At 36.9% G+C, this 72,089-nt stretch overlaps 1 protein-coding gene, 2 long non-coding RNA genes and 1 other non-coding gene across 4 annotated transcripts; 2 read left to right on the forward strand and 2 right to left on the reverse strand.

Moving 5' to 3' along the window:
• Positions 1-15,226: 15,226 nt before the first annotated feature.
• LOC145599867 (small nucleolar RNA R71) lies at positions 15,227-15,332 on the forward strand. Its single transcript, XR_014104122.1, has one exon. It is a non-coding gene; the product is annotated as a small nucleolar RNA R71 (small nucleolar RNA).
• Positions 15,333-32,372: 17,040 nt separating this feature from the next.
• LOC145597021 (cytochrome P450 CYP72A616-like) lies at positions 32,373-37,310 on the reverse strand. The gene is made up of 7 exons (XM_081653202.1): positions 37,293-37,310; positions 36,639-36,684; positions 34,656-34,904; positions 34,052-34,272; positions 33,493-33,737; positions 32,900-33,275; positions 32,373-32,801 (listed from the first exon to the last, which is right to left on the reverse strand). The coding sequence occupies exons 1-7, from the start codon at positions 37,308-37,310 to the stop codon at positions 32,373-32,375; spliced, it is 1,584 nt and encodes a 527-aa protein (XP_081509328.1).
• A 3,082-nt stretch (positions 37,311-40,392) lies between these two features.
• On the forward strand, positions 40,393-43,971 carry LOC145599483 (uncharacterized). The gene is made up of 3 exons (XR_014103771.1): positions 40,393-40,590; positions 40,687-40,817; positions 43,659-43,971. It is a non-coding gene; the product is annotated as an uncharacterized LOC145599483 (long non-coding RNA).
• An 11,768-nt stretch (positions 43,972-55,739) lies between these two features.
• LOC145599334 (uncharacterized) lies at positions 55,740-59,361 on the reverse strand. Its single transcript, XR_014103731.1, has 3 exons — positions 59,132-59,361; positions 58,905-59,035; positions 55,740-56,070 (listed from the first exon to the last, which is right to left on the reverse strand). It is a non-coding gene; the product is annotated as an uncharacterized LOC145599334 (long non-coding RNA).
• Between the last annotated feature and the right edge of the window lie 12,728 nt (positions 59,362-72,089).

Raw genomic sequence — 72,089 nt, forward strand, 5'->3', positions numbered from 1 at the left:
CGTAAACGAATCATCATGATCGAAAACAGTATCGCGCGCAATTTTCCGTCTTGCGCTAAGGTGGAGAGTGCAACTTTGAAAGTAGCGCCCGCCACATGCTTTTTTTTTTATTTTTTATTTTTTTTTTTTGCGAAAATTAAGGTTAACGCAATCAAGTTTTTTTGAATTTTGAAAATAAGAGAAAGATAGAAGACATGTTTTTGGAAATTTTTTTTTTCTAAAGAAAGAAAAAAAAAAGGACAATTAAAAGACATGTTTTTTGGAATTTTTTTTTTTTAAAAAAAGAAAAGACGAACAAAGTAAAAGCAACTAAATTAGACAACATTGTTAGCCAAAGAGATATTATTAGGACCTACTTAACGATAAACGTTGAAGCGGTAATATCGTTTTCTCTGTATAACATTGTTCGTAACGAGTCAAAGTTAACGTTGAACAATGGGCGAGCGCAAGACTCAGAGTTGCGCGGAATAGACGCGCGCAACTTCTGGACTTGCGCTTGGAGGGGGCGCGCAACTTTGACAGTTGCGCGCACCACCTAGCAGGTTCGACTTTTTTTTTGTAAATTGAAATGCAGAATTTTTTTATATTTATTTTTATTTTTTTCTTTTGTCGAACCACTATTTTTTTTTTTTTTGCAAATTTTTCAATATCTCTAGGTAACAAGTTGGAATTTTATTAAACTAGACACAAGGCATATAAGCACATAATCATGTAGTCACATAGGCACATAAAAGGAACCGTCAAAGCATATAATGTCGTACTAAGGTTAAGGCTTGGGTGTCCAAAGGTACCATATCTTAAGAAACGATGCACGAATCAATCACTCAACGTGTTGACCCATGACATAGTTCTCTCAACATTTTGTTGGCGATATGGGTGAGATGATTGTTATTGATTTTGGGATAGAAGCCTGGTGTTGGCGACCCCTAGTCAATGAGCCAATCCCCAATGGTTAGAAGGTGCTTATGATTTTTCATGATGCAATGTTGCTTGTTTGGCTTTTACTTTTGTGAAGAAGGAACATATTATGCGTTCAAGTCTCGCTCTCTAACTAGAGATTATCCAAGTTAGCCCTTGTTACAACTCATAGGTAACCTAAGTTGGAAACCTTGAACCATAACTAAAAACTAATCTTGTAACCTCTAAGTCCCCAGTGGAGTCGCCACTTTGAGGAGGGTAGCCCGTCGTTGGGGATCCCACTTCCTCTATGCCCATGGTCCTTTAAAAGCCTAGGACTTTACACTTTTGAATGTGTGTTAGGATTTGAATTCCTGACTGTTTGGGGGCCTTGAATTAGAATTGATTCTATCATTACGCTTTTTTGTAAGAAACTAATAGGTAGTCGCCAATGAGTTTTAGGAAAACTCATAAACCTCGTTCATGCCTTTCTCCCAAGTAGAGCTCAAGGGATATTTAGCACAAATCATAAGTTTACCCATGCCCAAATTGGTCTACTTGTACCAGAAATGAGTTCGGGAGCGAGGGTACTAAAATAATGTTCCCATTAGGGGGGAATTGCTATCCTAGCCCAAGTGCGGCCTATACTAGCTCTTCCTTTTTCACAATTTCATCACCAAACAATATATGCAACATGGTACCTAAAACTAAGTTAGTTGATTTTATTTACACGCGTCAATCACATAAAGATTACATTGCAACGAATGTCGTTAGTCTTATTTAATTCAAATTCGTGAAAGAACAATAATAAACAATATTCGCCTTGACTTAGGTGATAAAACAACAATTTAATTTGTCTAATTCTAGTCTTTAATTAACGCAAGAATACTATGTGAATAAATTAATTAGTCTTATTTAATGTGACAAAACAACACTAATTATTCAATTAAAGTTATTTAAAAGAAGAAAAGAAAAGTGATTTAACTAAGTGCTCAGGAAACTAACTATTCTCCTTTTTTGCTAGATCTCCGTTTTGGGTGTTTATGGACTTCTCTCCTTCTTAGTACCTCCAAGGACTTCAAAAAAATATATTAGGGTTGAAGAGTATTCGGGAAGATAGGGAAAAAGTAGTATGATAGCAAGAGAGTATGAGAGATTAGGGATTTCAGAGTTTAGGGTTTTTAATTCTGAATTTTCTGTTGTCTTTAGGGCTAAACGAAGACCCCTATTTATAGGCGTAGGAATCTAGGTTTAGGGTTTTAGAGCCGTGGCTTCAGGTGGTGTGCGCAACTCTCAGAGTCACGCTGGAGTGCCGAGTGCAACTCTAAGACTTGCGCACGGCAGAAGAGTTGCGCACGGTGCGGTTTGCCTTATACGAAAACGCGTTTTAAAAACTTCCATAACTTTTTATTGCGAAGTCAGATTAATGCAAATAAGATATCATTGGAAATCTATGAATGTCTAATTTCTAATGCCGTTAGAATTAGGTTAAAATCTGTTATGGATCAAAATATATGGCCGTTTGAGTGAAAGGGTGTCGGTTTTAGGGCCCGGTTTAGTATTTTGATGATAACTTCTTCGTTTTAACTCGGAATTGGGCTTATAATATACTGTTGGAAATCTCTTTAAAAGGGCTATCCATCTTTATAAGCCATGAATGAATATTGGGTGGTTAAATGTTCTGGTTGTCTCGGTTTTTAACAATGTAAGATCCATTTGATCTAATCATTGCATATAACGCATTTAGGTCCGTTATTAATCAAGACTAAACATGTATGAGCACGTTTTAGGCCTAATTAGTAATCAGACTAGGCTCTAAGATAATTTGGTCTCAAATACGGGTTTTAACTTACTTCATAATGCATTTCAGAGTCCATAAACACTTAAACTTTGATCTAGCATGAAGAACAGATTTTTATAACACCATCGCACTTCTCGTCGGGACAGGAGGCCAAAAAGTAGGTGTCTACAGGTAATCTCACCCTTCCTCACACTAGAATCATAAAGTGCTTGTTGTTGCAAAAGCATACCTTGTTGCATCTCCATGATTCCTTACATGCCAAGTTGCAAGCTTGCCATTTGTGCTTCAAGACTTTGGAAGGCTTGTGGATGAAATTGTTGTTGTTGTTGTTGTCCACCACCACCATCATCATCATCATTCTCACTCTCATCTTCCTCATCATCCTCTCCATCACCTCCCTCAAGACCACCACCCATGTTGTCACCCGAAAAAAGATTGCTATGAATAACAAACCATACATTGGGAGCATCTCTCCCCAAGGAGGTCAAAGTGGAATTAGGGAGGTAGCACCTATGCCTTTGGCGCACCAACCAATCAAACACCTCCTTATCACGAGTCTCGGCGATGAAATTAACCCTCCTAAGTTGTTGAAGATTAAGGTAAATGTCATCCGCCCCACCCACGGGGGTACAAGAAGCTAGGTATCGGGAGTAGCCAAATCGCATAGCCATCCGAGTAATCATACTCCCACAAGTTATCTTTCCCGTCCATCTCCCCCCAATGATGGACTCACAACTCTTCAAAAATAGGTGGCCCATGTTCAACCTCCCTCGCCACTCCTCCCTAGTGGCTAACCAAAGTACCACCAACTCAAGCTTCGTCATTTTTACCAAATCTTTCTTGGGGAAAACCGAATACCCCAAGAGCCTATGCAAAATGCGGAGTGATGGTTGGTACATATCACTAGCGAGGGAAAATCGAGCTCCAAATTCATCTTTACTCGAAATAGTACGCCACCAAGCAAACTCGGCGTACCCTTTAAAGGATTCATGCTCAAGAAAGAAAATGTTGGCGTCGGGGTTGAAATCAAGAGCCTCATTGAATTCACGAAGAGAGAGGTGATGATCACGGTTGAAAAGTTGGAAGGATATTTGAAAGTCGCCTTCTCCAATGGGTGTAGCTTCAAACTAGGCAAAGAATTCTCAAGTGGGTTCAACATAGGTGCAATAGGAAGTGTTTACAAATGAACCCAATCTAAGATTATCAAAAAGAATCCACAAATCCTCATTGATACCTAATTTGATCATATCTCCTCTACGGTAGTGGCGGGAAAGTCTAAGAACTTGTTTCTTGATGGAAGCATAAATGGGGTTATGAGCTCGGTTGTTGAATTTTAGAGTGGGAAGAGGTAGAGGTTCATTTGAGGTTTCATTTTGTGGCTCTTCTTGAGGTTCCTCAATACGAATTTGGGGTTCCTTTCCCTTTCTCTTTCGGGAGATCAAAGATCTCAACATTTTCGACATGATGGACCACCCAAATAATAACCAACAACCACAATAGCACACCCAACAATCACCACCAAAACCAATACAATCAACCACCACCAAGCAACCACACCAATACCAAATTCAATTACCAACTTTCAACTTCACCAAATACACACAAAAAGTTGATAACAATGCTAAACAAACAACAACAAGCAAATGTTAAGCATCAAAAATCAACAAACAACAAAAATATAATCAATTCAATCATCAAAAATACCCAAAATAATACTACTACTATTCACAAGTATGGAGAAATCAAATTCACATGCAAATTGAGTAAAACAAGTTAAATAATAAGCAAAGAAGATGATTATACCATACAAGGAGCAAGAATGACCACCTTTTAAGCACCAATTCACCAAGATTTAAAAAACCCCAATTTGGTCTTCAATGGAGAATGAGGCTTAAAGAAGAAGAAATAGTGAGTAGTAGTATGAAAATGTTGTAATTTGAGATGAATTAAGAGGGAATTAAGTGATTTGTGAAGGAATTGTATAAGAATGAAGGTATTTTGGCAAGATTTGGGGTTAGGGTTTGAAAGTTTAGAGTGAGAAGGAGAGGAGGGTCGTGGGTTAGAGTATGAGAAATGAAGGAAAAAGAAAGAAACAAAGATGAAAAACCGAGCTAGAAGGTCTGCGCGACCGCGCTCGACGCTGCGCACCCGCACTATGAGGCTGCGCGCCCGCGCACAGGTCGCGCATTGCTTCTGCCTCGTTTTACTGTCTCGCACGGCCACGCATACAGGGCTCACGCCCGCGCTCCCCTGTATGTCTCATGTCCTCATTTCAACTCCCTTTGTAGCCTTCTTAATGCATCAATCTTCGATTTAGGGCTCAAAATCATGCCACATTGAGCCCAAATTCTCACTTCAACCACTCTATGACCCCAAACGATGCATCATGCTCGATTAATGAATCTAAATCTCAAGGAAACCAATCCTAAAAAAACAAACACAAAACCAAGTAAAGAAAAGAGAAAATAGAAGAAAAGAAAAATGAAAAATGAAAGGAGAAAGGTTAGAGGGCCGGGTTGCCTCCCGAGAAGCGATAGTTTAAGGTCCCTAGCTTGACCCTTCCTCCAAGTTATGGAGGGTAAAAGGAAACCACCTTATCCAAAGTGGTGGAGAGGGCAAAGTCATTGCCAAGCTTGGGCAAAATCACATCATGAGAATCATTATCTTGAATCACAAAAACCGGATCAAACTTTTTGTGCTTCAACTTCTCTTTCTTTTTCTTGGGAACTCTCTTTCTCTTCCTTGATTTCTTTTTCCTTTGAGCTAAGAACTCCACATCAACAACACTAGAGGAACCATCCTCACCATCCTTCAAATAAAGTTCAAACCATGAAGGCATTTCAAACTCATCCTCAAGCCTTGAGGACTCCTTGACATCTTCACTAACGATCTTGCTTTCAACATTTTTAGAAATATCACCACAAGCTACAAGAAAATTGTTAGTAGAAGACACAAACATGCAAGCATTGTCATTCAAGGAAAGTGAGTTAACACACATGATTCCTTGCATGTAAGATAATAGAGACTCATGCATTGACTTGAGCTTAAAACTTGCCTTGTCATTACCAACACACAAAGTAATAAGGCCACCCTTCACATCAATCAAGGCACCCGAAGTGGCTAAGAATGGTCTCCCTAGGATGATAGGTATATTGTCATCTTCCGTAATCTCAAGAACAATGAAATCAACGGGAATAGTAAACTCTCCTATCTTGAGGGGAACATCCTCAATCCTGCCCTTGGGAAACTTACTGGAATGATCGGCCAATTGAAGGGTCATGTTGGTAGGAAGTAGCACTCCTAGCTTAAGCTTCTTGAAAAGGGAGTATGGCATGATGCTAACACTAGCACCTAGATCGCAAAGAGCATTTTGGAACAATTTTCCATTGATATTACAAGGGATGGAGAAATTCCCCGGATCTTTCATCGTTGGGGGAAGGTAATTGTGGATGAAAGCACTACAACACTCCCCAAAACTCACCGAGTCAACCACATTGCACTATCTCTTGCCACTGAAAATGTCCTTAAGGAACTTGGAATAGTTTGGAATTTGTTGCAGAGCATCGGTGAATGGAATTGAAAGATGAATCTCCTTAAGCATATCAATAAACTTCCCAAATTGCTCATCCATTTTATGTCTCAAGAATTTTTTGGGGTAAGGAAGTTTTGGTTTGATAACCTCATCTTGCATTCTCTCTTTATCCTAAGCCTTCTCATTCGAACTTGCACTCTTCTTACTAGACTCATCATGCTCAACATCATCAAATGAATCACTCACCCTCTCCTTCTCTTGACTCCTCTTAGAAACACTCTCCTCTAAAAACTTTCCACTCCTAGTGGTGATAGAATAAACTGGTTTCTTAGGGTCAAGTACTTGGGAAGGTAGAGAAAAAGGGCTTGCATTTTCTTTCAAGGTGTTGGCCAATTGAGTGATTTTGTTCTCTAGCATATTACTATGAGTCATCATCTCATTGAACTTCTTATTACTCACATTCATGTAAGTGGTGAGCAATTTTGTTTGATTCTCAACAATCTCCTCAAGATTGAACCTAAGTGTAGTAGAAGGTGCATAGGAATTATCATTTTGGACTTGAGTCTTTGGAACAAATCCGGGAGGCCCTCTTTGGTTGTTGTTTTGAAAATTACCTCGACCTTGATTGTTCCAATTACCCCTTCCTTGGTTATTGTTTTGATTCCCATAACTTTGATTGTGGTTATTTTGGCCACTATAACCACCTTGGTTGTTATAGTTACCACGTAAACCTTAGTTCCATTGGTTTCTATAACCCCCTTGGTTATAGTTGTCATAATTACCACCTTGGTTATGATAATGGACGTAGGGAAAACTAGGTCGTTGACTATTCCTCCCTAGAGCCAAAAAAAATTTATAATCACTTAACAAACCTAAATACAAGTATAGAGGTAAGTCAAGGGTCGAACCACTAGGAACGGTTATGTTCAAGTGCTTTCAATGTGCGCCTAAGCTAGGTCGAAGTCGAAGGTGGAGAATGGAGTAACCAATACTAATCAACTAACAAAACAAAGAATCAAACAAATGAACACTAGGGAATGGGGATCAACATGTAATCATGACAATTGCAACAACTTGGGAAGATCAAGTCAATCAATGGTTGTGAGTACTAATGGTAAAAGCTATCAATGAAATCGAAGGGCTATCCCCTAATCATTAAACTAGGTTTTTTTTCTATGAATAACAAATTAGGAGAATCACAATTCAATTCAATCAACAAAAACAATTCCTAAATCAAGTGGTCATGTCATTAGGAATCACAATGCAATCTAGCATGGAAATCTAGGTTAGCTACTCCTATCAATCCAAAACACATGCACCATTCCATCAATCAATTTAATCTCAACAATCAATCAACATAATTCCCAAATTAATCACAATCAACCAATCATACAAGTTTTACCCAAACCCTAACAAGCAACTACTCCATAACTATCATCATCTAATCCAAACAAGTAATTGTAATCAAGAATCAATCAAATTTAAACAACAACTAATCTAATAAAGATTCAAGCAACAAAACTAAATCAAACGAACATGAATTTAAAGAAAACAATAAGATGAGATAGAGTAAGAAATGCTCATTGATTATTGAGAAAATCTTCAATACAATTGTCACCCTTGCATCTTCAATCTCTCAAATAGCCATTGAAATCACTCACTTTCTCTCTCCAAATCTACTCCTAAAACTAACCCTAAACTAGAGAGACAAAACTCTCAACCTAAGCTAAAATATGAGAGAGTAAATCTAAGCTATTCTAAAAGTTCTCTCAAAAAAAGAAAGAAATGAAGTATATATAGTAAGTAGGAAATCCAGGCTCGGCCACCCAGAGGTGCGCGCGCACAAGGAGGCCTGCACACACGCAACAAGGGGTATGCGCGCATGTGCAGCAGGCACAAAATAGAGCTGTCGTGTCATGGTGCCCCATGGCGTTGCGTGGTGGAACTACCGTGACACGGCGCCACTGTCGTGGTGCGGCGTTGCCTGCCGTCGCGCGGTGTCCCTGCCGTTGCGCGGCAGACATCCAGCAGCAGCTTCGACTTGCTCCCTCGGCCATGGCTTAGTCTTTGCGCTCACGAGCATCTTCCTTATCGACGCTCTCAAATGATGCTCACGAGGGGGGCAGCCTTTAAAACTCAGATTTTACTTGTTCATCACCGGAGTATGCGATGAGAGCGTGGACGAGAGCGCAAGGCCTTGAGTAGGAAGTTGCTCCTTAACTTGATCCTTAGGCATCCAAATGATATGAGATCTCGTCCCGAGCATCCAAAAGACTTGGAGAATCTTCTAAGATAAATCTCGAGCCCCGAACAAGACCTACAATAAAAGAAAGTAAAGCGAGTAGAGTAGAAAAGACGAAAATACCCTTAAAAATGCAAGAAATCATAAAATAAGCAAGAATGAAGAAACAAATGAACAAATGAACAAAACTAAGCAAATATTTACAAAGAAAGCTCTAAAAAGAAGGGAAAAACAACCTAAAACACTACCCTATGAGTGCCATAAATGACACTCATCAAATTCTCCCAAGCTAAACTTTTGCTCGTCCTCGAGCAAAATAAAATCAAACCCAAGGGAAAATGATGAACTTATTCAAGCAAAGAAAGAAACAAGAAAACTAGAGAGGATTGGAATATACACTAACTCACTTTCGTAGGAATCACGGTCAATTTTAGCAACTAAAGACAAGCCATTTAAACCCCTAGATCGCCCTAGAGGACGAGTGATGCTCTCGCGAGGGTTTCCCAAGAGGTTAACCCACAACTCTCACAAACCAAACAAACAAGGCAAAACAAGAAAAGGAGATCAAAAGAAGAACAAATGCTCTTGTATGGACTTTTTGCAAATGAACAAGCACAAATGGATGCAATTCTTTCTAAGCAAATAGAGGAGTGCACGTTTCAAGATATCCAAGGTTGATTGTAACATAAAATATGCTAAGCGTAGAGAACTAATAAGACACAATTCACCTTCATCCCAAACAATCTTACCGCGTTCTCCCTACTAGTTTCAAATCCACCTCTAGTGAGCATGTCAATGATTCCTCGAAGGAACCGGAAAAGAAGAGATTTAGGGCTACTCGACATCTTGACTATGCAAACCGCTCCATAAGCTTGACTCCTATCTCCCTCCACCGACTTGTGACTCAACCATAAGGGTCAAAAGGTCTTTGAAGGGTTGTAACGTACGGGCAAAAAGGGTAAAGGTTGGCTAAAATTTAAAATTTGGTAGTATACCTAATTTGTGAAGCAAAGGGTAATCAATCCTTAACGCCAAAATCAAGTTATCAGCAAACAAAAACACCAACACCCCCAAGCTTATTCAAAGCAAAATCACAAACATATATACAAAAAGCGTAGACACGCTTCCCCCAAGCTTAAATGGAGCATTGTCCTCAATGCTCTAAACTAGGGAGATAATGACTACATCAAAATATTTTTGTGCTTTTCATTTTTCTTCTCTTCTTTTTTTTTTTTACTTTATTCAAAGCATTTGCTTTTGCTTTGCCTTTTTTTTCTCTTTTTTTTTTCATTGCTTTGTCCTCGCCTCTTTTAACTATGGACGGCTTTTTTTCTACTTTGCATTTCCTTTTAAACACAAACTTATACACAATACATACTTGCTATACAAAATAAGCTCATAGCTTCAAACTATTGCACTTAAAATCACCAAACAAACTCATCACCACTAGCTTCACAAAAACCAAAGATGAAAAGAATGAAACAAATGGTATAAAGTCTAGTAATATGGCTAGAAAAGAAGGTATAAGACTCAAATGGTTAGCAAGGAGGCAAATGTGAACCCAAAACCAAAAATATAAAATCGAAACCCAGAAAAGCAAAAATAACCACCTCGAAAAGATGCCTTTGTCCTTCCCAAATGGTTTGGTCGCGATCTCGGGAGATAAAAGTCAAGTTCTAGATAAAGTAAGCGATAATCAAGGATCCATGTGCCACTCATGCAAAATAGGTAGAAGGCTAGAGAAATAAAACCTCCCATGGTTGTAGAAAAAACTCACTATTGGCTTCAAATACACTATAGGAAGCAACACCTTCTTACCACAAACAAGTAGATTAGGGCTTCAAGGTCCCAAAAGTTCTAAACACACTACCTTAGCATACTCTATCCTAGAATCAATCGAGCATACTCTCAAAACGTGCAAACCACTACCATTTAGGAAAAAAAGCATTCAAGAATACAAGTCCAAAAGTATTATGTCCAAAGCAAGAACAAAACAAAAACACAATGCAAATTTGCCTTGATAGAAACATAAAATCTTTTTGGAGTTTTCAAAAGCATGAAAAACATGGAAATGCATATACTCATGAGCATGGCATATATGAATAAACATCCCACCAAACATGATAGAATGCCCTCTCCCAAGCTTGAATGAGACAATACACTCAAATCATAAATCAAAGAATTCATAGGTGGGGAAAATAAAGAAATCAATCCAACAAACCAACACATGTCCAACAAGTCACCAACAATTAGAGGAAGAGCAAGGAAAGATATTACCGGATATAGGTAGGTGTAAATACCCGCAAATGACCCAATTAAACCTTTCAAAGCCAATTTCCTCTAGAATTGAATATTGTTTTCCATATGCTAGCAAAAATAGGAGTCAGACTTCCTTGATTCTTGATTCAAACCAATGCACCAAAGTATATCAAGTTATGTACCTAGCAAGAGGCCCACAAACATTTCCATGAGAGAAAATCTATTCTAAAAAAAAAGAAAATGAAAGTAATAAAGCACGGGTTACTTCCCGAGAAAGGCTTGCTTAAGGTCCAAGCTAGACTACTCTAGTAAATAGTATTGCAACAAACGCAAGAGCTTGTCAAATGTACTACTACACATCTCGTAAGATAGTAGGTATGCACATGACGAAATGAGGGCATGCAACAAGCTTAGTGCACACCTATGAGGTTGAGAAAAGTGATGTCAAGAACAGGAAGGAGAAAAGGGGAAAACAAGAATAGAAGAAAAAGGAAGAGAAATAAAAGAAAAAGAAGAAGGCATTCTCTTCTCAACAAAATATTTTTGGGTGGCAAAATCACCCTTTTCCTCAACAAAAGACGAATGAGGGGCATGTAAATCATCATAGACAAGGGGGTCCCCAATAAGCTCATTGACAAAAGAAGGGAGGGACATAGGATAGGAGGGGATTTGGTTAAATTTCCTTAAAAATGGGACATGAGAGGAGGGAATAGGGGCAAAGGTCTCACAAATGAACTCTTCCTCACCACCATGCCTCAAATCACCAATAAGAGCATGAAAATCAATCGTAGAATCCTCAAAAGAAGAACACTCATGATCTCCATCTCCCTCAAACATCCAACTTCCAAAACAAATTACATCATCCTCTCCCTCACAACAATGAACAACAACTCCCTTAATATCCTTAAAGCCCAAAGTCTCAAAACCATGCATGAACGGATGTAAATTCACTTCAAACTCATCTCTCTCCCATGAAGCTTTCTCAATGAACTCACTCAAAAGGCTATGATTTTTCATTTGAACCTCTAAGAACATTTTGGACATAACCTCAAACGAGTCCAAATACTCATGGAAAGAAGAATCACAATCATGCACTTGAGACTCCTCAAGATGGGATAGGGGGTTGGGATTGTAAAAATTAACACTCTCTTCATTCTCAACTCCTTCACCATCACTCAAATGCTCACTAATGGGATCCTCACACACCCTAGGTTGCTCAAAATCATCATCATCATCATCCTCAACACAAACATTGGATATGGAATTTTCACAAACAAGCATCAAAGATGACAATTGACTTTCTAATTCTTCTTTTCTCCTCAATTCTTCCTTAAAAAGCTCCTCACGCTCTCTAATCATCTCCAATTTCCTCCTCAAAGTTTCCATCATTTGTCTCTCAAAGGGCCCAAGATTAGTATTCATCTCCAACTCCCTCAAAGATTCAATTAATTTGGCTATATGGGACTAGAGACTCGTCATAAGAGTTTGGAGAATAAAAAGGTGAAGAGGGTTGAGGATCAAGGGTAAAAGAGGAGTCACAACCAAGGGTAGGATCATCAGCAATATAAACATGAGCATTTTCATCAAATTGGGGAGAGGGGGCATAATTAAACACATGAGATTCGTCATTGGGGAAACAAAGCACATCACAAAAAGGCATGCTAAATAATGAAGAATATTGAAATACACCATTAACTTGAGCATGTACCTCATCATCATGAACAATAGGGGAAATAGAGTTAAAATCATTTGTTCTAGGTCCACTAATAGGATCACAAGACTAATTATGGGGGTTCATGCTACTAATAGAAATATTATTACATTGAGAATCATAATTAGCAACATTACAATCCCTATTGCGTACATCCCTAGCAAACCACACATAGAACTTCCAAGCATCACCAATTGTTAATGCTAGAAATTCGCCATTAAACATGCTTTCAACTTCATTCCTCGTTTGTTCATTCATACCATAATAACAAATCTCACAAGCTTCCAAAAGATTACAACAATTATAGTTCAAAAACCTCACAAGTCTATGGAAATATTCACAAAAAGGGTCATTGTCATATTGAGGAAATGAGAGACATGCCATTTTTTCTATTTTTTTTTCACTAAACAAACAAAAATCAAATTAAAGGAATGTATATACAAAGACCTAGAATCAAGAAATCAAAAACACTCAAACATAGACACCGTTCCCCGGCAACAGCGCCATTTTGACGTAGGGAAAACTAGGTCGTTGACTAATCCTCCCTAGAGCCAAACAAAATTTATAATCACTTAACAAACCTAAATACAAGTATAGAGGTAAGTCAAGGGTCGAACCACTAGGAACGGTTATGTTCAAGTGCTTTCAATGTGCGCCTAAGGAAGGTCGAAGTCAAAGGTGGAGAATAGAGTAACCAATACTAATCAACTAACAAAACAAGGAATCAAACAAATGAAACACTAGGGAATGGGGATCAACATGTAATCATGACAATTGCAACAACTTGGGAAGATCAAGTCAATCAATGGTTATGAGGACTAATGGTAAAAGCTATCAATGGAATTAAAGGGCTATCGCTTAATCGTTAAACTAGGTTTCCTCTATGATTAACAAATTAGGAGAATCAAAATTCAATTCAATCAACAAAAGAAATTCCTAAATCAAGTGGTCATGTCATTAGGAATCACAATGCAATCTAGCATGGAAATCTAGGTTAGCTACTCCTATCAATCCAAAACACATGCACCATTTCATCAATCAATTTAATTTCAACAATCAATCAACATAATTCCCAAATTAATCACAATCAACCAATCATACAAGTTTTACCCAAACCCTAGCAAGCAACTACTCCATAACTATCATCATCTAATCCAAACAAGTAATTGTAATCAAGAATCAATCAAATTTCAACAACAACTAATCTAATCAAGATTCCAGCAACAAAACTAAATCAAACAAACATGAATTTAAAGAAAACAATAAGATGAGATAGAGTAAGAAATGCTCATTGACTATTGAGAAGATCTTCAATACAATTGTCACCCTTGCATCTTCAATCTCTCAAATCGCCATTGAAATCACTCACTTTCTCTTACTAAATCTACTCCTAAAACTAACCCTAAACTAGATAGAGAAACTCTCAACCTAAGCTAAAATATGAGAGAGTAAATCTAAGCTATTCTAAAAGTTCTCTCAAAAATAGGATGAAATGAAGTATATATAGTAAGTAGGAAATCCAGGCTCGGCCACCCAGAGGTGCGCGCTCACAAGGAGGTTTGCACGCACGCAATAGGGGGTATGCGCGCACGAGCAGCAGGCACAAAATAGAGCTGCCGTGTCACGATGCCCCCTGGCGTTGCGCGGTGGACCTACCGTGACACGGCGCCACTGCCGTGGTGCGTCGTTGCCTGCCGTGGCGCGGTGTGGCTTGCCGTGGCACGGCAGACATCCAACAGCAGCTTCGACTTGCTCCCTCGGCTATGGCTTGGTCTTTGCGCTCATGAGCATCTTCCTCATCCTCATCGACGCTCTCACATGATGCTCACGAGGGGGGCAGCCTTCAAACCTCAGATTTTACTTGTTCATAACTGGAGTATGCGCTGAGAGCGTGGACGAGAGCGCAAGGCCTTGAGTAGGAACTTTCTCCTTAACTTGATCCTTAGGCATACGAATGGTATGAGATCTCGTCCCGAACATCCAAAAGACTTGGAGAATCTCTAAGATAAATCCCGAGCCCCGAACAAGACCTACAATAAAAGAAAGTAAAGCAAGTAGAGTAGAAAAGACGAAAATACCCTTAAAATGCAAGAAATCTAAGCAAGAATGAAGAAAAAAATGAACAAAACTAAGCAATTATTAAGAAAGAAAGCTCTAAAAAGAAGGGAAAAACAACCTAAAACACTACCCTATGATGCCATAAATGACACTCATCAATAATTCCTATTACCTTGGTTCTTTTAATTATCAAAACGAGGTCCATGATCATTAGAAACAAAATTCACTTGCTCATTCTCACAAGCATCAAAGTCATTGCATGCATCATTGAAAGCATTAGGACATCAAGATGAATCATGGTCATAAGACCTACACACATCACAAAATAAACATCCATTAGGCATGTTATTGGAAGAAGAAGGAGGAGTAGGGTTAGAAGATGTACCTCTCCCCTTAATTTGGAAGGAAAGAATAGGTGCTTGTGAAGAAGCACTCTCCAACTTGGCCTTGATGGAAGTCATCTCTTTCCCTAGTTTTGAGATTTGTGATGACAAATTGTTGATGGCGTTTAGATGATCAACATAATAAACCATGGAGCTACTCTTTCTTGTGGACTCTCTCTCACCATCTTGCCAATCCATATAGTGTCTCACCACATCTTCGATAATGTCAACCACCTCTTCTTCCGTTCAATTCATGAGGGGGCCTCCGGCGCCCGCATCGAGGCATGACTTGCCTTGAGGACTCAAACCTCCATAGAAAATTTGAATGACCTGATAAGTTAGGATTCCATGATGAGGGCACTCTCTTTGATACTCCTTGTACCTCTCCCAAGCCTCATAAAGGTTATCACTAGGCTTTTGCTTGAAACCTTGAATAAGAGCTCTAGCTTTCGCCATCTTCTTTTGAGAGTAAAACCTAGACAAGAACTCCTTAGTAACCTCATCCCATGTTCTCTATGAATTTGGCTTCACCTCCTAATCCAACCACTCCAAAGCTCTTCCTATGAGAGAAAAGGGAAAAAGCTTAAATCGGATGAATTCTTGACTCACACCATTGACTTTGATCGTGTTACAATACTTCTCAAACTCCTTGAGATGATTTGGAGGGCTTTCATGTTTAGCTCCACTAAATTGCCTTTTCTCGATCAATGTGATCATGGCCGGTCGGATCTCAAAGTCATTGGCGAGAGTTGTTGGTGGAGCTATGCCACTTTCAAACTTATAAGCACCCGGAATACCCAACTCCTTCAAAGCAACTCTTGGATTATCACCCATGTTTGCTTGTTCAAATTCTTGTTGCACCGCTTCTATCAATGGAGTAGGACTCAATGAACGTCTTGCAACTCTTCTTTTAGAAATTTTCCTCTCTATCTCCGGATCAAAAGGCACAAGAGAACGATCACGAGTACTATGCATGCAAAGCTCAAAGAAAATATTAGTAGCACGGATACAAATGTAGACTAAAGAGAAAAATCTTTTTGTATTTTTCAAATAAAAATGAAGTAGACTCAACAAACTATAGCAAACAAACTACGCCATTCCCCGACAACGGCGCCATTTTGACGTAGAGGTTTTGGACACGTCGTTAAATGCTCAAAACTTCTAAGTCAACAATATTTGTAAACACTCAACCACCCTAAGCATGAGCATAGAGGTAAGTCAAGGGTCTATCCACGAGGAATGGGAGTTAAAAACTATAACCTATGGTCAAGCTACTTCGAAACTTAGGTAAGGGTGTAATTGTGTGAGCTATACTACCAAACAAGCTAAGATCACTAGATTAGAAGCAATATCACAAGCACTAGGGATTAGGATCCACACACAATCATGATAGAGATGCTAATAGGGGAAATCAAATCAACCAAACATTGCAAGGACTAATAGTAATCGCAATTGAAAGAATTCAAAAGGTTATCTCCTAGAAGTCAAGCTAGGTTTCCTCTATGAATGACTAATCAAGGAGAATCACAATTCACAATCAATCAATAAATGTAATCCCTAAATCAAGTTGTCATGTCATTAGGAACTACAATGCAATCTAGTTTGGAAATCTTGGTTAGCTACTCCTATCAAGCCAAACACATGCACAATTCTATCAATCAATTTAATCACAACATTCAATCGATCAAAATCCCCTAATTGGCAATCCTCCATCATTCATGCATGCTTCACCATCACCCTAGCAAAGAATCTACTCACTCAGCATAATGGATTGAAGGAAGAAAACTAAGCTAATCATCATCAACATCATCATAATTGCAATACAAACTAATCAAAATCAAACAATTAAGGTAACTTGAAATTGCAACAATCAACAAAATCAAAATGCAAAGAAATTGAACTAAGAAGTAGAAGAATCTTACAAACTTGATTGATCAAAGGAAATTGTGCTTGAATTCAATGTAAATGAAGATCAACATTGTAATCAACAAATTATCTCTCAAATTTCTCTCTCTAAAATCTAGTACAAAATTATGGAAATTCAAGTCTAATTCTCAGTTCTACAATGAAAAATAAGAGGAAAAAACTATTTATAGTATAACTAACTAGAAGGAAATAATGTATAGGTCCAAAAATAGACCCTGTCGGGCGCGCCCTCTCTCAAGCTTGCTCGCCCGCGAAGATCATTGTACGGAACAAAACACCAGGTGGCGCGCCCGCGAAGGAAGGATGCGCGCCCGCGTAGGTGGCTTGCGTGCCCGCGCACATGTGGTGCGCGCCCGCGCTAGTGAGTAGGGCATCTTCCTAAATTTATTGCTTATTTTCTCACTTTACCAATTCTCTCACATGGAAAGATTATTGTGGGAAATGGGAATGCTTTGCCTATAAATACCAACCTTGGGAGTTGGGAATTTAGACACTTTGAGTAGAACTCAAAAAGGCATCTCCCATAAGCATGAGAAAACCTTAGAGTTCGTAAACCTCCAAAGTTTGGTTTGCTCTCGTCTAAGCTATGAGATAGGAACCTTGTTCGGGCACGTGGATGTGCGACGTAGGAGGATGTCAGGCTTGCGGATCTAAGGTTTTTCGAGGGTCGTGCTCATGTTTGGGTGAATCACTCTTCAAGGGTAATATGGTCTTTTCTCCTCTCTCTCTCTCTGATGTGTTTATCACTTTATTAATTATATGCATGTTTAGTTTAGTCGTATTAATTTATGCATGTGGTCCGAGGCGGGTTTTGGTTCCGCATGGTGCTCGGGCGCTTAAAACCCAACAAAGTTCAGTGAAGTATAAATTCAACTTAGCAAGATATCAAAACGTTTAGATTAGATCGAGCGATGTTTGTTTGAGCCAAGATTGATCATCCCAAGGTAATGAAATTGGAATTTCATAATCAGCTCCACAAAAAATATAGTATTTCTTAACGGAGACCTCGAAGGCATTTGGAAATGACTCGAACGATGATGGATCAAATCCCTTCCTATAAAGTTCTTAAGGATATGCACCAATGACTAATGTTACACTAAACAAAATTGTCGAAGCTAAGAAAAGACACCATATTCAATTATGAATAGAAATAGTTTCTAACGTCTTTTCAAGTATATGTCTAGGGCTCTTAGCCTTAGTAGGAACTTATTGGTTCACTGGGAGCTAAGTGGCTTAATAAGGGCTAAAGTAGCAAGATCAGAGATAACTGTTTGTTTCGCAACGAACTTTTACCCAAAGACAATATACATGTCTCTTTGTAAGCATTCAAGTGAGACTAGGGGCATTACTTCCACAACTAAATTGGGAACATAGTACTTGTTGCTCTAAGTGGTGTCCTTCTGGAAAAGCAACACATTTCCAAAACGACAAGTGGGAGAAAAATGAACTCGATGACTATCGAGACGAGAAACAAACGAAATCTGAATCTGGAAAGACTTTAGAAGGGCTTCATGAGAATGATTGATCAAGAATACTTTACTTACAAAACTTTAGAAGTGTTGGAGTAAGGTCAAAATAATCAAAGGGCTTTGGAAGCGCCTTGAAACGCAGTGTTTGATGCAATTACCTCATATAGGTATAGAATTCTCCAAAGGTTTGGATTGAATCCTGTAAAGTTTCTATTAAGTTAGAAATGAACCTGAAACTTGCAAGCGTATTATTTACTATTGGATAGTAAGGGAATAGTGTCTTGTAAGATAGCTACGACAAATCCGAATTTCGAAAAATGGTTAGAGGCCATAAAATCTTAAATAGACTCCATGTTTGAAAATCAGGTTTGGAACTTGATTAAAATTAGAAATATAGTAGAATAACAATAACATTAGAAGCAATTTAACCATGCATAATAAATCTAACAATTAATACATGACAAACATAATAAAAATCGTTAGAAATATAATAAGAACAAAAAGAACATGATTCCTTACTTTGATTGCGTTTGCTTGCAACTATAAAACAATAAACACGTTAGTAACTTCAAGGAAAATAAATAATAAAATGGAAATTAATTCAAATGAGAATAAAGTTGATTTGGGGCAAAACCCTCAAACAGTTCTACCTTTCACGCCTTGGTTAAAGTATAGAACTTCAGGTAAAGTACGGACTCTGGGGAGTGCTTAAGGAATGAATTGTGAAATAGGGAAGGAAAGTAGTTAGGCTAGAGCATAAGAGAAAAAGAGAGTATTAATTGGTCCCTGAGACTGTGAAATCAGCCTCATATTTATAGAGGAAATGTGAGGGGTGAGGTCCGAAACCCTAGAAATGAGGCACCGCAGAAGAATAGAGCGTCGCGGCACGGCATTTCTGCCATGGCACGGTATAGTCTGTCGTGTGACGGCATTTCTGTCGTGGCACGGTATTTGTATCGTAGCTCAACAGTCAATTTTATCAAATCTGAAGGTCAAAACGCGTAAAAAGATAAAACCAGGTCAAGAAATTGTCGTGGCACGACAGTTTATTTTTCTGGAAATCCGTTTAAAATTCATTTTTATCTTATATTTCACATTAAGTACGGGATAATTAGGCGCCGTTTAAGTTATTCCGGACACATTTCAGGTTAGGGTTTTAATATTTATTAATCGGGCTCAATTAATAAATAAATGAAATGGATTAAAATGGCTTGGGCTAAAATGAGGATTGGACAATGCTTGACTAAACACTTAGACTGAAAATGTGGACTGATTTGTAAACTGTGTTTGATTGAAAATGGATTTTAAGCACTCCCGAGATTAAATACTCGACCCGACCAATAATGTCGGTGAAAGGTTGTTCATCATCGGGTTTGGTTTTGGGGAGACATTTTTAGATGTCTACAGAAGCCCCCATTTTTACTAAGTTTGTAGAAACATAAGTTTCGAAAACGATAGTCAAAGTAGTCGATTGGGACGGAGAATGATTTCAGACGTTCTGCGATCCTAAATCACTCTGTATACGCCGATACCTACAGAAAACGTTAGTTCCACAGATAAAAGAGTAAAGGGATAGAATGCATATCTGACATTAGTGCGTTGGTAGTAAATACGTTTGTTATCTTTCTACGCCTCGAGAAATCTACCGGATGTTTGAATGATAGTCTTCCGCGCCTCGAGAATCCTATCGTGAATCACTGCGCCTCGAGCGATCCACTAGATGAAAGGTGACAAGTCTACGCCCCTCGGGAAATATGATGTAGACTCCTGCGCCTTGAGCATTCTACTAAATGATGATCTTCCGCGCCTCGGGAAGAATGATGAATGATAGTATTCCGCGCCTCGGGAATCCTATCGTGAACTCCTACACCACGAGTAGCTCATAAGTGAAATTCCGCGCCTCGGGAATTACACAAAAAAAAGGTGGTCCGCGCCTCGAGAAGTATGCAATGATTGACCATTTTCCGCGCCTCGGGAAAACGTGTCTGATCAATAAAGATTACAAGCCTCTACGCCTCGAGAAGCTTGCAATGTGAGTAACCGTCCGCGCCTCGGGATGATCACTGAGTGTTGATAAATGTGCCTTCGATTGCCTCCGAAGAGAAGGGATGTTCGATTGTCTCCCAACAGAAACTGTGGATGATGAGAATAGCGCCTTAAAGTCATGTGCATCTGACTGTATGGGCATTAGTGATGATGATGCAATATCGATGGTTGCACCTTCAAGTCATGTGTATTTGACTGTATAGGTGTTACTCGATACCTTCAAGCCATGTGCATCCGGCTATATAGGTATTGGTGGAGAAGAGGGTACGACATTGTTCGATTGTCCCCGAACATAGGTTGTTTGCTCGATTGTCCCCAAACAGAGGCTGGTAATATGATTGTCCGATTGTCCCCGAACAGAGGCTGATAAAATGATTGTTCGATTTTCCCCGAACAGAGGCTGATAAAATGATTGTTCGATTGTCCCCGAACAGAGGTTGTACCTGAGACCTGCAAAATGGAATTTGCCAAAGGACTCGTAAACTCGCCCAAGCTGACTTGACATGACGTGTGTATGACTTGTGATTGTATGTGTATGTGTAAAAATTAAGTGTGTGCGTGCAGACACAAGCAACTGAAAATGCAAAAACTTTCCGTCGTTTTTGTTGTCATGAGTAGAGGGTACCGACTTTCTCATGAAAAAGAAAGACGTGAAAAATGAACTTTTCAAACTTCCCCAAAAGAAAAATTTTAGAAAAGTTTTTAGACTTCCCCAAAAGAAAAAAGATGAAAAATGGGAAGAAGTTTTGAGCTTCCTCGTCGAATATGATAGAGCGAAGTGAGGTGAGGCGCGTGGATTTTCTCCTTGTCGAATTGATTCGCTCGTCTTAAAAATAATGTATGCATGATGAATGTTCTTAGGCCAAGAGGCTAAGGACATTTACATCATGTGACACGATCAATTAATGAATGTACTTAGGCCGGGAGGCTTAGCTTGTTATCGATGTATGCGGCTTAGATCAGGAAGCTAAGAATCATATATAGGATATGAAAAACAAATCTTGATGAACGTTGTTTAGGTCTGGAAGCTAAGCAAGTATGTAAATTATGCAACAATGAATCTTGGTGATTGCTTAGGTCAGGAAGCTAAGAAAATATACAATGATGATTGTTGAATGTTGTATTTCAAGATAATGAAGCATGCGCGTTGATGAAACAAGATTTCATGATAAGGGATTCCTAAGGGAAGGATGATATCGCCATGTATGTGTGAATGAAGTGTGTGACAGTGATACTAAAGTTAGGTTACAAAGGTTGTGGTTGTGAAAAAGATGTGAGAAGAGTCGAGATGGTGACTCTTTAGGCTAGGTAGGTTAATGATGTGGGTTCAAGCCCCCAAGTCTAGCTCTACATCGATAGGGATGAACATTGGAGATCTTTATACGCGATCATGCATTAATATGAATGTGAATGTAGCCGCACCTCGATATGAGGTTGCCTACGTATTTGTTAGGAATCAGGCCGAGCGTAGCTCTATCTGAACTTTCCACGAGTGAATGTACACCACAAAAAGGTCTTTGAGGGTTGTAACGTGGTTAAGGTGATGGTTAAAGAAGAAGGGATGAAAGGCTCAAGACCCGAGGGAAGCCCCCTAAGATGTGCAATTGTATATTTGAAAATTTAATTTTGCAAGTTTATTTTTTCATATATTTTTTTTTCTTTTTCATTCCTTTGAATCAATGTGGGCAATCTCAACATCATGCGGTCCATCACTCACTTGGCATTCATGTTTCTAAGGCACGGTACCGAGCACTCGATGAAAGATGAAATTCGAGACGTGTTCATATCAAAGACATTGGAACACTTGCCCTTAGCCATCGTTTTATTTTTATTCTTTTTCATTTTTCTTTTGAACTTGCTTTTGAATGTTACACAAATTACACACCTTCCCATCCCAAGGTTTGGTGTATGTGGGTTGAATAAATAAAGGTTGATCGTTAGACGAGGCTCAAAATGGTTAATGAAAGAATAGAATATGTGTTTGAATAATTCACGGGGAGATAAAGGGGTTGCAAAGGGTGCCTCGAATCATTGGTGTACAATGTGTTTGGTTCGGCGATTGAATTTTTTTTTTTTTTTTTTTTTTTTTTGCGAATGAAAAGAGATATGATCAAGATGTAAAGGAAAAAAGCTCATTTTATTAATGGAAAAAGTGAACGAAACATATGAAACACATAGAAATTGAGAATGGGAAACCTACGCTAGACAAAATAGGGAAACTAGGAGTGAAAAAAGAGATAAATCATGAAATCTCGCGTGAGGGCCTCGCCTTGTGCCTTGTCTTCATTGATGTTTATTTACTTCTTGCCGCCTGGAGGGACAGGAAGTTTGTTTGCATCAATCAAATCTTGAATAGCATCTTTCAGATTCCATCACTGTTTAGTAGAGTGACCTCTTCCTTAATAGAACTTACAGTGAGCATTGGGATTCTACTTGGCACTCTTTTCTTCAGGTTTCGGCTCTGGAAATGGTCTAATAGGTGTAATCAAGCCTTGATCGTAAAGGCAATCAAAGGCGGCATCATAAGTCATTCCCAAAGGATTATATGTTCTCCTTTTCTTTGGCAATGGAGCATCAAGAGCAAGCACTTTATTGAGATCGTACTGGCTTACATTACTGGTAGTATTTTCGGGCTTAGAAGACGAAGAAGAGAAAAGGTCGTTCTTCTTGTTTTTCCAAGTGTTATTATTGTTATTATTACTAGCAGTCTTTATTAGCTCGTCCTCAATACTAATGCCAATATCGTATACAACTTCAAAAGTGTTCAATGGCAGGAATTTGAGATGTTGCCTATACTTGTGAGTCAAAGTTTGGATAAAGAGACGAACCATCTCCTTTTCCTTTGGTGGATCAACCATTTGCGCAGCTGTTACTCTCCACCTACTCAGATAGGCAGTGAACCCTTCATTTTCTTTCTGCTTAAGGATAGAGAGTTCACGTTCGGAAGTCTTGGTTTGAATATTGTATTTGTAATGATTCATGAAACTTTCAGTGACATCCTGCCAAGTTGTAGTGTATTTGGCATCTAGAGAATAGAACCATTGTTGGCAAGCATGCTCCAAAGAGAGAGGAAACACTGTAGGGAAGAGTGCCACCTCTATTCCTTTGATAGCCATGGTATGTCAGAAGTAGAGAACTTTTTGAGGAAGCTTCTCCTTCACAGTTAATGCGGTGGATTCTTTTTCTACGTAGGTGACTTCTTCCATTATCTTGCTCACCTTCACTCTCAATTTCTGGACTGATTCAACAGACGCATTAATTTCTTCCATGGCCTTGACCATCGTGGAAAGGTCTTGCATCATGGTTGTGAGTGCATCAATGGACTTTTGAATGTTCTCAATATCTTCTTTAGTGGCCATTGAAATAAATTGAAAATAATTCGAAGGTGACAGCTGATGTGGGGATGGTGGAGTTTTTTTTTAACGCCTCTTAGGTCTAATAGGTGGTTGTAGTTGTGAACCGAGCCGTATTAATCTGCCCTTGTTCCTTAACCAAGTACTGTGAAATAAAACAAATTCACTTAATGGTTTGACTCACTGCTTAAGATAGGATAGAAAGGGGAAATGCAGAATTTTGAAAACAGGTGAGAAAAACTCCACTTATTTTTTTTGTGACGGAAAAGAGGACATATGCATGAACCTAGTATACGATCATAAACAGCATGGTGCATGACTCGAGTAAAAAATAAAGTGTGTGGGCTATGCTTGACTCATGAGTGATTAAGTGATGTTATAAGACTCGTGGTATGATAGCATGGCTAGACATGTAAACGGTATAAAAAACAACTTACGCGAGGACCAAAATAGCATGGAAGACCAAAACAGGACTGACCGGACTAAAAACTGTGTACTGTGGCATGGTAATAACTGGCGTGGCACGACAATCCGTACCGTGGTGCGGTATAGACTGCCGTGGCAAGGTACTTAGCTCCTAGGTCTGTTTGAGTTTATTTCCAGTTTTTCGTAAATTTTAGGGTTTGCGCTAATTACTAAGTGAGTACGGTCCGTTGGCGTTCGTTAGTCATAAATCAAACAAATTAAACCAACATCATAAACAAAGAACGATCGTTAAGGTTAGGATTAAATTAATCAAAGACACACGTAGGGCACGTAGACACAATGATGCAATGAAGTTTGCAACCTAAGGTCAAGTTCTATGTTCCACTATGGTCAAGTTTACTTGGGTGTCAAAAGGGTACCATGGTTAAGAGTTTGGACGTGTTAGCAAGGTAGCCTCTCTTGACGGTGTATGCTAACGGGCGGCTCTGCGAGTTCGTGATGAAATCGAATTCGACTCCATGGTTTAGGTGGATTTAAAAACTCGGATGAACCCTTATTGTCATGAACGTTTTCGGGTTGATAGAGCCTAAATCCTCCGGGGCTAAAACATATGTAGAACACATAAGGTTTTCAAGAAAAACGAAGGAAGATAATTACGAGAAAAAGGCAGAACCACTAAAGTAATTTGAGGAGTGCCGTGCCACGGTACAGAATGCCACGCCACGGTATTCTGCGCCGTGCCACGGCAATTCTGCCGTTGCGCGACACTCAAAAAATTAAAGCAGTTCCTCTGGTTTTCGTTCGCGATCAGGTTATTCGATTTTTCCTACGAGGCGAACCAAAATACGACGTTAAAAAGTCAATGCATATGCAACAATGCCAAATTAATCACCAGAATACGATTCAAGAATCTTTCAAGTCTCATCCACTCATCTCAATTAAATACCGATCACTCAAATTGATAAATAACCAAAAATCCTCCCCAGTGGAGTCGCCAAATTGTAGGCGTCATTCGAAGGCGCCTACCTAAGCATGTGTGAATATGATTGGCAATCATAGGAAGTGGGATTTCACATTATACGATTAGGGACAAGGAAAGTAGCCGCCAACAAGTTTTTACGGAACTTGTAAACCGTTTACGGATCATTTAAAGGCAACCATGATTAAGGGACAATGATAGGCAACTATGATTTACCCGTGAAGGTTACACTCCATTCATAATCCATGAGATTGCTAACTCCATATGGTTCGCAACCACGAAAGGAGGATTGGGGATGATGGTACGAAGTGAGTCATGGAGTCACATTCGCACGTATTGGCCTTTACTCGATTCTTATAGCGAAAAGTATTTCCTGTGACCTCAAAGGCACACAATAAAAAGATTCAATTTGCTCCAAACTAGATTAGGCTAAATTGGTTGAATGTTAACTCACACATAATTCTAAATATTAGTGATCACTTGAATTAAACAGATTAAAAAGGATCCTAACCGGTCGTCCAAATTATCTTATTAGGCGTTATATTACATTACATATTCCCTTTAACATGCAATAGGTGATCAATAAATATAGTAGAATAACAATAACATTGGAAGCAATTTAACCATAATAAATCTAACAATTAATACATGACAAACATAATAAAAAATCGTTAGAAATATAATAGGAACAAAAGGAACATGATTCCTTACTTTGATTGCATTTTCTTACAACTATAAAAAAATAAACACGTTATTAACTTTAAGGAAAATAAATAATAAAATGGGAATTAATTCAAATGAGAGTAAAGTTGATTTGGGGCCTAACCCTCAAACAATTCTACCTTTCACGCCTTGGTTTAAGTATAGAATTTCGGGTAAAGTACGGACTCCGGGGATTGCTTGAGGACTGAATTGTGAAATAGGGAAGGCAAGTATTTAGGCTAGAGAATAGGAGAGAAAGAGAGTATTAATTCGTCCCCGAGACTGTGAAATTAGCCTCGTAATTATAGAGGAAATGTGAGGGGTGAGGTCCGAAACCCTAGAAATGAGGCGCCGTAGAAGAATAGAGCGCCGCGGCACGGGATTTTTGCCGTGGCACAGGTATAGTCTGCCGTGTGACGGCATTTCTTAAGGTCAAAACGCGTAAAAAGATAAAACTGGGTTAATGAAATTGTCGTGGCGCGACAGTTTATTTTGCTAGAAATCCGTTTAAAATTCGTTTTTATCTTATACTTCACATAAAGTACATATTATTCTGGAATCATTTTAGGTTTAGGGTTTTAATATTTATTAATCGGGCTCAATTAATAAATAAATGAAATGGATTTAAATGTTTTGGGCTAAAATGAGGATTGGACAATGCTTGACTTAACACTTAGACTGAAAATGTGGTCTAATTTGTAAACTGTGTTTGATTGAAAATGGATTTGAAGCACTCCCGAGATTAAATACTCGACCCGAACAATAATGGCGGTGAAAGGTTGTTCATCATCGGGTTTGGTTTTAGGGAGACATTTTTTGATGTCTACAGAACCCGAGACTGTTGATGCTCAACCTTTCGCTCCGCGTAGGTCGAAAAGGCAAAGATCTCAATCAGACAGATACCTTGGTGTCTTGTTAACCGAGAATCACGAAATCCTAGTGTTGGATAGTGATGAACCTGCGACGTACAAGCAAGCTATGATGAGCCACGATTCTACAAAATGGTTACATGCCATGAAATCTGAGATAGACTCCATGTTTGAAAATCAAGTCTGGGACTTGGTTGATTTGCCTGAAGGTTACACACCTATCGGTTGCAAATGGATTTTTAAGATGAAACCGATAAAGATGGAAATGTATATGTATACAAAGCTCACGGCGTTCATTATGATGAAACCTTTTCACCACTTGCAATGCTTAAGTTTGTCCGGATAATTCTAGCGATTGTTGCATATTACGATTACGAAATATGGCAAATGGATGTAAAAACCGCCTTCATTAATGGGATTTTGGAAGAGACTGTGTATATAACATAGTCTGAGGGTTTTGTAGATCTAAACAACGCTAGGAAGGTATACAAGCTTATGAAATCCATCTATGGATTAAAGCAAGCAAGCAGGATTTGGAATCTGCAATTTGATGATGCAGTGAGCAAGTTTGGCTTCATCAAGAATCCGGATGAGTCTTATGTTATATGTCGATGACATATTGCTCATTGGAAACAACATTCCAATGTAGGAGTCCGTAAAGACTTGGCTTGGAAAAAGTTTTTCGATGAAAGACTTGGGAGAGGCACAGTATATTTTGGGCATCAAGATCTATCAGGATAGATCTAAGAGGATGATTGGACTGAGTCAAAGTACTTATATCGATAAGGTACTGGCACGATTCCAGATTGAGGGCGCCAAGAGGGGCCACCTAACCATGTCTCATGGTGTAACTCTCAGCAAGACTCAGTGTCCAAAGACACCTGTTGAGCGAGAGAGAATGAATCAGATCCCACACGCTTCGCTAATAGGATCGATCATGTACGCCATAATATGTACAAGGCCGGATGTGTCGTACGCCTTGAGCACAAAAAGGCGATACCAATCAGACCTAGGAGAGGCGCATTGGACTGTGACCAAAAATATCCTAAAGTACCTGGAAAGGAACAACGATAAATTCCTGATCTATGGTGGGAGTAAGACCTGGTTATTGAAGTTTATACCGACACGAGCTTCCAGACCGACAGACACGACTTCAGATCGCAGTATGGATAAATATTCTATCAGAATGGAGGAGCATTAAGTTGGAAGAATGCCAAGCAGAGCACAATTGTGGATTCTACAACTGAAGCCGAATACTTAAGAGCTTCGGAAGCAGCTAAGGAGGCAGTTTGGATTCGAAAGTTCATTGATGAACTTGGTGTAGTCCCCTCAATCAAGGGACCAATAGACCTATATTATGATAATAATGGGGCTATTGCTCAAGCCAAGGAGCCAAGGAGTCACCAGAAGGTCAAACATGTCATGCGGCGATTTCACCTATTAAGGGAGTGGATCTCCGGAGGTGAAGTCAAGATTTGAAAAGTTGGAACGGACGACAATGTAGCCGATCCACTAGCTAAACCTTTGCCCTAAGTGAAGCACAACAAGCATGTTGAGGCAATGGGAATTAGGCACATTGGAGAATGGCTCTAATTTCCTATTTTATGTGTTTTAATTAAGTTTTGGATATCTTGATGTAAAACACTAAGTTAACCATTCACATATGGAGTAATTTTTAATTTTGCAAAATTATTATTCCATAACTATTTAATTGTGGTTTAGAATTAAATAATGAGTCCATTCGATTTGATGATATTCAAGATAGGGTATCAAGACAATGTCTTGGATAAAGAAACACCTATTAAGTGAACATTGAATGTCATATCAAAATTATTCCTAATCGAGGTCATTTAAAAGTTGGACAACTAATGACCATGTGATATTAGTGTGTAGTATGATTTATAGCACTGTTTTTTTTTTTTTTTTGATACGAGGACATAAATGTCATAAATCATTTGCACAGGTATTAGTTTAGAACTATACTGGATTGACCTATGAGAATACTTTAAGAGATTTAAAATCGTCATAAGTATATATCTCATTAAGGCTATCGGTACCATTTACTCAACCATGAGTGTTGTAAGTTCGCTTGTTTTAGTACTAGTCTGTTTTGATGTTGTCAAACGTCTACTGAAAAGGGGATTATAAAGGTGACACTCGGACAGCTAGATCTCTTAGTAAGAGAAGCTTGACAATACAAGATTGGGAATGTCCTCCTATTAACAATAGGAAATATGTCTTTTTTGTTTACAAGGCCCCTAGAAGAGCGAGACTGTGAAAATGCATGGCCGTGCTTAGATGGATTTTGGATAATCACCTGTACTTAACAATTGAACTCGGAATTTTGAGAAACACTTCTGGACGTAATAAGGATGACGATAAATCTTACCTTATAGTTCATGAAGAGGCATTAAGCGATATGGGAAAGGGCAATACACATACTACACGCTTGTACGGAAGGACAAGTGGGAGATTGAAAGGAATGGTGTCATTCGATTAAGTGTATTATTCCGATACAGGGTTCAGAATTAATTACGGAGTTAATTATTCAGTGAAGTCAAGTGATCGGAAAGTCGGGCTATCGCTTTCCTTTGACTGAACCTAACGGGTCACACCCAAACGTTCAACCAAACTAAGGCGATGAAGTAAGCTGAACGTTTTAATGCGTCGATTAAGATAATTCGTACTCAAACGTTGGATTCCAAGCTTAGAGCGTCGGAATCGAGCGTCAAACATTAAGTCAATTCTTGGAATTAACTAAACGATAAAAATAGCCAAACGACAAATTATACTAGGTTGGTGGTCCTCCCACCTAATCCCCTTATTTTGCACCACTTGTCGTTTGCTAATTGTTTAATTAGTTATTTAATTTTATTTAGAATTAAATTAAATTTTATAAATTCACTTTTATTGAAAGTCCCACATTGAAAGATTTCATGGGGATTGGAGATGCCAAGTCTATAAATACCCAACTTAGTTTTGGGGATTGATGCAAGAGTCAGACTCAAAAAAGGCATCTCCGCATAAAAGTGAGAAAACCATTGGAGTAAGTAATTCTCTTGAGTCGTGTCGGGTATTAGTCTAGCCACTAATCCCGTCTAAGTTTGGGCGCGTTAGTGTATACCGCTGGAGGAGCCGCAAGTGAGGTTCTTTCTCCGTAGCCGTCGCCAAGGTGTCTAAGGTTCTTGCTCGTGAGTAGTTCAAGCACGCGTCAAGGGTATGATTGCTTATCTCCTTATGTGTTTAATGCTTTATTTATTATATGCAATTAGTCGTATTAATTATGCATGTCGTCCGGGGGGGGTTTTGGTTTCTGCACGGTATTTAGAATACTGAAAAACCCAACATCTTGAACATGTAAATTAATCCAACGATCAAATATCTTTGTAAAAAATGGACATTTAGTACAAATATTTGCGTAATTAGTTTGAAAACTATGCACATTTATTTTCCAAATTTATATCATATTTTTCACTTTTATTCCTCCTCCACCACATCTCTCTTCTTTCATTCTATTATCTCTCTTTCTCTCTCCTAAAAATTATGCGCATTTAACTCAAAAATTATGCACATTCATTTTTCACTTTCATATTCCCATTGTTTTTCCTCTTCGTTGTGATGAACTCTCTCTCTCCTCTATTAAACCTTATTTAAATATCTAACTTTAGTTTTAGAGATGAGAAAGTAATAGTGGTCAAGAACAACTTGTAAGCCATCTAATAAGGATTAATCGGTCAAAGATGTCTTCTAGAGAATGTTCCTCAATATGCACATATAATGAAACAAATTTGCACCTTTAGTACATTCAACTCAATAAATATGCACATATCAGATAAAAAGTGTGCACAAATTTTTACAAGACTAATGCATATTTAGTTTAAAAATTAAGTATATATAATGTTTAATTTTACTTGATTCCCCTCAGTAGTATATTAGAGTATCTTCTCAGTAGTAAATTTCAAACGGAATTATTTAACTGCCCGAAACCAATCGATCTAAATAAGAACCGAACCGATTAAAAACCGATTGATTGAAACCGAAAACCAGCCCTAACCGTATTTTAGTAAACCTGAAACCGAACCGATTCGAATAATATTAAACCGTATAAGAACCGAACCTGTTAACGAACCGAACCTGTTCTAAACCGAACTGAAATAAAACCGAACCGAAAACGAAACGAACCGTTTCTAACCCAAAACCATTGGCAACCCGAAACCGTTTAAATCGGGATAAAAATCGTTTTCACGGAACCGTTAAAAAACCGCAACCCGTTTGCACCAAAACGTGTACAAACCGAACCGTTTATAAACCGAACCACCTACAAACCGAACCGTTCATGAACCGAAACCGCTTATAAATCGAACCGTTTACAAACCACTTACTATAAAAGGAAGATTAAAATCACATTAAAAGGAATTTTAAATGAAATCTAATTATACACACATGTTTATTACGGAGTACAATATTATTTTCCTTAACTTTTCTATGTAATTATGGATTAAGCAAAAATAATCTTCAACTTCTCTTAAACGACATCATCAAAAAGCTTCATAATTTGCTCAGAATTATATTGGACCAAAGCTAGCCTAGTCGAATTCTTATGATGTATTATTGTAATTCTCGAAATTTTCAGAATGAGATGATTGCATCCTTTAATTTGATCTTTCAAAAACAAATTAAAGTCAGTACAAAAATTATAATAAAGAATATTTTTAATCAATTTATCAATTGAAAAAGAAACTCGAAAAATTCTAGCTTGAAAAATTATAATAAAGAATATATTTTGAAACCGAAAACCGACTCGAACCGTATTCTAGTAAACCCGAAACCGAACCGATCCTAATAATGATAAACCGTATAAGAACCGAACCCGTTAATGAACCGAACCCATTCTAAACCGAACCGAAATAAAACCGAACCGCAAAAGAACCGAACCGTTTCTACCCCGAACCGTTTGAATCAGGATAAAAACCGTTTACACCGAACCGTTAACAAACCGCAACCCGTTTGCACCGAACCATTTACTACCCGAACCGTTTACAAGCCGAACCGAATTAAAGCCGCTTAAGAATAAACGAAACCGAACCGAACCGATATTAATTTGAACCGAACCGAAATCGACCCATAAGGCACTTGAACCGATTTTAAACCGACCCGTTTTCAAACCGAACCGGTTTCAAACCGAAACGAAACCGAATTGTCAAACCGTTTTGACAATGCTACGTATAATACAACGGATTTAGGGGTTACAATAGATCAAAATTGTAGTTGTGTGTAGGAAGGATATGAAGCATATGGATTTGCATGAGAATGAGGTATTTGATCGGAAGGGATGGAGGAGGAAGATTTTTGTGGATGCCTATTCGGAATAATCACTTTTGGTTCATGAAACCGACTCTACTTATGGGATTAAGGCTTTGATTGATTGATTGATTATATACAAACTAAATGTATCATTATATTAAATATTTCGTAAAATCTATGAGTGTTCAAGATATATAGAGTAATACCAAATTTTAAAGGTTGAGATTGAAATATTGTCCCGGAAACATAATTTAATAATATTTGAGTTGCAAAACTCATTGCTCTTACAAAAGAAAGTTTGCCAGCCTAGTGAAAATCTCTTATCTTCACAGTACAACACTACAAACTAAAGAACAACAACAATAACCCAAAACATCAGCAATGGACGGAACGAGATCGAAATAATTAAGCTTGATTAGAGCCTACGAATAATGACTGGCGCCCCGTGAAAGGGTTGGAGGGTCAACATAAAGTACGGCGCATGAGTATAAGAAGGCGAAAGCTCGAAGGTGTAGCGTTGGAGCAACATAGACAGAGCTATCTTAGCTTCTAACATGGATAAGTTTTGCCCAATGCAAACCCTTGGACCCCATCCAAATGGGAAATACGGGGCTGAATCTTTATCGGATGCCTTCGAAACGCCCTCAGAGAACCTACTAGGGTTGAACTCAAGCACGTCTTTCCCCCACACTTCTTGATCTCGATGAACACATGGTGTTGGGATGAAAACATGGGCACCACCAGGAAGTTGTTTATCTCCTAGTTTTGCTCCTTTTTGACCCGTGGTCCGGATTATGCTCGAAGGTGGATATAGCCTTAATGTTTCTTGCAAAACCATGGTCACCTACAATACACAACAATTAAAACAAGGACACAACGAATTGCTATTTTAAATTTTTTTTTTTTCTTGCAAAGTCAAATACTCAAGCACTAATAACTTACAGTTTTGAGACGGCCTAGGTCGTCGAAGGTAGGTGTATGTTCACGGCCTACTTGTTTAAACACTTCATCTCTTGCCTTTTCTTGCCAGTCTTGGTGCATGCTCAGAGCTACAATAGCCCAAGTGAGCGAATTCGCAGTTGTCTCATGCCCTGCAAAGTAGAATAGCTTGCATTCATCGATAAGCTCTTGTAATGTCATTCCTTTACCCTCTAGCTGGCTGTTGAGATTTGATTGTAGCATCAATCCCAACAAATCATCCTTGACAATACCATCCTTTTTCATGATTCTCTGGCGCTTTTGAATTATATCCTTCAATGCACTTGTGACTTCTTTTTGGATGTATTTCATCCTTGCATTTGTTTTCGTTGGCAAATGCCTACATTGAGGTTCATTTGTATGTTAGTAAAACAATCTCTCTTACCCACCACATGTACAAGTATACATTTAAATATAGATGTACTCTATATAATGTTTGCACAAGATTTGTTAGGTTTAATTGATTCCATTGATTAAGGTACGTGTGGCTTCATCTTTTTTTGAAGATCACTATTGAACGATCCTATTCAAAATAATGTCTTACAAAAAGTGGTTACCTTAAGAATGGAAATGCGGCCATATAGTATACTTTATTAAGTAACTTAGATTGCTCATTCATGAGCTGAAATACTTTACTTCCTTCTTCATAATTGCTGCCAAAGGCCACATTTGATATAATATCTGCTGTTAATTTTTGAAACTCAGTGAAAACATCAATTTCACATGAATCCTTTGCTCCTAGAATTCCCTCCCATGTCGAAATCATTCCTTGTGTGCACTTTAGTATAGATGGCACCATTCCCTGGCAGAAATCGTGACAGCTTATTATTACATACATGAAAGTAATTGGTATATATATATTGCTACATAGAGTAGTTTAAATGCCGGAAATGGAGATTTAGTTACGAACACCACTAATTTTAATTGAAAGTGCAGTGGGATAAGTAATATAATCGTGTCGATCCTCGTATAATTTTACACAACCAGGGGTAATAAACACGTTCAGATAGAGTAGAATTTTGCACATGTTATATATTGACAGTTTGTACAATTACTGTTATCCAAATATCCTAGTAAAAAAGAACAAAAAAGAGAGAGCGTAGCATAAAACTAAACCTGTAACTTGGCCATATGGAAGGCTGGATTTAGCAACTTTCTGTGCATTGCCCATTTATCTCCATTCAAAGATGAGACACCAGCAACAAAGAGTCTGGTGAAACCATTGATAGCTGGTTTTTGAAATTCTCCGGATTTATTCGTTAACATTTCTCTAATCAACTTTGGTTCCATCAACACTATTCTAGGCACGGTCCCCGTCCAATAGAAGAACATTTTACCTATTTCACATAGATATTGCACTTTATTTCAGTCTACAAAATTATGAATTTTTTTTTTTTCAAAGTAAAATTAATTCTTAAGTTAAACACATTAATACATAACTATGGACTACGTAAAAATAAAAATTTTAAATTCTAATTACATTTGAAGTTCATCATATACATTTGATTTCGTTCCATAATTTATTAATATTTTTTTTTTTGACTCGATCTTCTTCTGCTTATTTTGTTGCTTCACTTTAAGATCTGGAAATTATACAACAACTATATCTTACAAATCAATTACAAGGGCGGTAACAAGAGATAATCAATCAATAGCAACTAAATATGCTGCTTCGTATAATATATAAACTTGTTCAAGTAACAAAAGTTGACAAACGTACCATATTTCTTCATTAAATGGGACTCAATAGGATTGGAGCAAGATAAAATATCGTGGGATGAAGTTTTGGGCATGGAAGAAGTGCCATTAATCTTTAATTGACTGAGCCTAGCTCGTTCACCACCCCATAACTGGAAAGTAGTGCCATTAATTCCTTGCTTCCTTAACACACTTTCTTGCCATTTAGGCTTCAGTACAATAGCATTTACCATTTTCACTATAAAAGCTACCACAAACAGTCCTAAAACTGCTAAAATGGCCGCTACAACACTCATTGTAAAATTATTGCAAGTGTTCTCTTCACTTCTCTTTATTACTATTTTTAGTGTTATTAAACCAGAGTTGCCATCGATCTATTTATATACTTGTCCAAATCTAGTTAATTATTAATTAATACACCTTCCGTTTCCTAATGTTAGTCACATTTAAAATATTTTGACTATTTAAGAGAATCTTATAAATTTCTCTTTGTATAAAAACAAAAATAGTCGTATGAGATCTAGTTTTATTCGTCTTGATAATTAATTTATTAATATCTAATATTTATAATTTTTTGCTAGCGTGATATTAAAGATATTTGCGATCAGAGATTTGCATCGATATATGATATATGTAAATGAGACTAACATTAAGAAATTAAAGGAGTACAATTTTTTTCTACAATGTATAAAGTTTATTTTAGCGTAAGGCTTTGTTAACTAATAAATTTGGTTGGTGAGATTTGAAATCACATCTCAAATCTTGCTTTGTCTACATATACCACGGAATAAATAAATAATGAAAAATACTAGTAATAATTAATTACTTCATTTGGTATAACTACTTCATTATATTAATTGATATAATGACCTTATATTGCGCTAACAAGAGTTGACTCAAGTCGTTAGCAGTTTGATGTCGCTTAAGAGAGTTCACGATTTTGAGCCTCTCCGAATGCAAAAAAACTCTTGTTGGGAAACTCACCTATCATAAGCCGAGGTGTGCAACCTAGGTCGGATTTGGATGTAGTCGGAGCTAAGCTTCCGGTGAATCGGGTGCGGCAAACTTAAAAAAAAAAAAACGTAGTAAAAGTAACCGAAAATCGAATTTTGGTTGTAATTCAAAATGTTTGGTGACTTTTTAGGTTGTAATTTGCAAAATTAAATTTGATTGTTATAACCCGCAAAATGGGTACTTTTACTGGTTATAATTGACAAATTTTCGTCACAATTATAATAAATCAATAGACCTCTCCTAGTCTCCTCGAAAGTTTGTAAAAAGTCAAACGTGTAAGCAATATTATTCACAGTTATAACAAATTAATAATCCTTAGATACCTATGATTATATATTAGCAAAAAAATAAAAAAAGTTGATCCTATTAAGAAAGTTTATATTAATACCTATATAGCCATATATTTCATGATAATATTTATTTTCTATATGGTCGATATTAATATTTCATACATAAACAGTGAAAAAAGTCAAAAGTTTCGATTATTTAGAAGTGAAGAGAGTATAATATTTTATACGCAGTACTTAATAGTATTTTCCTTATATATGTGTGATAGATAAAATTAATATCTTTTAAAAAGCATCGCGTGCGGTGCTAGATTAGAAATTAATTGAAATATTATATCCTTAATTCATGTTTAAAAGGCAATTAGAGCATTGGCTTCCAAGATTTTTAAATGTTTTTTTGGCAATGGTAACGAGCACCTCGAGGAGAATAAAAAATACTTTTGTTAACAATGGCAATAAATGACATAGTTTTAAGGAGTAAATTGTTTACTTTTCATATTTCTTTCAAATTAATATATTTCTTTCAAATTAATTATGGCCCACAATAAAAATTACCCTTCCCAGCACCCAAAAAACAAAAAAAAAAAAAAAAAAAAAAAAAAAAAAAAAAAAAAAAAATCACCTTTCCAAAAAATTTCCTTCTTTTACAGTAAATTTGTTTTAATAAAAATAAAAAAAAAAAAATTCTACGTACCCCTTTTCACTCCCCACCATTGTTAAAGACCATACTACATTTCGAGTACCTCCAACCTTTTTCCATGCATATTGGTTCAGTAATTATTGTAGCTTTTCCAACATGAAAATTCTAAAGCATTATATTACTTTATTTTTGATATAAAATATTATTATCAACTTTTTTTTAATTTATTAATATTTTAATTTTATTTATGTAATTTTTATTCTTATTTTATAGTTTTTGACTTTTCCCCTATTTTCAAACCTTTCATTTAGGGTTTTCAATTTCGACGATCGTTGTCATGTTCAACGGATTGCCGGTAAAATTATCTTTCGTTCCAATATGGCGGTACTACCATGCTAAGAGGGAATCAGTCCGTTAAATGGTTGTGCCGTTGTGACTATGACTATGAGGTGTCGTGGCAAGGGTTGTGGAGGGAATGGGTGGTGGTGTACTGGTGGGTGTTACTGTTAGGAGATGGCTGAACAGGTAGGCGTCGATCGAGTGCTTCTTGGAATTAGGATGAGCACGATTAAAGCAGTAGTTGTTATATTGAAGCTTGAATACAATTACTTTCTTTTGTTTTTTTGCGAAAGTAAATTGTTAATCAAAGTTTGATGGAAGAGAGAAAAGTAAAATACTTCCTCGGTTTTTCTTTTATTGCAACTTTTACACTATTTACATAACTTAATTTGACCATCTTTTATGATATATCCGTAAAAAAAAATATAATCATATGGTATCTACTTAAAATCGTCTCAAAATCTACTTTTCAATATCAACTTTTTATAATTTTTATAAAAATATAATTAAATATATTAATAGCAAAACTAATGTATTGGCAAGTGTGAAATCACTCATAGAGCAATAAAAAAAAACGGAGGAAATAAATTAAATAAGGTTATTCAACCCTTTATTATCTGAATTTTAGGTTTTAATTTGCATCTAACGCCTATTTTTTTGGCAATACCAAGATGCTCACGATATTTTCACGTGTGACGAGTAAAGTATAAGATTACGTGGCATGTAGATGAAAATGCACTCAGTCTAAATTACTGTATTGTTTAAGAAACAATATAGTATCATTAGAATACTCAAAATAAGCTACAGACTGAAATAATTGAAGTACAGTGCCTAATTAAATCGCTCTGGTTCATTGGGAATACCAAGCACATGTAGTGAGTTCTTTGCCTTCATCTTGGGCCATCGTGGATCATGCACGTCGAGCGTATCAATATACTATACTATAAGATAAGCGAATCAATGTGAGGATGACAAATGTTACTCTCTCATTCGCTTGTCTTATATTATGATACTACTTCTGTTTTTATTTAGGGTCTGTTCACTTCAGCTTAATTTCAGTTCAGTTCAGTTCAATTCAGTTCAGTTCAGTTCAGTTCAGTTCAGTTCAGCTCCAATCAATTCAGTTCAGCTCCAATCAGTTCAGTTCAGTTCAGTTCAGCTCCTAATTTCCTTCTCTCAAAAAATATTCATTTCAGCTCTATTCAGTTCAGTTCAGTTCAGTTCAGCTCCAATCAGTTCAGTTCAGTTCAGTTCAGCTCCAATCAGTTCAGTTCAGTTCAGTTCAGTTCAGCTCAGTTCAGTAAATGTGAACAGAACCTTAGTTGACACATTTCTTTTATCACGCATATTAGCAACATACTATTTTAACGATTAATATCTCTAATTCTCGACATTGAAAAATTATGAAAAGTGGATATTAATAAAATATATATTGAGACGATTAAACAAGATCCCATTTGACTATGTTTTATCGTAGCTGTAAATCACAAAAGCTAGTCAAAACATAGTTTGTGCATAGTGTAAAAGTCAAATGGTGTCAACTAAAAAAACGGAGAAAGAATATTTCTTTTTGCACAAACTTTTATATGTGACTGGTCATACCGTGTGGCCAACCACTATGGGAGCTACTTTGTTAGTGCTATAAGGGTACTCACTCGGTCAGGGGTTATTAAGTTAGTCAGGGGTTACTTGATCGGTTAGGGGTTACTCGGTCAGGGGTTACTAATCGTAAGTTGGCCAGGGGTTACTCGGTCAGAGGTTACTCACTCGATTAGGGGTTACTAAGTCGGTCAAAATTTACTCGGTCAGAGGTTACTCGATCGCTCAGGGATTACTCCTCGGTTAGGAGTTACTTGGTGTGTGTCAGCTGGCCACACAGTGTGGCCTTATATTTTGATACTTATTATTTTATATTTATTTTACATGCATCCTAAGGTAGGTTTAAGGATAAAAATTTATGTAATATACTCTCGAAATAGAGGAAGGAGAAAATATATATCATAATCAAATTACCATAAAAACGAAAATATCATAATCAACATAGTGTGAAAATATGTATAAAATATATCATGGACTATTATTAATATTCAACTTTAAAAAGGAAACACAAAATACTATATAAACATATCTTAAAAAATTATTTTAAGTATTATCGTTTATATACTACGTACAATGTTAAGTAAATAAAAGTTTAAAAAATATGTACAATACTCTTTGGAATAGAGGAAGGTTGAAAATATCATAATCAAAATACAATAAGAACGAAAATATCATAGTCGTAATCAACTTTGCGTGCAAATACAATAAAATATCCTATAATATTATTAATATTCCACTAAAAACATATTTTAATTACATAAACATATGGTGTATATTAGAAAATGAGTTCATATTTGTCATCAACATGCTAAGTGATTAGCATACATATCTATTGAAATTTATATGAAGAATTTTATCATTTCTATAACCATTAAATTTTCATATTTCTCTACTAATATAATGATCATATTTTAATAAATATAACTCATATATAATACGTATATGTTGCCTCAAACAAAAAAAAAAAAAAAAAAAAAAGTATATGTTATGATTTTTATGTCATTTAAGAACACATGTCCATAAAAAAAAAAATTAAAAAATTTACATACATGGTTAGTTAATTATGTCGTTTATTTATATAAATCTTAATAAAAGTATCTTTTATTCCTTTAAAATTTATTAATATCTCTGCCTATATATTTGTGCTATATATTCAATCGGTTATTGGTTGTATGACTTATGTGATAGGTATTTTCGGGCACAATGCTTAGGAAAATATATATTGGTAAATAAGATATAAGGTTATTGTTACATATAGTTTTCGTGAATGTGACGGGTAAAACAGGTATTAGTTTGTACAACTATTGAAGCGGGTGGTATGACAAGAAAAATTTAGTTTTTATTCCCCCTATGGAAAAAGGATATGAATTAGTCCACTTCATTCTCTTTTATAGAGTAATATTTGTTCATTTTTCAACTAATAAATAACGATATAAAAATAAAAGAGAATAAAATAAAAGAAATGCAAATGACATAAAATACTATCTTGATCACATTCATTGATATTTTATTGGCCATTATTGTGAGTTAATAGCAGTTTATTAATTAATTTTGTCAATGCAAATGAACCTACTATTATTATAGTAATTGAATCACCTTTGTTTCTTTTTTTAAATTACGGAAGTTATAGTTTGATTTATAAACTGTGCATCGCACAGACACTATACTAGTTTTATACACTAGTAGAATAAAGCAAATCGGCAGCTACAAATGAGAAGCGGTTAATGAAATCCGCTTCCCAAAATCCCACCTTAGGTAAAAAAGAAAAATATTGATAAAATGGCAAGCGGTTTGAACCGAAAACCGCTGGTCATTATGTTTGATGTTATTATATTTTCTCATCTCTCTCGTAGTCTCATTCACTCTCTTGTCTCCTCATACCTCAGTTCTCTCTCCTCTCTCTCTCCCTCTCCTCAAAGACGAAGGCAACCATCTCCGCAGCCGCAGCCGCATCCACAACCACCGCAACTCACAAATTCTCTCTCTTTCTTCTCCCTCCTCATTCAGTGATGGTCACGGTGGTCACGAGCGATAACGACGGTGCGGTTCGATTTTTAGGGTTTTGATTGGTGTTCATGGTATGAGCTTCTTTAAACTTTCCCCTCTAAATTTCAAAGTTAGGGTTCCTTTGCATAATTACTGGTTCAAATCTTTGATTTTTTTTCGATTTCTAGGGTTTCGATTTGTAACTGTTGGCGGTGGTGGAGAGCAGCGATGGTGAGTTTCGATTTGTAATTGATGGCGGTGGTTGACAGTTGCTGAAACTATCGACGCTCAAACTCCAGCTTCGTGCCCTGATCTTCGAGTAAGCCTTCTCTCTTTATCTGTCCTTTTTCTTCTTTCTCGCTCCTCTCTAATTCATCTCTTCTGCATTCATCAAGAAATAGAAAAATCTGCCAAAAAAACAAGTCCATGTTTAGGTTTTGATTTATATGATTTCAGATTTATGTCTAATTTTGGGAATTTACGAGTCTAATAATGAACTATTGTTGCCAAGTTGTGTGATTTTCTATGTATTTTGAGTTATCAGATGTTTTCTATGTATTGTAACAATGAGAATTTGTCTGATTAGGTTAATTAGGGTTTAATTATAAGTATTGATTTATATGTATTGTTCAGTTGATTGTATAATTAGGGCTTAATTATTTAGGTTCTGAGTTGATTGCTTAATTAGTCAAATGTATGGTTTGTAAACAGGTGGAATTTTTTTTCTCATGGGTGGAATTTTTTTACTATATTGGTGGCAGTGTTGGTTGGTTGTGTGGCTGTTTCTTGTGCTGTAAATACAAATATATGGTTGTGTGATGTGGGAAAAAACGGGTTTAAATCCGAATTCTGTTATCGAGGCCTTTGGGGATAAATGTCGCAAATAAAAAAACTCTAAAGTCTAAACATCTCCAGTTATTTGTTAACCGTTGTAGAAATAATGTCATTCGAATTTTGTTGTGGATCTGTTGGAGAAATACTGGCATCTGATTACTGAAGGTTTAACATTAGTAACAATGCTTTTTTTATATCATAAACTCTTGAGCCTAGTTTATCCAGAAACATATAGAACATGATAGTGCGCACTCTTTCTGTGCTGGTTTATCTGATTCTTCTGTCAGTACTCCTGCTCCCACTCATGTTCAGTACATGTGCATCTTTATTTTTGTGGTTTGAGATTATCATAACAGTATTGCGGTGGAGAGTATATAGCTTGAGCAATTATGATCAGTCATAAACTGTTGGTTTTTGATCCTTTCATGAGCAAATCATCTGGAAAAAGCTGTTCTAAGATATTGCTGATTCATACTTCTTATCAAAGAATGATGAACTGTTCCTTTTACTAAAGAAGTTACCTGATTGGTAAAAGAATTCAAGGTCCAGCAAGATAGCTGGTGTGATGCTCACTTATTTAGTAGTCTAATGAAGGGGATGCGGTAGTTTAGGAATGTCAATATAAGCTGGGAAATGTTGAAGGAGGCAGCAAATTAGTTAGCAAAGGGAGAAACTAGTAGAATAGATATGAGAAAGAGAGGGTTCTTAATGAAATTGTGAGCGATTTACTTTGTATATTGTTAGCTTTGGGGTGTCAAGTTACTTGTTTACTTGGCAACTTAACCCTTATATTGCTTCAACTTTCCTGTTTATTAATGAAAGGTCATCTTCCTCATTCACCATCATGCAATCTGTCCAAGTCATGTCAGTTCATTGCATAGTCTTTGTCAGTTATTTGTGCTCAGCTTTGGATATTGCTCTTGCTTGTGTGTGGATCTTTTCCATGCTTGATGCTTCCATTGTTTTTGATTGCGTGGTGATATTTTATTTAATTCTAAGAAAAGATCAGTTAGTGTAAAAGAACCATTTCTGTTTCTAAAATCTAAAGTATTAGGCTTGTTTACTAAAGAGACATTTCAATTCATATTTGAATGGTAATATGTTGACGAACATATCCATGAATGCTTTTGCTGTGTGGAGCTTATCAGTTACAGATAATTTTCAATTCATTTCAAGGCAAAGCCCTGTATTTGAATAGTAATTAGTTTCTAGGATAGAAATAACAGGATAGATGGAGGCCTGGAGGGTATTCTCATTTGCTTAGGCTTTTATTGTAAACTTTGCTTTCCCCCCCTGCATCCACCACCAACCACACCCAGCAGCACCACCTGCCCTCACCACCAGCCGCATCTCCCACCATTACAGCAGCCGTACTCAACCTCCACCATCATCTCCCCTGTTCCCTTGTGAACCACCAACTCACCAGCCCACTTCACCCTGCACCACCCCAATCACAACAACCTGCTCCACTGCACGCATCTCCACCTCGCACAGCCACAAATTAATAACCACAACCGTCAGTCGCGCCAACAGCAGCACCCCAACCACCGTTCGCCGCCCTCCTCTCTGCCTCACATCAATCCAATCAGAGAAGCCATGTCAAGAAACCTATACCTCCTGGAGTTTGAGTCCAATGTCAAATTAGTTAGTCACCTTGTTCTCTTGTTAGTTTGATTGGTAAGAGTATTGGATGTTTATGTAAATTCTGATGTTGTGTTTTCATTTTGGTGGAGAAATGAATGAAATAGTGGTTTCCTCTGAATTTGAAATTGTGTTTTGCAATGTTTATATTCTTGTTTTCTGTATATTTGCGTTAATTGGGATTATTAAGCTCTAATTAATTGTTGATTATACATTGCTAAAATTGGTTATAAAGGGTTACTGATTATGTTCTTCAAATCTGTTGTTTGCAATGTTGATTTAAGAAATTATTGAATATGCTAAGGATGATGCATTTTGTGGTTAGATTAACTAGATACTCAATTTGGTTCTCCAATGGTACATTTTATTGCGATTGTGGGATATGGACTATTGCTGATTTTGATGTTTCTGCCTTGTACTATTTGGAGATTGTGATATAGGTGTAATAATTGTTTTAGTTTTCAGTTGATGAATTTAAATTAAATTTGTCTTGTTGTTTCTTCAACCATGATTGCAAGCATTGTTGGCTAAGATCCAAAATAACCCACGTCTCTATGATTCGAGTGTGACTTGTTTATCTCAGTATCCTTTACATTAGTTGACTACTTTTCTGACTTAGCTTTGCTGCATATGATCTTTCTTTAGAGATGTGACTTATGATAGCGTTTTCCTTTCCCTGTTCCAGAACTCTTAAAAGAAGTAGTTCAATATTACTGCATTCTGCAACTGCTTCCTTCTCCTCCTTCTGTAGTCATCAAATCTCAAAGGGGCCTTCAATCTTTCGCTGTCATCATCTCAATTGCTGCTACTGCCTCCTCCTGTCTTTGATGCTGCTGATGCTTCTGTTATTAGTTAGTAATGAAAGTTTTTTTTTTACTATTTTTTTTTTTGACACAAGTAATGAAAGTTACAAGTCAATGTATTTTTTTCTTCCTTTTTAAAGTGTAAAATTACAAGTTATTAAAGAAAATATATGAGATTTATGTATATTATAAGTATATATATATATATGCATCTGCTGCAATTTAGGTGAAAAAAATGCAAAATTTTTTTTTTATTTTTTTTTATTTTTTTAGGCTTAATGGGCAGCGGTTTGGACTACTGAACCACTCCCCATTATGCTTCACATTACACCAGCGAAATGCATATGAGAAGCGGTTTGGCGCCAAAACCGCTTCCCTTTCACTACAAATGGGAAGCGGTTTGAACCGCTTCCCATTTAAAAGGCCAATGGGAAGCCCCCCAAGCGCATGCGGTTCAAAACCGTTTCCCATTAGGGGGTTTGAACCGCTTGCCATTTACTTTTTTCTACTAGTGATATAAGTATTTTATTAAAAAAAAGGCTACACATACAATAGTATCCCTACACTTAAGGGTATGCAACTCTACCTATACCCCCCTCTAAACGCTGTGTTTAGCCCCCCTACCCATTTACCCAATAACAACTCCTACAACCATATACAAAAATATATATATATAAAATAAAAAATGAATAAATAAATAAATTCCACCTCTCTCTTCCTATAAATGCAAATATGCAATTTTTAAACAAAATTAATATTTAGCTAAAATTTTTGGTGATTTATTTTTTTTTTTTTTTTTTTTGAAAAAGGGAAACCCAATAATAAATTACATAGGCTTCTTATAAATCCAAATTCTACAGAAAATAGAAAAATAGTTTAATTTAATCTTAAGCAAAACTCACCTTAGTTCAATATATATGACACAACAAATCCACCATTTTTTTAATATTAAAATTCCACTTTAAGCATTAAATGAAAAAAAAATAGCTATAATTATTATAGAAACTTGAGGAGTAATTTAATAAAAATCATATAGTATAGTGCCCGTGCGACGCACGGTTTATAAATCATATTTCTACTTTGCCTATTTTCTACATTTCTTATCAAATGAACTCATATAGTCCTATAAGCCTTAAAAAAATTAATAGTGCAATGCACAATTTTATTTTGAATCAAAATATTATTTTATTTTGAATCAAAATATTATTTTATTTTGAATCAAGGGAACTAAAAGACAAGCGCCTGACATAAAATGCAAAGTAGAAGTCATATAAGCCTTAAAAAATTAATAGTGCCTGTGCGATGTACAGTTTATAAATCATATTAGTAATCAAAATGTGAGCTTGTCTTATATATATATATTTTTTTAATATACATTTATGTTTCCAAATTAAAAAAAAAAAATCTTAATATCTTATTCTAAATAGCTACGTAAAATATTATGCAAAAAAATGCAATTTTATATCTAATCAGTAAAGTCTAGGATAGTGATACGAGCATAATATTGCTGTATATTTCATATCTAATTAGTGAAATGTAATAGAATATTCTAAATATCTTATTCTAAATAACTACATAAAATATTATGAAAAAAAAAAATGTAATTTCATATCTAATTAGTAAAGTCTAGCATAGTGATACGCTTTAAATTTCATATCTAAATAGTAAAATGTAATATAATGGTTAAATGGTAACATGATATGATACAATGTTAGCATGTAATTTCATAACTAATTAGTAAAGTCTAACAATATTATGGTAACATGATACGAGCATCTGTATAAATGATTTACATAAAATTAGTCAAATATTATATTCTTTCACATATTTCGTGCAAAATACGGTAAAAATAAAATATAGTTAACATATTAAAACCAAATCATAATATTCAAATAATGAAAAAAGATGCAATATTTTTTGCATTATCATCTATATACATCTATACTACGTGGAGGTTATCATATTGTTATTGATTGTGGCATTCACTATGGTGATATCTGACCTCACCTCTCTTAATAAATCATGGAGAATAAAAGTACGAATTATGAGGCTGTGGTACCAACCTGAATATTCCGATCCAAAAAAACTTAACTTACTTGAGTTAATTTTAGTTGATGAGAAGGTACACTATAATAGTCTCAAAATAATTTTCGTCTTTTAGATGTGTTTACTTTTTGTAATGTGTTTATTTTAAAAATTATAATGCAAAATTGATTTTGATAAAGTTTATACGCAGGGATCTTAAATACAAGCAACAATCAAAGAATCACTCATTTAACGATTTGAAGATCTTGTGAAAGAGGGCACTTTCCGTATTACCCATGGCTTCGGAGTGATTAATAATACTGGCAAACATTTGGCTACTAGCCATGCCTATAAAGTGAACTTCTATTATAGGACTATTGTTAGGGATTGTAAAGATGCACAACTTCTTCCTCAACATGGATTTGATTTTGTGTCCTTCGACAAAATCCTTAAACAATAGGTCAATGAGGTGATTTTAGTAGGTACGATACATCATATCAATTTATTAATCTTTTTACATAAATTTCATTTTTAAAATTCTTCAACTAATTTTTTTATTTTATTTTTTTTTTTTTTTATTTTTTTTTTTTTTTGTGTAAATAATTACAGATGTTATTGGAGAACTCATTGGCATAGGCGATCTTATCAATATTTCAAAAACTAATACCCTAAATTACAAATTGACAATCGAGCTAGAAGACTTGTAGTAAAAAATTCGAATCAACCAGCAAATCAGTGGTAGGTTGTATGACTATCATGTAATTTTTGGCACAATGTTTAGCTTGGGAAAATAACATACATTGGTGGGTACGGTTTGGTGAATGTGATGGGTAAAACGGGTATCAGATTGTATAACTACTAAAGCGGATGGTATGATAAGAAATTTTAGTTTTCCTTCCACCGGAGATAGGAAATGAATTAGTGTAGCTATCTTATATAGATTTATATATATATATATATATATATATATATATATATATATATATATATATATATATATATATATATATATATATATATATATTTTTGACAAAGTAGTTTTCTTATATAGTTATGTGGAGCATTATTCATTTATTTTTCAATTAATAAACCAACATTATATAAAAAAAAATAAAAGGTTATAAAATATAAGAAATGCAAATGATGTAAAATACTATTCAAATCACATTCCTTAATTTTTGTATCGGTCATTATTAATTACAACTAAATAAAATTTTAATAACTAATTTGTAATAAATGAGCCATTTAATAATAATTGAATCATCATTGCTTTTTTTTTTTTTTTTTCCCCCGGGATTAATAATTTGATTTATAAACTGTGCATCGCACGGGCCCTATGCAGCATATTGCCCGTGCGATGCACGGTTTATAAATCAAATTATTAATCTCGAGGGAAAAAAACAATGATGATTCAATTATTATTAAATGGCTCATTTATTACAAATTAGTTATTAAAATTTCTTTTATTTTATTCCCTTTTATTTTTTTACTTTCAACGCTTGCAATCTCTAAATCACAAATAATAGTACCTCAGTCTAATATTCCTTCGTTGTGGTCTGATCGCAAATAATTTGCCTCGTTGTCTATGTCATTTGGTACAACAAGTCTAGGAACAGTGAAAGGTGGTGAATCATCTATCAAACGCACCATATTATTCCTCATCCTCAATATCTCCAATGCCTAGGATTCTTCTTTTGTCGACTAGCACAATAGACCATTTCGGATCGACTGGTTCAGTGTAGACACCTACTTTTGGCCTCTTATCCCGACGGGAAGTGCGATGATGTATCAAAAACTCGTTCTTCATGCTAGATCAAAGTTGAAGTGTTTATGGACTCCGAAATGCATTATGAAGTAAGTTAGAACTCGTATTTGAGACCAAATTACCTTAGAGCCCAGTCTGATTACTAAGTATGCCTAAAATGTGCTCATACATGTTTAATCTTGATTAATAACGGACATTAATGCGTCAAATGCAATGATTGCATCAAATGGATCTTACATTGTTGAAAACCGAGCCAATCAGAACAACTAAACACCTAATATCCATTCAAATCCTATACATATGGATAGCCCTTTCAAAGATCTTTCCAAAGGTATATTATAAGCCCAATTCCGAGTTAAAACGAAGAAGTTATCATAAAAATACTAAATTGGGCCCTAACACCGACACCCTTTCACTCAAACGGCCATATCTTTTGATCCATAACAGATTTTAACCTAATTCCAACGGCATTGGAAAGTAAACATTTAGAGTTTTCCAATTATATCTTATTTGCCTTAATCCAACTTCGTAATCAAAAGTTATGGAAGTTTTAAAAACACATTTTTGTACAAGGCAAACCACACCGCGCGCAACTTCCAAAGTTGCGCGCGCCAGCCGCATGCAAATCTTAGAGTTGCGCTCGGCACTCCAGCGCGAATTTAAGAGTTGCGCGCACCTCCTGACGCCGACCCTAAACCTAGATTCCTACGCCTATAAATAGGGGTCTTCGTTAGCCCTAAACACAATAGAAAAATCAGAATTAAAACCCTAGCATTCTAAAATCCTAATCTCTCAAGTTCCCTTACTATCATACTACTTTTCCCCACTTTTCCCAAATATTGTTTAACCCTTATTTGTTCCGTTGAAGTCCTTGGAGGTACGAAGAAGGAGGGAAGTCCATAAACGCATAAAACGGAGATCTAGCAAAAAAAGGAGAATAGTTAGTTTCCTAAGCACTTAGTTAAATCACTTTTCCTTTTTCTTCTTGTTTTAAATAACTTTAATCAATTATTTAGTGTTATTTCAATCAATCAATCAATCAATCAAAGCCTTAATCCCAAAAGTGGGGTCGGCTAACATGAACCAAATTTGATTATTCCGTGTAGTCATCAACATAAATCTTTCTCCTCCATCCCTTACGATCCAAAACTTCATCCTCACGTAAATCCATGCACTTCATATCCTTCCTCACTCCTTCCAACCAAGTCATCTTTGGTCTCCCTCTTCCTCGTTTAATCCCTCCATGGTCCCACTCTTCCACTCTTCGCACCGGTGCACCCTCGGGTCTCCGTCTTACATGTCCAAACCAACGCAGACGATTTTCCCTTAATTTATCTACAATGTCCGCCACACCTACTTTCTTGCGAATAACCTCATTTCTGATTCTATCTCTTAAAGTGTTTCCACACATCCACCTTAACATGCGCATTTCCGTAACCTCCATCTTTTTAATATGCTCTTTCTTAGAAGCCCAACATTCTGTACCATAGAGCAACACTGGTCTTATGGCAGTCCTGTAGAATTTTCCCTTCAACTTTAAGGGAATGCTGCGGTCGCATAACACTCCCGTGGCCGCTCTCCATTTAAGCCACCCTGACTTAATCCTGTGGGTCACGTCTTGATCAATGTCACCATTCTTCTGGATGATCGACCCTAGGTACTTAAAACATTCACTCATGGTCAAATCCTTTCCATCCAAACTCACCACTTCATTGCTTGTCCCCCTCTGAGTGCCAAAACGACATACCAAATATTCAGTCTTACTCCGACTTAGCTTAAACCCTCTAGATTCCAACCTTTGCCTCCATTGCTCCAACTTGACATTAACCCCATCCTTAGTCTCATCCACCAAAACGATATCATCTGCGAACAGCATACACCATGGAACCTCATCTTGAATTGGTCTAGTTAATTCATCTAGAACCGTTGCAAAAAGAAAAGGGCTTAATGCAGACCCTTGATGCAATCCGATTGTAATAGGGAAATCTTTTGTCAACCCTCCGCATGTCCTCACATTTGTTGACACATCCCGATACATATCCTTAACTAGGTCTACATACCTTCGTGGGATACCTTTCTTCAACATTGCCCACCAAAGTATCTCTCTTGGCACCTTGTCATATGCCTTCTCTAAATCAATAAAGACCATATGAAGATCTTTCTTCTTTACCCTATAAAACTCCATCATTTGTCTTATCAAATGGATTGCCTCCATAGTAGATCTCCCAGGCATAAAACCAAATTGGTTATCTGAAATGCTTGTGCATGCCCTCAACCTTTGTTCAATCACCCTTTCCCACAACTTCATAGTATGGCTCATAAGCTTAATTCCTCGATAGTTAGAACAATCTTGAGCGTCTCCTTTGTTTTTATAAACCGGGACCAAGGTGCTCTTCCTCCAATCTTGTGGGATCCTTGTAGCCGTCCATATCTTGTTGAAAAGGTTTGTTAACCAATCAATACCAATCTTACCCAAACACCTCCACACCTCTATCGGTACCCCATCAGGGCCAACCGCCTTCTTAGGTTTCATCTTCCTCAGTGCAATCTCCACCTCTACTCTCCTAATCCTTCGCACATACTCCATGTTGATTTCTTCATCACTCATAGAGGTATCTCCTATCACAACTCCATTACTTCCATTAAATAATTCATCGAAGTACCCCTTCCACCTGTCCTTGATGCCCTCCTCTTGCACTAGGACCATTTGGTTCTTATCTTTGACACACTTCACCATGCCAATATCCTTCCTTGCCTCTTGTCTTCTCTTTGCCATCTTATAAATGATCCTTTCTCCCTCCTTGGAATCAAGCTTTTCATAAACCTCCTGATATGCCTTTTCTTTTGCTTGGCGAACAGCTGCCTTTGCCTTGCTCTTAGCCTCCTTATACGCTGCAAAGGTTTCATCACTCCTACATTTTCCTAAGGCTTGATAGCATTCCCTTTTTTGCTTAATTACTGCTTTCACCTCTTCATTCCACCACGAAGTATCTCTCTGTACCGAAGTTCTTCCCCTTACTTCCCCTAAGACCTCTTTGGCCACTCTTAGGAAACAGTTCTTCATTCGTAACCAAGTCATGTCCGGATCCACCTCTCCATCCCAATCCGCTTCTTCAATTACCTTTTCTGTAAAAACCTTAGCTTTTGCATCCCTTAGGGTCCACCATCTTATCCTTGGTTCTTCTTGTCTAACTTTTTTCTTCGCCTTCTCTTTCAGACGAATAGTCATTACCAATAGCCGGTGTTGGGTGACCACACTCTCCCCTGGGATAACCTTACAATTTATGCAACTTTGTCTATCTATGCTCCTTGTGAGCAGGAAGTCTATTTGAGTTGCATTTGCTCCATTCCGAAAAGTTATCAAGTGTGAATCCCTCTTCTTAAACCAAGTATTAGCCAAAATTAAATCATATGATTGGGCAAAATCCATAATAGCTTCACCACCGGCGTCCCTCTGCCCATACCCAAAGCCTCCATGGACACTCTCATAGCCATCTCGGCTCGCCCCAACGTGCCCATTTAGATCCCCTCCAATATATAACTTCTCTGAGTGGTGGACACCCTGCACCACCTCGTCTAGGTCCTCCCAAAATTGTCGTTTCTCTTCTGCATCTAAACCCACTTGGGGAGCATAAGCACTGATAACATTCACAATCTCCTTGCCACATAGCAACTTCAGCCTTATCAACCTATCGTTCTTCCGATAGACCTCGATCACCTCTTTTGCCAACCTCTCATCGAGAACCACACCAACTCCGTTCCTAGCTCCACCATTCCTTGTTCTGTGGCTCGTTTCTTGCCCAACATACCATACCTTATACCCCAAAACCAAGCCTCGAGCTCCTTCTCCTGTCCATCTTGTCTCTTGGAGGCACATGATGTTCACGCGTCGTCTTTTCATTACTTCTACCAATTCTGCTGATTTTCCCGTAAGAGACCCCACATTCCAAGAACCAATCCGCAAACTAAATTCTTTTCTCCCACGCTCCCTCCTGATCCCAACTCCAAGCCCTTGATTATTTGACACCACAATTGGGCAATATGGCGCGTCGCTTCTGGGCGACGACCTAGCAACCCTTACATACTTATCACTGCACCCGGGTCTGGGAAGTGCAGCGCGTCGCTCAGTAGGGAACGCCCCAATGGCACGCCCTTGCTCATTTGACACCACACTCGGGCAATGTGGCGCGTCGCTTCTGGGCGACGACCTAGCAACCCTTGCATACTTATCACTACACCCGGGTCTAGGAAGTGCAGCGCGTCGCTGAGTAGGGAACGCCCCCACGAAAATATCTGTTTGGCTCATGTCATGGGATGTGACGAAGTTTTATACTGGCTGTCACTGGCCTACCGTAACCCTCCTCCTTTATCCAGGCTTGGGACTGGCAGCGGGAAACCCACTGGCGGGAAACCCACTGGCGGAGTTTATTTAGTGTTATTTGATCACTTTAAATATACTCTAATTAATTAATTTTCACATAGTATCTTCCGTTAATTAAAGACTAGAATTGAATAATTAAATAGTTGTTTTATCACCTAAGTCAAGGCGAATATTGTTTATTTTGTTCTTTCCACGAATTTAATAAAAAAGAATAACGACATTCATTGCAATGTACACCTTTTGTGATTAATATTTGTAAATAAAATCAACCAACTTAGTTTTTAGGAATCGCGTTGCATAGATTATTTGGTAATGAAATTGTGAAAAAGGAAGAGCTAGTAGAGGCCGCACTAGGGCTAGGATTGCGATTCTCAAAGAGAACGTTTTTCTAGTACCCTTGATCCCGAACTCATTTCTGGTTTAGTAGACCAATTTGGGCATGGGTAAATTTATGATTCATGCCAATTATCCCTTGAACACTAATTGGGAGAAAGGTATGAACGAGGTTTATGAGTTTTCCTAAAACTCATTGGCGATTCTCTATTGCTTACTTATAAAAAAAAAAAACGTAATGACGGACTCAATTCTAATTCAAGGTCTCCCAAGCAGTCAGGAATTCAAATCCTAACACACCCTAAAAGGTGTAAAGTCCTTGGCTTTAAAGGGCCATGGGCATAGAGCAAATGGGATCCCCAACGACGGTCTACCCTTCCCACAGTGGCGACTCTGCTGGGGAGTTAGAGATTACAAGATTAGCTTTTTCTTATGGCTCAAGGTTTCCCACTTAGGTTGCCCACTTAGGTTACCTATGAGTTGTAATGAAAGGTTAACTTGGATAATCTCTAGTTAGAGTGCGAGACTCAAACGTATAATATCTTCCTTTATCACAAAAGTAAAAACCAAATAAGCAACATTGCATCATGCATAATCATAACACACTTTAAACAATGGGGATTGGCTCATTGACTAGAGGTCGTCAACACTAGGCTTCTATCCCGAAATCAATAACAATCATCCCACCCATATCGCCAACAATATGTTGGGAGAACCATGCCATGGGTCAACACGTTGAATGATTGTTTCATGCATCGTTCTAAAGGTATGGTACCTTTGGACACCCAAGCGTTGACCATTGACCATACAACGACATTGTATGCTTTAAAGTCTCTATTCCTCATGTTTATGTGCTAATGTGACTACATGACTATGTACTTATATGTTTCGTGTCTAGTTTAATAAAATCCCAACTTGTTACCTAGAGATATTAAAAATTCGAAAAAAAAGGTGGTTCGACAAAAAAAAAAAAAAAAAAAAAAAAACATCATTTTGATTAAAAAAAAAAAAAGCATTTCGATTTGATATATTTCCCAAAAAAAAAAAAAAAAAATCAAAACGTCGAACCAGACAGGTGGCGCGCGCAACTACCAAAGTTGCACACCCCCTCCGAGCGCAAGTTCTGAAGTTACGCGCGGCTTTTCCGCGCAACTCTGAGTCTTGCGCGTGCCCACTATTCAACGTTGACTTTGACTCGTTATGAACAATGTTATACGCAGACAACGATGTTACCGCTTCAAGTTTAATTGTTAAATAGGTGCTAATAATATCTCTCTGGCTAACAATGTTGTCTAACTTAGTTTCTTTTACTTTGTTCGTCTTTTCTTTTTTTAAAAAAAAATTTGAAAAACATTTTTTTTATATCGTTCTCTTATTTTGTTTCCGCAAAAAAAAATCCTTGTGTTATCTTCTATGTTCACAAGGGCCAAAAAAAAAAAAAAAAGCATGTTGCAGGCGCTACTCTCAAATTTCACTCTCCACCTTAGCGCAAGGCGGAAAATTGCATGCGATACTATTTTCGATTATGAAGATTCGTTTACGTACTTTTTAATCAAACTAATGACAATATCTCTTATACGGTTCGTCATTATAAGTTCCCATCCTCTAATAGGACGTCATCAATATTCATACTCCTAAATGTGCCTATTTTTCGTGGTCATCATCTTTTAGTTGTAATTAATTAACCTTGATTTAAGAGTATAATTTATTTAACTCTTCTATGGTTAAAAAAGAAAATCCCGAGAACCTTACTTGGGATAATTGCCTCATTAAAAAAAAAAAAGAGGGAGCAAAAAAAAAAAAAAATCGATAAATCCTTCTTAAAAAAAAAATAGAATAGGATACAAAAAGAAAAGCTCAAAAAATAAGTGAGAATAATGAATGATAAATCCGAGAAAATGATTTAATTATTTCTTGCATTTTACGTTCGAAGGCAACCATTCTATTTAAACCAATAGTAATTATCCTTTAACAATGAGCAATATGAGAATCTAAAAAATAATAATCACTATCTCTATTGTAATCTAAATGATCAACAAATACCACATTTTAGTATATTGATCATTTTAAGGAGTCTATTTGGGTTGATGAATATTTCTAAAAATTTGATGAGCGTTTTTAATCCAACTTTCCTTTTCTTTATCATCTACCTTTTTCAAAATTAAAATAGTTCACTTAAAGTAAAATCCTTAGATGATTACCTTGTTGAAGTCAACACAAATCATGACATTCCATTAATGATTGTTCATGAATTTTTTGACATTCTTCATCAACAAACTTGCTTAAAGTGAATTCGTATTAAAAGGATTAAAACAAAAAAAAACATTTCGACTTTGGTTCATTGTTTGAATGCTTGGCAGAAAATGTTTTAAGTGAACGCGCTCAATTTCTCGTGATACACATTAGTAGATCATATTCCACATTCGCATCCTAGTCCAATCATGGGTGAAAAAGTAGCATTGGAGAAACTTAGAGAGGAACTCCAAAACCAAAAGGCCCTACGAGAAGAAGAAGCCCAAATGAAGGCTCATAGAAAAGCAGAAAATGCTAAAATAAAAGCATAGAAAGAAAAAATTCAAAATTCTACAAGAAAATGCAAGAGCCGAAAGACTAGAGGCCTTGGAGAAACTTGTCCTTCGAGCTAGCTCAGCGACTAAGTTCTTCAATTATGAGCTTGCACCACAACCTAGTGGCAAGACTCTCCCAGAAAAGTTCTTGACTACGGATTTACCAACCTTTAAGGTTACGGACAATCCTAGGACTCACTTAATGAGCTTTCTTGGAATGATGGCATTGAAAGGGGTCGAGCATAGCTTATATGCATGTACTTTCCCTCTTTCATTGGACCCATCTGCTAGATCATGGTTTTATAACCTCGATGCAAAACAAAATTCCACTTGGGAGGACGTTGTAAATGCATTTCTAGCCCAATATGGAGATAACATCGAGCTCACAATTACCTTGCGCGATCTTGAATTACTCAAGCAAGGGGATGAAGAAGGCTTTATTGACTTCTTTTCCAGGTGGCGATCTAAGGTTTCTCTTCTTTCACAAAGACCTCTGGATCATGAACGTGTCCCAAAGTTCATAGACAACATGTCTCCACCATACAAGTGCCATATACAATACCTTGGTTTAGACACATTTCGTAAAGTCTGTAATGTGGCACTAGTAGAAAAAAGTAAATGGCAAGCGGTTCAAACCCCCTAATGGGAAGCGGTTTTGAACCGCATGCGCTTGGGGGGCTTCCCATTGGCCTTTTAAATGGGAAGCGGTTCAAACCGCTTCCCATTTGTAGTGAAAGGGAAGCGGTTTTGGCGCCAAACCGCTTCCCATATGCATTTCGCTAGTGTAACGTGAAGCATAATGGGGAGCGGTTCAGTAGTCCAAACCGCTGCCCATTAAGCCTAAAAAAATAAAAAAAAAATATTTTTTTTTTTGCATTTTTTTCACCTAAATTGCAGCAGATGCATATATATATACTTATAATATACATAAATCTCATATATTTTCTTTAATAACTTGTAATTTTACACTTTAAAAAGGAAGAAAAAAATACATTGACTTGTAACTTTCATTACTTGTGTCAAAAAAAATAGTAAAAAAAAAACTTTCATTACTAACTAATAACAGAAGCATCAGCAGCATCAAAGACAGGAGGAGGCAGTAGCAGCAATTGAGATGATGACATCGAAAGATTGAAGGCCCCTTTGAGATTTGATGACTACAGAAGGAGGAGAAGGAAGCAGTTGCAGAATGCAGTAATATTGAACTACTTCTTTTAAGAGTTCTGGAACAGGGAAAGGAAAACGCTATCATAAGTCACATCTCTAAAGAAAGATCATATGCAACAAAGCTAAGCCAGAAAAGTAGTCAACTAATGTAAAGGATACTGAGATAAACAAGTCACACTCGAATCATAGAGACATGGGTTATTTTGGATCTTAGCCAACAATACTTGCAATCATGGTTAAAGAAACAACAAGACAAATTTAATTTAAATTCATCAACTGAAAACTAAAACAATTATTACACCTATATCACAATCTCCAAATAGTACAAGGCAGAAACATCAAAATCAGCAGTAGTCCATATCCCACAATCGCAATAAAATGTACCATTGGAGAACCAAATTGAGTATCTAGTTAATCTAACCACAAAATGCATCATCCTTAGCATATTCAATAATTTCTTAAATCAACATTGCAAACAACAGATTTGAAGAACATAATCAGTAACCCTTTATAACCAATTTTAGCAATGTATAATCAACAATTAATTAGAGCTTAATAATCCCAATTAACGCAAATATACAGAAAACAAGAATATAAACATTGCAAAACACAATTTCAAATTCAGAGGAAACCACTATTTCATTCATTTCTCCACCAAAATGAAAACACAACATCAGAATTTACATAAACATCCAATACTCTTACCAATCAAACTAACAAGAGAACAAGGTGACTAACTAATTTGACATTGGACTCAAACTCCAGGAGGTATAGGTTTCTTGACATGGCTTCTCTGATTGGATTTATGTGAGGCAGAGAGGAGGGCGGCGAACGGTGGTTGAGGTGCTGCTTTTGGCGCGACTGACGGTTGTGGTTATTAATTTGTGGCTGTGCGAGGTGGAGATGCGTGCAGTGGAGCAGGTTGTTGTGATTGGGGTGGTGCAGGGTGAAGTGGGCTGGTGAGTTGGTGGTTCGCAAGGGAACAGGGGAGATGACGGTGGAGGTTGAGTACGGCTGCTGTAATGGTGGGAGATGCGGCTGGTGGTGGTGGTGCTGCTGGGTGTGGTTGGTGGTGGATGCAGGGGGGGAAAGAAAAGTTTACAATAAAAGCCTAAGCAAATGAGAATACCCTCCAGGCCTCCATCTATCCTGTTATTTCTATCCTTGAAACTAATTACTATTCAAATACAGGGCTTTGCCTTGAAATGAATTGAAAATTATCTGTAACTGATGAGCTCCACACAGCAAAAGCATTCATGGATATGTTCGTCAACATATTACCATTCAAATATGAATTGAAATGTCTCTTTAGTAAACAAGCCTAATACTTTAGATTTTAGAAACAGAAATGGTTCTTTTACACTAACTGATCTTTTCTTAGAATTAAATAAAATATCACCACGCAATCAAAAACAATGGAAGCATCAAGCATGGAAAAGATCCACACACAAGCAAGAGCAATATCCAAAGCTGAGCACAAATAACTGACAAAGACTATGCAATGAACTGAAATGACTTGGACAGATTGCATGATGGTGAATGAGGAAGATGACCTTTCATTAATAAACAGGAAAGTTGAAGCAATATAAGGGTTAAGTTGCCAAGTAAACAAGTAACTTGACACCCCAAAGCTAACAATATACAAAGTAAATCGCTCACAATTTCATTAAGAACCCTCTCTTTCTCATATCTATTCTACTAGTTTCTCCCTTTGCTAACTAATTTGCTGCCTCCTTCAACATTTCCCAGCTTATATTGACATTCCTAAACTACCGCATTCCCTTCATTAGACTACTAAATAAGTGAGCATCACACCAGCTATCTTGCTGGACCTTGAATTCTTTTACCAATCAGGTAACTTCTTTAGTAAAAGGAACAGTTCATCATTCTTTGATAAGAAGTATGAATCAGCAATATCTTAGAACAGCTTTTTCCAGATGATTTGCTCATGAAAGGATCAAAAACCAACAGTTTATGACTGATCATAATTGCTCAAGCTATATACTCTCCACCGCAATACTGTTATGATAATCTCAAACCACAAAAATAAAGATGCACATGTACTGAACATGAGTGGGAGCAGGAGTACTGACAGAAGAATCAGATAAACCAGCACAGAAAGAGTGCGCACTATCATGTTCTATATGTTTCTGGATAAACTAGGCTCAAGAGTTTATGATATAAAAAAAGCATTGTTACTAATGTTAAACCTTCAGTAATCAGATGCCAGTATTTCTCCAACAGATCCACAACAAAATTCGAATGACATTATTTCTACAACGGTTAACAAATAACTGGAGATGTTTAGACTTTAGAGTTTTTTTATTTGCGACATTTATCCCCAAAGGCCTCGATAACAGAATTCGGATTTAAACCCGTTTTTTCCCACATCACACAACCATATATTTGTATTTACAGCACAAGAAACAGCCACACAACCAACCAACACTGCCACCAATATAGTAAAAAAATTCCACCCATGAGAAAAAAAATTCCACTTGTTTACGAACCATACATTTGACTAATTAAGCAATCAACTCAGAACCTAAATAATTAAGCCCTAATTATACAATCAACTGAACAATACATATAAATCAATACTTATAATTAAACCCTAATTAACCTAATCAGACAAATTCTCATTGTTACAATACATAGAAAACATCTGATAACTCAAAATACATAGAAAATCACACAACTTGGCAACAATAGTTCATTATTAGACTCGTAAATTCCCAAAATTAGACATAAATCTGAAATCATATAAATCAAAACCTAAACATGGACTTGTTTTTTTGGCAGATTTTCCTATTTCCTGATGAATGCAGAAGAGATGAATTAGAGAGGAGCGAGAAAGAAGAAAAAGGAGAGATAAAGAGAGAAGGCTTACTCGAAGATCAGGGCACGAAGCTGGAGTTTGAGCGTCGATAGTTTCTGCACCTGTCAATCACCGCCATCAATTACAAATCGAAACTCACCATCGCTGCTCTCCACCACCGCCAACAGTTACAAAACGAAACCCTAGAAATCGAAAAAAAATCAAAGATTTGAACTAGTAATTATGCAAAGGAACCCTAACTTTGAAATTTAGAGGGGAAAGTTTAAAGAAGCTCATACCATGAACACCAATCAAAACCCTAAAAATCGAACCGCACCGTCGTTATCGCTCGTGACCACCATGACCATCAGTGAATGAGGAGGGAGAAGAAAGAGAGAGAATTTGTGAGTTGCGGTGGTTGTGGATGCGGCTGCGGCTGCGGCGATGGTTGCCTTCGTCTTTGAGGAGAGGGAGAGAGAGAGGAGAGAGAACTGAGGTATGAGGAGACAAGAGAGTGAATGAGACTACGAGAGAGATGAGAAAATATAATAACATCAAACATAATGACCAGCGGTTTTCGGTTCAAACCGCTTGCCATTTTATCAATATTTTTCTTTTTTACCAAAGGTGGGATTTTGGGAAGCGGATTTCATTAACCGCTTCTCATTTGTAGCTGCCAATTTGCTTTATTCTACTAGTGTGGGAACATTAATTGAAAGGGACTTGATAAATGAAACCATGAATCATATAGATGGACTAGATTTTTTAGAGAAGATCTCACCTACGTTGGAAACGGACAAAGATCAAAGACGCGATCTCAAGAAGTTGTCAACAATTCAAGATGTAGCACCCTAGGTCTTGATTTGTTTCTTTCCTTTTTGTTTTCTCTATGATAGACTAAGAGATTCATGCTTTCGAATCTACTTATTATGTACTTTCATTAATTAATGAATAAAAATTCTATTTTCATGTACGTTTATCTTGTTCTCTTTTTAATAACTTTATCGTTATTACCTCGAATTTAATGAAATGCACATACAAAAAGGCAATATTTAAAAAGGCATACATACTCAACACTTTAAGAATCTTGATGAGCTTTGGCTTACAAGATTTATCGAATGAAAAGAGGCCCATCTTTTGGCCCACTAAGAAGGGATATGATGATTACACAAACACAGGAGGCAACTTGAAACTCCACGAAGATGATCCCATGTTTTTAACCTTAGAACAAATTCATCTTTTTGGCAGCCCTTTTGAGCCTCGTCAATTGAGCCTTACTTATTCAACCTACGTTATTCCAAACCTTGGGTTGGGAATGGTGCAAAGAGATACAAATGAAAAATTGGGGGAACGAAACATAAGACTATGATAGAAGAGACATTTAGGAATGTATATACGGATGCGAAATTCGTGGAGGTGCAACGGGAGTGTAAGAGGTTGATGTATTGTAATTGCAGCAGCATGAAGGAGATAGGAGAGGGGTTGTATGAGCACCTTATCAAAGACAGAGTTTATGTCTTCAGTGACATTGACAAGAAGGAGAAACCAGTAAACAGGTGGCGAATGTACCGGGTATTGTACAATGCTAAAACAGAAGAAGTTGAATGTGAATGCATGTTGTTCGAGTGCAATGGGATTCTTTGCAGGCATTGTATTAATGCTCTTGAGGTCCAACAAATCCCTGATGTGCCAAAGAAATACATTTTGGATAGATGGCGGAAAGATATTTACCGCAAGCATACTAGAGTAAAAGTAGCATACCATGATCTGTCTAAGACTGCGGAAGTTCTTCGGTATGATAAGATGATGGTTGCATTTGAGCCAATATCATGTCTTGCAAGTGACAATGACGAGGCATTGACAATGGTTATTGATGCGCTTCAACAGTTAGAGGTGAAGCTTAAGGAGGTAGTGAAACCAGCTCTTCCTCTGAGTAGTGTTGGTGAGGCCAAGACTAAGAGCACGCCACATAGTGTTAACAACGCATTGGTTTCAGCCCAATTTCATACTCCTTCCTCTATGGGCAGGAGTTTGGTTGTAGGTGGACTTTTGGCTGAACGTGAAGATGAAAATGCGATTGTGAATGTATCCCAACCAATTGCATGTGGCATTAAGGATCCGCCTACAAACAGAGGACCTGGGTGTGTCAGAGCTACAAGGTTTATGACGACGTTCGAGGAAGTGTGTCGTCAAAAGGAAGAAAGGAGGAAAAAATATGCAGAGAAGCAGCGGCGACTGGAGCGAGCCAAAAAAAAGCAAGCAGATGCATCCGGTGATTGTAATGAGTTGACTGATCAAGGTGTAGCAAGGCAAATCGACTTTGATCACAGCTTAATTGAAAGTTTGCAGGTGATTTGGTCAAATTATTTCAATTGCATTAAGTTTATACAATTATGTGATATTAATTCAAAGTTTGTAGCATATGTGAACTTGATTTGAGACGAAATGTGGTATGTGCTTTGACCAGTTTAGCGAAGATACGGTGGGGAATCAGGATAGAACAGCCGGTGACTGCTGCGATTACTCGGAATCGATGTGCTTTGATGGGGTGTTGCCTGAGGATGGAGTGTTGCCTGAGGATGAGTTCATAAAACGAAATGGTCTTCAGTGGGGTTCCTGAGTGAGTTGCAACTGTTGGGCCTATATGAATTCAGTAAGATGATTCATGGGTTTCCTGACTGAGTTGCAACTGTTGTCATTAAGTTAGGAAATGATACTTTGTTAGGAATTGGAAGCTATTTAGGAGTTGCAAATTAAGATGATTCATGGGCCTATGTAATGGACTTTACAAATGGACTTTATGCGCAACTAAATCTGCAAATGGACTTCATTCTAAAACTTTGGTATGGTCCAATTTGTAGTTTATGTACATTATTCTAAATCTTTAAATTAATGGTCCAATGTGTCCAATGTGTTTGCATGTTACAAAATATGCATGTGTTTGCATTCAACATGTTAATAATTAACATTAGAAATTAATATTAACCTTACAAAAAACATATTTGGGATGTGATGTCGTAGTTATTTAAAAAATAATGATTTAAAATATGTAATGATATTTGGAAATTAAAAGACTTCAAATTAATAGTGCGAAATTAATAGTGCATGGAGTAGTACGAAAATACTACTCCAATTAGAAATACAAACATAGTAGTTCGATAACCGGAATTTAGGAATACCCGGAATCTAGAAATAATACATTATAATAGAACAGAGACATAATTCATATCATCAACCGAAAATTAAACAACCTTACATTACTAGAACCATAGAAGCAGCAACACAGCACAAGCAGCTAGAAGACATCACAAACGCTACTCCTCGTCACCACCAGAACCCTAATTCGCCGCCCCAGACGTACCAGCTCCATCTTCACCACCTTGCCCCTTTACCTATATTTTACAATATTTTTAGTCAAATATATTAGTAATGATATTCATAATATAGTAACATATATATAATGTAAAATATGAGAATAATGTAAGAATAATATGAGAATAATGTGACAATAAGTAATGATATTCATAATATAGTAACAATAATGAAGAGTACGATGGTTTGAGACTCACTTTGAGAGAACCCAACCCGAGCAACTCGCTTGTGCCTCCATTATTGAACATAGTTTCACAGTCCACGACACTAGCATCCCATAACACAACGATGCCCCCTTTAGAACCAAGTCCTGGCAGACTAGCCTCATGCAAATTTTTTTTCAGAATATTACCATACAAACGGTTCCAGTTCCTTAGGGTAGCTCGTGTCTCAAGAAGAATTAAAATTCCGGGGTTGTGCTTATCAACTACGGACTGGAAATTAGCAACAAATGATGGTCTAGATACGTCACGAACATTCCACACTACAATTGGTGTTCCTATTGGCAAGGTAACGGAATTTGGTTCAACAGTGGGAGTTAGTCTTAAACCATAAAAGCGAGAAGCAGGAGCTTCCGGAATTAGGTGGCTATTTAGAACCACAAAATCAATGGTGGTGAAAAGGCCATGAACATGGTACACAACAAGGGCATCAGTTCCACAACCTAGTTTGGCTTCGGTTGGGGTTGTTTTGGTCAGACGATAAATTGGACAATTGAGGTCGACAACTGGTAGAGGGTCAACTATATTGACTAAGAAGGTTGGAACAACCTTCGAAACAGTGTTCATTTCAGAGTAATCGAAAGAAGCAAGCTTATCATTAAAAAGATTCAATAATACCGTACATATCGTAGTAATTTGGAAGGTGAGCTGGACGAATTGTACCATCCTCTGTTATCATTTGAAGAAGGTCATAACAGGCAGGCCAAGGTGCCTCTGGGTTCCTTATCAACGCCCTAATGTCGTCATCATCGAGGAATTGAACTCCATACGGTTCCTTTTTTAGGATACCGTACAGAAAACCATTGAAATCCATCTCACTCTTTTTGGTTGTGTTTGGTTCCATAAGAATCAACTCAGATGGTGCATCTAATGGTTTGCATCCTTTTGGATACTTTGGCTTTTTGAGAGAGTACGGATTTGCCATTTCTATGTGGTAGGAAGGTTTTCTGGGATGGCTAATGTTTCTGATGTGATGAGAAGAATGAGTACACGACAATATTTATAGTAATATTTAACAATTATATTAGTAACTATGACAGTATTTGTGAGACTAAATACGCAATTGATTGTGTTGTCTCCTTGTAGCAGGTGTATTGTTACTTTGACCAATCTGACCATTTTGTCGTCTACTAAGAGTGTACATATTAAACCTTAAGAATAATTATATATACACAATATATGTATATTAAAAAGTACATTAAAAGTACATAAATAACTAGAATGGCTAATGACAGTATAAATTCATTTAAATAACAGTATAAATAGTCCAAACAACGTTATACATATATATACACCATCGATATAGGTTAAAACAATATAAATACGTGCAATGACAGTATTAATAACGTAATCACAGTATTAATAACGTAAATAAAGGAATATTAACTACCTCATGTTTTGTATCCTTTAATTATAGGTGGTTTACGTTAACAAGATACTAATCTATCTTTTCCGTGTTAACAATATGCTTAAATTGAGAATTATGAATATTCCGTTCCTTTTAATATAAATAAAAATAATATTAATATAGCATATCATTACATTAATGACGAACAATCTTATGATTTGTATCAAAATGATCAGTTCCATTTAGGTGTTGTTCGGTTGATGTGGAAATAATGAAATTCTATACGTCTCGGAAAGACGTTCCTTTCAGTTTATGATATCGTTATGTAGTGAATATGATCTTGTTAATTTGTTATGGTTACCATATCATATCAACTACATTAACTACGTAAACGCTTAAGATAACATTATTAAGTCATTTTGATTTGTAATGTATATAGTTATCGTTATTAAGTCATTTTGATATTCAGTTGTATATCGTTACGTTTTAGAGTTTTCGATTACTTAATGACATGACCAGTTTCTCAGATTTGATCATGAGTCTAGTTGAAATACTGCTGAAAATTACTGTCATATTAGATATGTATCAAGTTTTCTTACAGAAATTATGTGTTGTGAGGAAAAACGCAAATCTGCATCCTCGTGAATGACAAATAAAGAATCAAGTTATAACATCTGAATGTGAGAAGTGACAATGCAATATATTTTATTAAAAGAAGAGATTGTACAAATCAGACAGTCTTACAGATATATGTTCAATACAATTACTTATACTGTCATTTAACAAATTTATACTTCAGCACACATAATTTACACTGTACGTTTTGCAAGAGTAACGGCACTAATGGAGTTCGCGTGGCTCACGCGAGGAATCTAATTTCGCATCTTTGACTGACCATACGCAGCGATTTGACAATTGTTTGGTGAAAAGAATCTAATAATTATTATTTGAAATTTTTACTAAATAATGATAACGCAAATTTTTGATGTCATATACACTTAAATGTGTGTCATTCTCGTCTAAAATAATGTTTATCAAGGCTCTTTAGTACTTCATCAATACTCTACTCAACGACCTCCTATGTTTAATGGAAAATTCTACGCATACTGGAAGAACAGAATGGAGATCTTCATCAAAGCTGACAATTTTCAAGTCTGGAGGGTCATCGAAGTTTAACCAAAACCAATGCTGCAAATGAGGTAGTTCCTAAACCAATGTCCGAATATGAAGAGGAAGATTTTGACAAAATGGAAATGAATGCCTTAGCTGTTAAGTTACTTCATTGCAAACTTTGACCACATGAACACAACCGTGTTATGGGGTGCAAGAATGCTAAAGAAATCTGGGATTTACTTTAGGTTACCCATGAGGGAACCAATGAAGTCAAGCATTCAAAGATTGACTTGCTAATGTCAAAGTATGAACGCTTTGAGATGCAACCCAAAGAATCTATACAAGAAATGCTTACTAGATTTACGAACATTATAAATTAGCTAGTATCTCTTGGTAGAAAAATTCCCACAAATGAAAAGGTGAGAAAGGTGCTTAGAAGTCTGCCTCAAGATGAGCGTTGGAGAGCCAAGGTGACTGCCCTCCAAGAGACAAAGGACTTCACGAAGTTCAATATTGAACAGCTTGCTGGTTCTCTTATGACTCATGAATTACATCTGGGAACTAGCAACAATGAAGGAGTCAAGAACAAGGGGCTAGCACTGAAGGCTGACCAAGAAGATTCTGAAGTGGACGAAGAAGAGGTTGCAATTCTTGTTAGAAGATTCAAGAGGATGTTCAACAGGAACAACCGGAACTCAAGGAATTTCCAAAAGAAGACTTCTAACACCAAGCCTGACTATGGTTGTCACAAGTGTGGATCAACAGATCACTTCATCAGAGATTATCCCCAGTGGGATATCGAGAAGGGAAAAGGCAAGGCTAAGGAACAAGGGAAGGAAAAGTACAAAAATCCCTTCTCAAAGATTGATGTCAAGAAAGCGATGATCGCTGCCTAGGGTGACTCTGAAAGTGAAGAAGATGAGGATCAGCCGGAAGAGGAAACCGCAAACTTATGCTTGATGGTTAACTCAGATGACAGAAGAGCCTATCTTAAGGAACTAGAAAAGGAGATATGTGATGTTTAATTAAATTCTGTTCAGCTTAAAACTTTGTCTAAGGAAGTGTTGATTGATTTATTGATCGAAATGGAAGAAAATTTGAATAATGAATGCATGCAGAAAGATGAATGTCAAAATGTTCTAAAAATCTGGAAAGATCACAGTGCTTGGCTGGAAACAACTCGTAATGATATCCAAACCAGATTTGGAGAGTTATATGACAAACATCTTCTAATAACTGAAATGCTTGAAAGAGTTAAAAAGGAAAACGTCTTGTTAAATGTGGAGCTTTCCCAATACAAACTTATCAATACTGATATTAGCTCTAGCAGTTCCTCTAACGATCCTATGCAGAAATTTAATGCTGATTTTGAAAAACTCAAGATAGATCTTGATAATTTAAAAACTCATAAGGACCGTCTTGAAAAGGAACTGCAAGGTAGAAAAAATAGAAGTATTGATCCTACTGCTACTCCAAAATGGATTAAAGATGCCCAAGTCAAAAGAACTGAAGGACTTAGGTATGAATCAAGAAGAAGGGAAAACAGAAAAAATATGTGGACTTGCTAAGTAGCAAAGTTTGTACTTTTTGTCGGAAAACTGGACATTTACATGCTGAATGTAGAAAGAAAAAAGAACATGATAAAAGAAATGTTAAGCAAGTGTGGGTAAAGAAAACTGATATTGCTTCTACTTCAAAGGAACCCAAGGATCCCGGGGTTCCTGAAACTAACGCTTGAGTTTTCTTGCAGGCCCTAGTGAGGGGGAACAACCTATGGTACCTTGACAGTGGTTGTTCAAAGCATATGACAGGAGACAAATCAAAAATCCTTTCACTAGAGGCCTATCCAGGAGGAACTGTGACTTTCGGAGATAACATGAAAGGAGAAATCATTGCTAAAGGCAAAATTGGAAAGTCCACCTCCCATGCAATAGAGAATGTGTTCCTGGTCGAGGGCTTAATGCACAATTTGCTCAGTATATCACAATTTTGTGATAAAGGAAACTCGGTAAGCTTTACTTCAGATAAATGCCATATCTTCAATAATAAATCAGGAAAGGTTATTCTACAAGGAACAAGAAAAGGAAATACTTACATAGTAGATCTTGACTCAATCCCAAAGAGTAGCCTTACATGCTTGAGTGTTATTGAAGATAACTCTCTACTCTGGCACAAACGTTTTGGACATGCTAGCTACTCTTTAATTGATACGCTCAGATCTAAGGACTTGGTAGTAAGACTTCCCTCTATCAAGTTCCTGAATGATAAAATTTGTGATGCCTTTGTAAAAGGAAAGCATGTACGTAGCTATTTTAAATCTAAAAAGATGGTGAGCACTTCAAAACCATTAGAATTAATTCATATGGATTTGTGTGGTCCCATGAGAGTTCAGAGTAGGAGTGGCAAGAAATATGTGTTGGTTATTGTTGATGATTACTCTAGATATACTTGGGTGATTTTTCTAACAAATAAAGATGAGACATTTGATGAATTTGTAGCATTTGCCAAACATGTGCAGAAAACAAGTGGATTCTCTATAATCCTTTTAAGATCTGACCATGGTACAGAATTCGAAAATTCAACGTTTGATGAGTTTTGCAGGTAACAAGGCATGAATCATAATTTCTCTGCTCCTAGGACTCCTCAACAGAATAGGGTAGTTGAAAGAAAGAATCGAATGCTCGAAGACATGGCAAGAACAATGTTGATTGCAAGCTCTCTGCCAAGGAACTTCTGGGCAGAAGCAGTCAACACAGCATGCTACATTACCAATAGGGTAACCATCAGGGCAATAACAAACAAAACTCCCTATGAACTGTTCAAGGGAAGGAAACCAAATATCTCTCACCTCAGATCATTTGGGTGTAAATGCTTTGTTCACAACAATGGCAAGAAAAACCTAGGAAAATTCGATGAGAGAAGTGAAGAGGCTACATTCCTTGGCTATGCCTCAAATAGCAAAGCTTACAAAGTTTATAATAAGAACTCATTGTGTGTTGAAGAAAGCATTCATATTATCTTTGATGAATCTAACTCATTTATGAATGTACAGGAACAAGAGGATAATGATTTTGATATAGTATTGATAAAGAACAGGGAAGAAGAAGATGAAATCCAAAAGCAAACCAGAGAAGAGCAAAATGTTCCAGACCAAAACCAAAAAGAGAATGCTGAAGTTCCTCCAAAAGAACAGATCAATGAGGAACCAACAAATGAAGAAGAAGGTGAAAGAACAGAGCAAGAAGCTCCTGAAATAGGAGTTCCAACAAGGGAATTTCAGCCTAATCCCTTCAAATACCAAGGATCCCATCCCACTGATCTCATCATCAGTGTTATTGGCAAAGGAACTCAGACAAGATCTCAGATGAGGAACTTCTACGAATTTCATGCATTTCTCTCCATTATAGAACCTCGGAATCATCAAGAAGCCTTGGAAGATGCTGACTGGATCGTAGCCATGCAAGAGGAACTGAACGAGTATGAAAGAAAAGAAGGTTATTGGACTTAAGTGGGTGTTCAGGAACAAGCTAGATGACTATGGAACAATAGCCAGGAACAAAGCTCGTTTGGTTGTGAAAGGCTACAATCAACAGGAAGGTATTGATTTTGAAGAAACCTTTGCTCTTGTAGCTAGATTAGAAGCTATTAGAATACTTATTGTTGTTGCTTCTTTCATGGGTTTTAAACTCTATCAAATGGATGTGAAATGTACTTTTCTCAATGGTTACTTAATGGAGGATGTGTTTGTTGAACAACCTCCAGGTTTCGAAAATCCAAAATTTCCTAATCATGTTTTCAAGCTTGATAAAGCCCTTTATGGACTTAAGCAAGCACAAAGAGCCTGGTACGAAAGGCTCTCTAAGTTCCTTTTGCAAAATGATTTTAAAAGAGGAAAAGTGGACAAAACTTTGTTTTTAAAATCTCAAGGAACTGATCTTTTAGTTGTACAAATTTATGTGGATGATATTATTTTTGGTGCAACTAACGATGTCTTGTGCAAGTACTTCGCTGAACTCATGAGCGGTGAGTTTGAGATGAGCATGATGGGAGAATTGAATTTCTTCCTTAGATTAAAAATCAAGCAGACCGAGAAAAGAATCTCAATTCATCAACAGAAGTATGTCAAGGAACTGCTGAAAAAGTATAACCTTGATTAGGCTAAAGCAAACCATACACCTATGGGAACAGGCACAAGACTGGATGATGATCCAACAGGAACAAGTGTGGATTAAAACATGTAAAGAGGCATGATAGGTTCCTTACTATACTTAACTACTAGTAGACCTGGCATTGCTTTCAGTGTTGGATTGTGTGCCAGGTTTCAATTTAACCCTAAGGAATCTCACCTAACTACTGTAAAGAGGATTCTGAGATACTTGAAAGGAACTGATGATTAATGTATCTTTTATCCTAGAAGTGATTCTTTTGAGCTAAAAGGTTTTGCAGATGCAGATTATGCTGGAGACTTAGTCAATCAAAAAAGTACATCAGGTATGGTCCAGTTCCTTAGGCCATGCCTAGTCTCTTGGGGGTCTAAGAAACAAAACATTGTAGCTCTATCTACGGCTGAAACAGAATATGTTGCTGCAGCCGCATGTTGCTCACAAGAGCTTTGGATCAAACAACAACTTAGAGACTTTGGTATGAAATTTGATTGCATTCCTATTTTCTGTGATAACACAAGTGCTATTTGTATCTCTAAAGATCCAGTTCATCACTCTCATGTTAAGCATATTCATATTAGACATCACTTCTTAAAGGATAACGCTGAGAAGGGCTTAATAAAATTAGAATTCTGTGAAACTACTAATCAAATTGCTGATATTTTGACTAAGCCCTTAAACAGAGAAAGACATGAGATGATGAGAATGGAGCTTGGAATGATTAAGTTATGTTGAGGAAAAGCCTTGTTGTTCCCTCAGGTAAAATCCCTAAACTAATGTACATTTTATCTTACACAAAATGATATGTTTAACTACATAGATAAGGCATGAGAATCAAGCATATATAGTCTCAAAGTTGTACACAAGTAAAATGATAATTCTTGACGTCCTTGACTGATGGCATGAGCTATGTTGACTTGTTCCGTGTATCAATTTGGATATTCACAAGTATATCTTTTTCAACAAAAATTATCGTTTGATTTAAATTCCAATATTTTGTATTTATCTCATCAAACACATTTTATCTGGTGAATACATAAAATATTCATCTAATTTTGTTGAAGTGATCCCTTTGCATGCAAAATACATTTAACTTTCGAGAATTATCTTTTTAGTTTTCCAAAGCTTTAAATACAGTGTCTCATCATCATTATTCACCTCACCTACCCATCACCCTGAACGGACACCTCACATTTACCACTACAATAAAAAGGATGGGTGAGTTTGGAAATTTTACACCACTCAGATCAATTATTCACCTACCTTACAAAGAACCTCGCTCTTACTCTCCCATGGATATCTCACCAAAAGATGAAACCCTAGCCAAAGATCAAGCACCCACCGTTCAGATTTAAGAAATCTCTACAGAAACCGCAAAATCCACACTAAACCAACTCCTTCTAGAATACCCTGCCTCACCTCGCTCTACTCCCTCGGAAAAAATGGCGGAGGAACAAGAGGAAATCAAAGAAGAAGATGTGGAAGAATTAGGGGTTTCGTACAAGAACAAGTCTCCTGCTATGAAGAGACTTGAGGAGATTGCGAAGCACTTTGTGACTGGTTTGAGTTTGAATCTCCCCTGGTGCAAAGCTTGTAAGTTCAACGAATTTCTCGATCTTATTGATTTTCAAAATTGGACTTATATGTTGAGTGATAGTTTCAATAAAACCTTGTATGCTGGTGCTCTGAAGGAATTTCAGAATAATTATAAGTATGAAAAAGGAAAAATCATGCGTAAAGTGCAAAATAAGAAAATTGAATTTGATGCAGCATATTTGGCTGAATTATTTTAAGTGTCGAATGTTGGTTATGAGTTGTATATCAAAGGTTCTGTTCAAAAACCCCTTCCTGACATCAATATTGACTCCATTGTTGAACACTACCAAGGAAATCCTAAGCTTACCTATGTCAATCACAACAACTTCAACCCTCTCCAAAAATTACTCTTCGAAATTGTGCACAATGATATTGTTCCTCGAACCCAGAAAAGAGATTCAGCCAACAAGCTTGACAGTATCTTTATGTACTGCCTTGAACACAAATTTCCCATCAATTTTCCTTCCATTATGATCCAACACCTTGACCATTGCCTTCCCAGAGGCTGGAAAATTAGGTATGGAAACCTCCTCACCACTGTCTTTGAAGACTTTGGTGTTGATCTCTCAAAATATGAACCCTTGCCTCTCAAAAATAATGAATTTGTGCAAAGAGTGTTTTTTTAAATTCGAGGGTTACATGTGGTTTATGGGTGTTTGTAGGAGATACCTGTAGAAGAGGAAGAAATGGAAAAGCCCTCAACTGAGGGGGAACAAGTGGAAGAAAAAGTTGATGTTAAGGAAAGGCAGGAGGAAGAAGAAAAGAAAGAGAAAAAGAGAGAGAGGGAGAAGTCAGAAGAGGTACAGGATGTGTAGGAAACTGGGGTACAGGAAACAGGGGGAAGGAAGAGGAAAAGTTTGAGGCTGTCTCGCGAAAAGAACCCCAAGGAAGTGGAACCTGTTCATATAGACTTGGGTGATCCTGAAATGGAAAAGGCGACAGTTCCTACACCACCAGAGTCCCCATCAAGGTATGTTCCTGCAGGTATGGGATTTGCAGCTTTCAGTTCACTAGTGAAGCTTAATGAGGCATTGGCGATAGAGTTCAAGAAACTGAAGGAGGGGTTGGGAAAGGTTGCTTCTAAGCTCGAGTCAAACACCAGCAGGTTGGATGCTCTGGAGCAGTCTGTTTCTGGGTGTGCTTCTGATGCTCGAGCTCTGCTTCTCCAAGTTACTCAGGCTAGAGATGAAGCGGTCAAACAGGTGGTGGAGCAGATTGAGAAGAAGCTGGATGAGCTTGCTCCTGAAGAAGACGAGGCCTAAACCTGTTCCTTGCCCTACCAGCCTATGATGATGATGATGTTTCTATTTTATTTTTCTTAGTTTAAAACACTTTTCTTTTGGGTCTGTAACTAAAACAGGTATTATATGCTTTCTTTTGGTTGAACTTGTGGATTTGGTACACTTTTGGCCGATGTTTTTACATTGGTTTTGGATTAATATGT

Source organism: Chenopodium album, chromosome 20, assembly GCF_948465745.1.
Source record: "Chenopodium album chromosome 20, dcCheAlbu1.1, whole genome shotgun sequence".
Classification (NCBI taxonomy): Eukaryota; Viridiplantae; Streptophyta; class Magnoliopsida; order Caryophyllales; family Amaranthaceae; genus Chenopodium; species Chenopodium album.

Excerpts from the sequence above, each read along its gene's own strand:
- LOC145597021 (XM_081653202.1), bottom strand. Across the intron at positions 33,738-34,051 it reads TCCATATGGCCAAGTTACAG|GGAATGGTGCCATCTATACT; the intron begins GTTTAGTTTTAT and ends GATTTCTGCCAG. Across the intron at positions 32,802-32,899 it reads ACCTAGGCCGTCTCAAAACT|GTGACCATGGTTTTGCAAGA; the intron begins GTAAGTTATTAG and ends TGTGTATTGTAG.